The 60,948-nt window shown below is 38.6% G+C and overlaps 3 pseudogenes; 1 reads left to right on the forward strand and 2 right to left on the reverse strand.

Annotated features, from left to right (window-relative positions):
• The window catches only part of LOC103240049 (keratin, type II cytoskeletal 8 pseudogene), a 2,053-nt pseudogene extending 1,876 nt beyond the window's left edge, over positions 1-177 (reverse strand).
• A 25,095-nt stretch (positions 178-25,272) lies between these two features.
• On the forward strand, positions 25,273-25,930 carry LOC103240048 (small integral membrane protein 11 pseudogene; annotated as a pseudogene).
• A 1,373-nt stretch (positions 25,931-27,303) lies between these two features.
• Positions 27,304-59,826, reverse strand: LOC103240219 (heat shock protein HSP 90-beta pseudogene; annotated as a pseudogene).
• Positions 59,827-60,948: the final 1,122 nt, after the last annotated feature.

The raw sequence follows: 60,948 nt of genomic DNA on the forward strand, positions 1-60,948 counted from the left end.
AAGAAGAGAGAAGACCCAAATAAACAAAACCAGAGACGAAAAAGGAGACATTACAATTGATACCTATGCCAAAACCAGACAAGGACACAATAACAGCAACAAAAAAAAAAAACTCCAGACCAATATCCCTGATAAATATAGATGTATAAATATTCAACAAAATACTAGCAAACTAAATCCAATAGCACATCAAGAAGATAATATACTACAATCAAGTGGGTTTTATATTATGGATGCAAGGAGAGTTATACATATGCAAATAAACAAATGTAATACATCTCAATATGATCATCTCAATAGATGCATAAAAAGCATATGATAAAACTCAACATACATTTATAATAAATACCATCAACAAACTAGGAATAGAATGAACATACCTCAAGATATTAAAGGCTATATATCACAAAACCACAGCTAACATCATACTGAAAGAGAGAAAGTTGAAGGCATTTTCTCTAAGAACTGGAACAAGACAAGGACACCCACTCTTACTCAACATAGTACTGGAAGTACTTAGATAAGCAATTAGGCAAAAGAAAGAAATAAAAGGCACCCAAATTGGAAATTAGGAAGTCAAATTATCCCTGTTCGCCGATGATATAATCTTATAGCTTGAAACATCTAAGGACTCCACCAAAAAACTTTTGGACTTGATGAATGAATTCAGTAAAGTTTCAGGATAAAAAATTAATGTACAAAAATAAGTAGTGTTTCTATGCACCAATAATAATCTAGCCAAAAATGAAATTGAGAAGGCAACCCCATTTTAACTATAAGAAAAACTAGGAATATATTTAATCAAAGAGGCAAAAGATCTCTACAAGGAAAACTACAAAATACTGATGAAATAAATTGTAGATGACAAAAGTGGGAAAATATCCCATGTTAATTAATTGAAAGAATTAATATTATTAAAATGACCATACTGCCCAAAGCAATCTACAGATTAAATGCATTCCTATTAAAACATCAACCTCATTTATCACATAATTAGAAAAAAACATCTTAAAATGTATATGGAACACAAAAAGAACCCAAATAGCCAAAGCAATCCTAAGCAAGAACAAAGCTGGAGGCATCACAATACCTTACTTCAAATTATATTACAAGGCCATAGTAACCAAAACAACATGATGTTGGTATAAAAATAGACACATAGATCACTGGAACAGAATAAAGAACCCAGAAATAAAGTCACATATTTAAAGCTAACTGACCCTTCACGAAGTTGACAAGAACATACATTATGAAAAGGATAGCCTCTTTAATTTTAATAAATAGTGCTATCAAAATGGTATTGCCATAGGCAGAAAATGAAATTAGACCCGTATCTCTCATTATTTACCAAAATTAACTCAAGATGGATTAAAGTCTTAAATATAATAACAAAAACTATAAAAATACAAGAAGAAAACCTAGGCAAAGCTCTTCTGGACATTGGCCTAGGCAAAGAATTTATGACTAAAATCTTAAAAGCACAGACAATTAAAAAAAAAAAAACCCACAAATGGAACATAATTAAACTAAAAACTTCTGCACAGCAAAAGATATAATCAACAGAGGCAACAGACAACATGCAAAACAGGAGAAAAGATTTGTAAACTTTGCATCCAACAAGAAACTAATACACAGAATTTACAAAACTCTCAAACAACTACAAAAACCACCACTTAAAAACACCAATTAATCCCATTTAAAAAGTGGGCAAAAGACATGAATAGACATTTTTCAAAAGAAGACATACAAATGGTCAGAAAGTGAAAAAATTCTCGGCATCACTAATTATCAGAGAAATGCAAACCAGAACCACAATGTGATATCATCTTAGTCCAGTGAGAATGGCTATTACTATTTTAACTCTTATTTTAGGCTTGGCGATACATGTGAAGCTTTGTTGCATAGGTAAACTCATGTCATGGCGATTTGTTATACAGATTATTTTATCACCTGGGTATCAAACCCAGTACTCAATAGTTATATTTTCTGCTCCTCTCCCTTCTCCCACCCTCTACCCTCAAGTAAACCCCAGTATCTGTTGTTTCCTTCTTTATGTTCCTGAGTTATTTTCTAGCTCCCACTTATAAGTGAGAACATATGGTATTTGGTTTTCTGATCCTGACTTAGTTTGCTAAGGATAATAGCCTCTAGCTCCTTCCATGTTCCCACACAAAAAAAATCATCTTTCTTTTTTATGGCTGCATAGTATTCCATGGTGTGTATGTACTACATTTTCTTTATCAAATCTGCCATTGATGGCCATTTAGGTTGATTCCATGTATTTGCTATTGTGAATAGTGCTGCAGTGAACATTCACGTGCATGTGTCTTTGTGGTAGACTTGTTTATATTCCCCTGGATATACACCCAGTAATGGAATTGCTGACTCAAATGACAGTTCTGCTTTTAGCTCTTTTAAGAATCATCACACTGCTTTCCACAGTGGCTGAAATAATTTACATTCCCACCAACAGTGTATAAGAATTTTCTTCTCTCTGAAACCTTGCCAGCATCTGTTATTTTTTGACTTTTTAATAATAGCCATTCTGACTGATGTAAGATGGTATCTCACTGTGGCTTTGATTTGCATCAGAATGGCTATTGTTAGAAAGATAGAAAATAACAGACATTGACAGGGATGCAAAGAAAAGCAAATTCTTGTACACTGTTGGTAGGAGTGTAGATTACTACACTCTTTATGGAAATATGTAGATTAGTATAATCTCTATGGAAAACATTATGGATATTTTGGAAGAATTAAAAATAGAATTACCATTCAATTCCGGAAACTCACTACTGAATATCTACCCAAAGGAAAAGAAATCAATTTATCAATAAGATACCTGCACCTGTATGTTTATCACAGCCCTATTCACAATAGCAAAGATATGTAATCAACCTAAGTGTCCATAAACAAATGGATAAAGAAAATGTGGTGTGTATATATATATAATGAAATACTATTTGGTCATAAAAAAAAAAAAAGAATGAAATCATGTCATTTGCAGCAACATGGATGGACTTATAGGTCATTATCTTAAGTAAAACAAGCCAGACACAATATCACATGTTCTCACTCATAAATGGCTGCTAAAAAATGTGTACACATGGAGGTAGAAGGTGGAATGATAGAAAATGGAGACTCAGAAGGGTGAGGTGGGAGTGAGGTAGAGGATGAGAAATTACTTAATGGATACAATGTATATTATTCAGATAATGGATACCCCAAAAGCCCTGACCTGACCATTATGTAATCTATGTATGCAAAGAAATTGCACTTGTACCTTATAAATTTAATAAATTTTTTGAAAACACATAAAAAATTAAATACATATTAAATTAAATAATAAATGGACAAACACATTTAGATCAAAACACTAAAGTTTTATAATTATAAATAAGCTTCCTGATCTGTTAGCTAAGATCAAGTGTAGTATCTGTTCTTATCAGTTTAAATACCATATAAGATTATATATAATGGTGTCAACTAGTTGGTGATAATTCCTTATAGTTACATAGTGCCTTATCACTAATATAAGTATTTCACAAATACTCAAATACTGTTTGATACATTCAGTGAAGTACATAATGCTCACAGATGAGAAAATGGAGGACTTGAAAAATTAACCCTATCATCCCAGGACACACAGTTAACAAATTACAAGCCAGGAGTCTCATTAAGTAAAGTTACTGTGCATCCTGGTTTGCCTTGAAGATTTTCAGTTTTTGCCGATTACTGCAAAATAATTGTTAACAAACTCACTTTTCCATTCAAAAGTGTCTAGCATGGGCAATAACTTAAGTGGCCATCCTATACTTTGATCATCTCTCCTAGTAAGTCTACCAGACTTTCCTTTGCAGGAGCTCAGAAGAGAGAGTGACACCTGTGAGTAGAGATGGTCAAAGAAAACTTTACCAAGGAAGAACTCAAGGAGGAACCTGGGGAACAATAAAAATTAAGAAAAATGGAGAACAAGGAGGAAGACATTTCAGAAAGGAGAAATGGAGTGAACAAAAAGTATAAGTTAAGAGTCTTAAATGCACTATGAAACCCACCGAAGAATTTCAAGCAAGAAAGCAATATAAGCAGATTTGTATTTTTAAAAACATCCTAGCAGCAACATACAGAATGAAATCAAAGATGTAAAAATAGAGACAAAGTAACCCAGATATAATGGGAAGAATGTCTGGAGTATCTTCAGATGTATTTTCTCAGCTATATATTCCCACCTTTAGAATTACTGACATCCATTTTTCCATGGACCAGTTAGGGCAAGGGGACACGAGTCAACTTTGTTGAGTCTCAAAGCTGTCTTCTTTTCTTAGTTCTCACAAAATAATAACCTTGAAAATTAGTCTTTATTTAAAAATAGAAGGTTTCTAAATTTAAACACAAAATAAAATATCCTTTTATATAGGTAAACCAAAAATCTACAAGTGTGAACATTGAGGTTTACAATAAGAGACAGGAAATAGGAATTCAGCCTATGAAATACATGAAGGCTTGGTCAGGCAGGAAGAACAAGTAGAAAGTCATATTCAAAAAAAAGTGGAAGAAGAAAGAGATATGCAAAAGGTGAATGCTTAGAGAGAAGGATGCCATAGGGGAGAATTTAAGTATCTTGGAGCTAATGGCCTGTTTTGCAGGTTTAGCCTAGGAAAGCCTGTAAAACCATCAGAGAAAATCCCACATCCAGCACCATACCATGTCTACCAAGCCTAGGGATAATTTGCACAGCATGGTCAAAGGACAGGATCCAGACTGATAGTTAGGGCTATTATTGCTGCTTTTATACAGTTTGGGTGTTGTGGGGAAAGATCCAGAAGTTCCCATGTGTCCCCAAGAGAATAAATAGCCAAAATAAAAATAATAATAATGAAGAAGCATAGACTGAAGCTTGGAAGTAGGTGGCTAATCCTGATGCCTGAGGCAATATCCAGAGTTGTAAACAATGAATGCCAGTACACAAAGACAAGGTGGGATCATTTACTCAAGAAAACTCAATGAGGTCAGAAGACCATCTGTATCAGACAAAAAACAACACAACTCAACCAAAGCCAGTAATGATCCAGAGGAAGGTTTTAACCTTTGTGCATAGATCCAAGTTTCTCTTTCTTTTACCTTTTACATGGTCATAAAAGATCCCCCATATGCACTGATATGGTTAGGCTTTGTGTTCCCACTCAAATCTCATCTTGAATTGTAATCCCAGATGTTGAGGGAGGAATCTGGTGGGAGGTGATTGGATAATGTAGGTAGTTTCCTCCATGCTGTTCTTCTGATAGTGAGTGGGCTCCCTCTCTCTCTCACTCACTCTCTCTTTCTCTCTCTCTCTCTCTTCCACCTGCCACCATGTAAGATGTGTCTTCTTCCCCTTCCACCGTGATTGTAAGTTTCCTGAGGCCTCCCCAGCCATGCAGAACTGTGAATCAACTAAACCTCTTTTCTTTATAAACTACCCATCCTCAGGGAAGTCCTTTATAGCAGTGTGAGAATGGGATAATACAGAGAATTAGTACTGATAGAGACATGAGGCAGAGAAACTATGGGCAGAAGTGGGCAGGTCCCCTATAAGGGCCCCACCATCAAGTCAAAAAGCCTGAGACTGTGGCCCAAAGTCAGAACCTGCATCTCTGTTTTCCTGCTTGAATGTTATCTTTTCCATTCATGGCCCCACCCCATCCCATCCTGTGCCTATAAAAACCCCAGACCCAACCAGCAGAGGTAGGAGAAGCAGTTGGATACTGGAGACTATGGTTGGACATCAGAGAGAAGTGGGACATCAGACTTCAGAGGGACAGCTTGATGGCATAACTTCAAAGAAGAATCCAGCAAAAGGGGGTGAGGCTTCAGGAGAAGATTACCTTCCCACCCCATCCCCTTTTCAGCTCCCCTTCCTGCTGAGAGCCACTTTCCTTAACAATAAAATCCCCCACACTTACCATTCTTCAATTTATTCATATGACCTCCTTTCTCCTGGGTTCTGAGCAAGAACTCAAGAACTACAAGTTTAGGTACAAAAAGGCTGTCACACTTGCCCTTTGCCTCCCCTGGCAGAAGGCAGCCATCTCATGCAAAAAGGCAGAGGGCCCACTGAGCCATTAACTCTTAAGCTGTCTGCAGACAACAGAGCAAGAAATATCATGTAACACTCCCTCTGGGGTTTCAGGGGTTTCAGGCACCCCCACCCTAGATTCTGCAATGGGGTCAGCATGAAGTTGGCTCCTGCCGGTGCCTAAAAGCCCTCACTCCAGCTCCTGCACCCACTTACCTGCATGCCTCTTCCCACAAGGGGCAGAACACAGCAGGCCCAAGTGAATGAAGTTTGCTCCTGCCAGTGTCGGAGTGGCTGGCTAACTTCAGCACTCACATACTCCAGTTCCTGCCTCATTCACTCACGTGCTCCCTCCTGAGAAGAGTTGAGAGCTATGGACTGAGTAAATGGGATGCGCTTGTCATGAGTCCCACGAAGGGGTCAGAAAAATATCCTGCTTCAGTACCAGTAGAGTGGGATGCCACTAAAGATAGCATGAAAATGTGGAAGCGACTTTGGAAGTGGGTAACAGGCAGAGGTTGGAACAGTATCAAGGGCTCAGAAGACAACAGAAAAATGTGGGAAAGTTTGGAACTTCTTAGAGACTTGTTGAATGGTTTTGACCAAATTGCTGTTCATGATATGGACAATCAAGTCCAGGCCGTGGTGGTCTCAGATGGAGATAAGGAACTCATTGGGAACGAGAGCAAAGGTCACTCTTGCTATGCTTTAGCAAAGACACCGGTGGCATTTTGCCCGAGCCCTAGAGATCTGTGGAACTTTGAATTTGAGAGAGATTGTTACCTTTGGAAGAAATCCGAGTTACCCCAAGTTACCAGTGGCCTACCCACGTGGGTCTGTAGCAACTTCAGTCCTTAACTCCTCAGAAGAAACAATTCAACTGAGAAGCATAAAGCAGAAAAAGAGACTGAGGCAAGTTCCAGAGCAGGAATGGAAGTTTATTTAAAAAGACCTTAGAATAGAAAGAAAGGAAAATTCACTTGAAAGAGACCCAAGCAGTTGCCTGAAGCTCCAAGAGATAAAATAGAGCAAAAGAAGACAGCCAAAAAAAGGGCCTTTAGCCCTGATCCTAGTACTTTACAGGCTCACCTCTTTCCAATGGTTCTTCCCTTAGGGTGGGCTTTCTGCATGCCCAGTACTTTCCTTACCCTTTGGAACTAAGCACACACAATGTGTTTATGGAGTTATACTCATGCCCATCTGAGGCTTTCTTCCCTTTTCTGGTGGAGTGTGCCCCTGGAAGACCATACTTCACCATTTTTGTCTCTTCACACACATGACCAGGAACTTGCTTCTCTCTGGGGGCCAGCATTCTATTAACATTTTGATGTTAACAGGTGCAGGCCATCAAGAAATGGCTTCTCCCTGGTGCTGCTGAAGTATCGTTTTTAGAGTGGAAATGTGGTAATTTCTGAACCATCACCTGACATTTCTAGTGGGTGTGGGGAGAGCCCTCTCTGCCCCACTCATCCTTACTTACCAGTAAAAAGATGATCTAAAATTGGAACTTATGTTTAAAAGGGAAGCAGAGCATAAAATTTTGGAAAATTTGCAGTCTGACCATGTGGTAGAAAATAAAAACCCATCTCATGGGAAGAAGTTGGTATTAGTCAGAGTTCTCTAGAGGGACAGAACTAATAAGATAGATATAAGTATATAGGGAAGTTTATTAAGTATTAACTCACATGATCACAAGGTCCCACAATAGGTCTTCTGCAAGCTGAGGAGAAAGGAGAGCCAAGGAGTGGTAACATTCGGCTACTTTCTCTTTCTCATCTGTGTATCTGATCTAATAGTATATTCTTTTGTGTGTTTGCATCATGGTAGATGTTATCCTTTTGCTCCCTCAGTTAGGACTCTGTATTAGGGTTCTCTAGAGGGACAGAACTAAAGGAATATATATATAAAGTATTAACTCACTCACACAATCACAAGGTCCCACAATAGGCCATCTGCAGGCTGAGGAGCAAGGAGAGCAAGTCTGAGTTCCAAAACTGAAGAACTTGGAGTTCAATGTTTGAGGGCAGGAAGCATCCAGCATGGGAGAAAGATGTAAGCTGGGAGGCTAGTCCAGTCTCATTTTTCTGCCTGCTTGTATTCTAGCCACACTGGCAGCTGATTAGATGGTGCCCATCCAGATTAAGGGTGGGTCTGCCTTTCCCAGCCCACTGGCTCAAATGTTAATCTCCTTTGGCAACACCCTCACAGACACACCCAGGATCAATACTTTGCATCCTTCAATCCAATCAAGTTGACACTCAGTATTAACCATCACAGAATTCAAGCTGACTGCAGAAAGTTTTGTGAGTAATGAGTTAATAGCCAAGACAATGGAGAAAATGTCTCCAGGGCATGACAGAGACCTTCACAGCAGCCCCTCCCATCACAGGTCTGGAGGCCTATAAGGGAAAAATGGTTTAATGGGCTGGGCCCAAGGCCCTACTGCTGTATGCAACCTCAGTACTTAGTGCCCTGACTCCCTGCATCCCAGCTTCTCCAGCTCCAGTCACGGCTAAAAGTAGCCAAGGTACAGCTCAGTCTGTTGCTTCAGAGGGTGCAAGCCCAAAGCCTTGGCAGCTTCAATGTGGTGTTGAACCTGAAGGTACACAGACATCAAGAATTCAGGTTTGGGAAGCTCTGCCTGGATTTTAAAGGATGTATGGAAACATTTGATGTCCAGGCAGAAGTCTGCTGCAGGGGTGGAGTCCTCATTGAGAACCTCTGCTAGGGCATTATGGAAGGCAAATGGGGTTGGAGCCCCCACACATGGTCCCCACTGGGACACTGCCTAGTGGAACTGTGAGAAGAGGGCCACTGTCCTCCAGATCCCAGAATGGTAGATCCACTGACATCTTGTACTGTGTACTTGGAAAAGTCACAGGTACTCAATACCAGCCCATGAAGGACCTGCCCAAGGCCATGGGAGGCCACTTCTTGCATCAGTGTGCCCCAGATTTGAGACACATAGTCAAAGGAGATACTTTCAGAGCTTTAAGATTTAATGACTGCTTTCTGGGCTTCAGACTTGCATGAGATCTGTGACCCCCTTGTTTTGGCCAATTTCTCTCATTTGGAACATTTACCCAGTGCCTGTACCCACATTGTATCTAGAAGTAACTAATTTGCTTTTGATTTTACAAGATCATGGGTAAAAGGAACTTGCCTTTTCTCAGATGAGTCTTTGGACTTGGACTTTTGGATTAATGCTGGAATGAATTAAGACTTTGGGGGACTGTTGAGAAGGCATAATTGGTTTTGAAATGTAAAGGGGACATGGGGCCAGGTGTGGTGACTTATGCCTGTAATCCCAGCACTTTGAGAGGCTGAGGCAGCCAGATCACAAGGTTGGGAGTTCAAAACCAGCAGCCTGGCCAACATAGTGAAATCATGTCTCTACTAAAAATACAAAAAATTAGCCAGGCATAGTGGTGCATCCCTGTAATCCCAGCTACTCAGGAAGCTAAGGCAGGAGAATCGCTTGAACCCAGGAGGTGGAGGTTGCAGTGAACTGAGATTGTGCCACTGCACTCCAGCCTGGGTGACAGAGTGAGAATCTATAAAGAAAGAGAGAAAGAGAGAAAGAGGGAAGAAAGGAAGGAAGGAAGGAAGGAAGGAAGGAAGGAAGGAAGGAAGGAAGGAAGGAAGGAAGGAAGGAAGGAAGGGAGGGGATTTGAGAGGGCCAAAGGGTGGAATGATATGGTTAGGCTCTGTGTCTCCACCCAAATCTTACATGGAATTGTAATCACCAGGTGTTGAGGGAAGAACTTGGTGTGAGGTGATTGGATCATGAAAGCAGCTTCCCGCATGCTGTTCTCATGATAGTGAGTGAATTCTCATGAGATCTGGTGGTTTTATAAGGGGTCCTTCCCCCTTTCTCTCTCTCTCTCTCTCTCTCTCTCTCTGTCTCACCTACCACCATATAAGACCTCCTTGCTGCTTCTTCCACCGTGATTATAAGTTGCCTGAGGCCTCTGAATCCATGTGGAACTGTGAGTCAATTAAGCCTCTTTATAAATTACCCAGTCTTAGGGAAGTTCTTTATAGGAGTGTGAAAATGGACTAATACATATACAGACACCAGTTTAGCAAGGAATAAGGGTTAAAAGAACCCAGAAAGTCTAATGATTTACCTAAAACAGACTATTTTAAAAACCCTTCCCCCCTCCAAAATATTTTTAAACAAGAAGAAACTGAATTACCTTTAATTGAGAAGTTTAAGTTACAATTTCCATATTAGTGGGATAGGGGCTTAATAGAAATAACCATTACACTATCTGATACACACAAAGATCTGTTAATTTTAACCCCAAACTCTGATAATACATGAAAAATATCAGAACAAAAAAGATGGCAGTGAGGATGAACAGAAGAATATTCAATAATTTAATTGGATACAGGAAATGTGGAAAAGAGAATTCTAGACAATTTCAAGGCTTCAGATGTGTATTTTTTTACTGGATACTGGTTTACTGTATTAATTACTATGTGCTCTGACCTCTATCAGAGCTCACCATTCAGTGGAGCTGCTATATATGAATCTCCAGATGGAGCCGGAAGGAAGTGGGGAAGGCTAATAATTTAGGTTCCCCCACCAAATTTACCATCTCTTTCAGGGTTGGATACTCCTGGGGTTCTTACGCCCTACACAAAACTCTTGCCCAAGGTGGACGCTATAGCTTAACTTGGAAAAGTCTGGAATGAGGCTTCAGTAATGAATCAGATATAAGAAGAACTAAACTAAAAAATCTAACTTATAAGAGACAAGTGAATATCTAGAACTGGGAGAATTCAATGCATTCCGAGTCCATGTGGTAGGTGACAGCTTGGTGACCCTCTCTACCTTCATCCTTTCAATAAAAAATTTTTGCCTAAATATCTACTCTCCTTGAATTCTCAAAATTCCCTTTTTTACCTGCTGTGGGTTTGCCTTGCATGCACTAACTTTCTATTAAGGATCCACTATCTGTCTTTACAACGATAATAGGAGATCTTATCTACAGGGGTGTGTCCATACTTTATAATCTCGACCAGCTAATTAATGTAGAATATATCGCAATCCATCTTATATCTATAGAAGACAAAGATGCATACAATACCAAAGAACAGAAGTAGTTTACTTATAGTGTGCTGATTCAAAGCAGAGAATAGGAAGGATAAATTTTTGCTGTTTTTGAGACAGTCCCATTGTGTCACCCAGGCTGGACTGCAGGGTGCAAGCATGGCTCACTGCAGCCTCAATCTCCCAGGCTCAAACAATCTGCGCACCTTAGCCACTCAAGTAGCTGGGACTACAGGTACCTACTACCACATCCAGCTAATTTTTTCATTTTCTGCAGACAGGGTCTCACTATGTCACCCAGGCTGGTTTCAAACTCCTGGACTCAAGCAATCCTCCTGCTTTGCCTCTCCAAAGTGCTGAGATTATAGGGATGAGTCACTGCACTCACCATGGGAAAGATAATTCTTCTCAGGCATGTTAAGAAAAATAAGACACAAAGACAGCCAGGCGCGGTGGCTCATGCCTGTAATCCCAGCACTTTGGGAGGCCTAGGCGGGCAGATCATGAGGTCAGGAGATCAAGACCATCCTGGCTAACATGGTGAAACCCCGTCTCTACTAAAAATACAAAAAATTAGCCAGGAGTGGTGGCGGGCGCCTGTAGTCCCAGCTACTCAGGAGGTTGAGGCAGGAGAATGGCGTGAACCCGGGAGTCGGAGCTTGCAGTGAGCCGAGACTGAGCCACTGCACTCCAGTCTGGGTGACACAGTAAGACTCCATCTCAAAAAAAAAAAAAAAAAGAAGAAGACACGAAGACTTGAGACACGAATTGAGGTAAAAAATGATCCAAGTTCAGGAAGAAAAATGTGACCAAAGTTTGAAATAGAACTAGGTGTTTATTAAGGTGGTGTCAAGTTGAACATGCTAACCAAGTTTCTTGTTCATGTGTTTAATCAAGCAAACTGGAATCACTGAACACTGAGAGAAGCAGGTGTAAGTATGTGAGGTGGTGCACCTCTGACTTTGTTGTTCTGCATCTTCCCAAACACACAGCTGTTGCCTCAGAGCAGATGGAGAACTTCAGAATGTAATATTCATTATAAAAGGTTGATCTGTGCCCTCTTCATTTTTTCTGTCTTCAAACAAGAATCACAATATAACGCCCCACAGACTTTAAGAGAAGAAAATCACAGACAATAACTGCATTCAGGTTGATCACAGGAACAGAAGCAAATTCCACCAAATTTACATTAGACAATAATCATTTTAACTGCATAATGTCATTTGAGTGGTCTGTTTGCCATTCAACGAAAAGATACTTTATATTAAGTTGCCCCCTAGAGGTGGTCAGAAAAAGAAACTGAGTTGTCAAGAAATAGTGAAGTCCAAATGAAACACTAGTAAATAGAAACTGCAGAAATGGATAATGTAATCTTCACTATTTACATATTCCCCCTTTCCTGAGCCAAGAATGAATGTAGGATTTTCTAATAATCTATTCTATCTAAGTATCTACTCAAATTGCTGAAATACAGATTTTTTAATCTGTACCAAAAAAAAAAATTACCTTCTAGTAAATGTATACGGCTTAGCAATTCCACTACAAATGAGATCACAGAGCATAAATAAAGACAAAAAACACTTTTAAGAACATTTGACATTCCCAGAAGTAAATAACAATTTCTAAATGTGCATTTGATTTAACAACCTGTTATATTGGTCTGATTTTTTTATTGCCATGAGGATATCAAATATGGTTTGATTTTGTTGATGTTGTTGTTACAGTTTTTAAAATTCTACTTCTATGTCATTAAGAAACCTTTGTGTGTCACTTGACTATACCGACTGACCTCATTTTTTAAAAATGGCTTTAAGGGGCGGAGCAAGACGGCCGAATAGGAACAGCTCCAGTCTCCAACTCCCAGCGCGAGCGACACAGAAGACCGGTGATTTCTGCATTTTCAACTGAGGTACTGGGTTCATCTCACTGGGGAGTGCCAGATGATCGGTGCTGGTCAGCTGCTGCAGCCCGATCAGCAAGAGCTGAAGCAGGGCGAGGCATTGCCTCACCTGGAAAGTGCAAGGGGGAAGGGAATCCCTTTTCCTAGCCAGGGGAACTGAGACACACAACACCTGGAAAATCGGGTAACTCCCACCCCAATACTGTGCTTTAAGCAAACAGGCACACCAGGAGATCATATCCCACACCTGGCCGGGAGGGTCCCACACCCACGGAGCCTCCCTCATTGCTAGCACAGCAGTCTGTGATCTACCGGCAAGGCAGCAGTGAGGCTGGGGGAGGGGCGCCCACCATTGCTGAGGCTTAAGTAGGTAAACAAAGCTGCTGGGAAGCTCGAACTGGGTGGAGCTCACAGCAGCTCAAGGAAAGCTGCCTGTCTCTGTAGACTCCACCTCTGGGGACAGGGCACAGTAAACAATAACAACAGAAAGCTCTGCAGACGCAAATGACTCTGTCTGACAGCTTTGAAGACAGCAGTGGATCGCCCAACACGGAGGTTGAGATCTGAGAAGGGACAGATTCCCTGCTCAAGTGGGTCCCTGACCCGAGTAGCCTAACTGGGAGACATCCCCCACTAGGGGCAGTCTGACACCCCACACCTCACAGGGTGGAGTACACCCCTGAGAGGAAGCTTCCAAAGCAAGAATCAGACAGGTACACTCGCTGTTCAGAAATATTCTATCTTCTGCAACCTCTGCTGCTGATACCCAGGAAAACAGGGTCTGGAGTGGACCTCAAGCAATCTCCTACAGACCTACAGCTGAGGGTCCTGACTGTTAGAAGGAAAACTATCAAACAGGAAGGACACCTACACCAAAACCCCATCAGTACATCACCATCATCAAAGACCAGAGGCAGATAAAACCACAAAGATGGGGAAAAAGCAGGGCAGAAAAGCTGGTAATTCAAAAAATAAGAGCGCATCTCCCCCGGCAAAGGAGCGCAGCACATCGCCAGCAACGGATCAAAGCTGGACGGAGAATGACTTCGACGAGATGAGAGAAGAAGGCTTCAGACCATCAAATTTCTCAGAGCTAAAGGAGGAATTACGTACCCAGCGCAAAGAAACTAAAAATCTTGAAAAAAAAGTGGAAGAATTGATGGCTAGAGTAATTAATGCAGAGAAGCTCATAAACGAAATGAAAGAGACGAAAACCATGACACGAGAAATACGTGACAAATGCACAAGCTTCAGTAACCGACTCGATCAACTGGAAGAAAGAATGTCAGCGATTGAGGATCAAATGAATGAAATGAAGCGAGAAGAGAAACCAAAAGAAAAAAGAAGAAAAAGAAATGAACAAAGCCTGCAAGAAGTATGGGATTATGTAAAAAGACCAAATCTACGTCTGATTGGGGTGCCTGAAAGTGAGGGGGAAAATGGAACCAAGTTGGAAAACACTCTTCAGGATATCATCCAGGACAACTTCCCCAACCTAGTAGGGCAGGCCAACATTCAGATCCAGGAAATACAGAGAACGCCACAAACATACTCCTCGAGAAGAACAACTCCAAGACACATAATTGCCAGATTCACCAAAGTTGAAATGAAGGAAAAAATCTTAAGGGCAGCCAGAGAGAAAGGTCAGGTTACCCACAAAGGGAAGCCCATCAGAATAACAGCAGATCTCTCGGCAGAAACTCTTCAAGCCAGAAGAGAGTGGGGGCCAATATTCAACATTATTAAAGAAAAGAATTTTAAACCCAGAATTTTATATCCAGCCAAACTAAGTTTCATAAGTGAAGGAGAAATAAAATCCTTTACAGATAAGAAAATGCTTAGAGATTTTGTCACCACTAGGCCTGCCTTCCAAGAGACCCTGAAGGAAGCACTAAACATGGAAAGGAACAACCAGTACCAGCCATTGAAAAAACATGCCAAAATGTAAAGACCATCAAGGCTAGGAACAAACTGCATCAACTAACGAGCAAAATAACCAGTTAATATCATAATGGCAGGATCAAGTTCACATATAACAATATTAACCTTAAATGTAAATGGACTAAATGCTCCAATTAAAAGACACAGACTGGCAAACTGGATAAAGAGTCAAGACCCATCAGTCTGCTGTATTCAGGAGACCCATCTCACACGCAGAGACATACATAGGCTCAAAATAAAGGGATGGAGGAATATTTACCAAGCAAATGGAGAACAAAAAAAAGCGGGGGTTGCAATACTAGTCTCTGATAAAACAGACTTTAAACCATCAAAGATCAAAAGAGAAAAAGAAGGCCATTACATAATGGTAAAGGGATGAATTCAACAGGAAGAGCTAACTATCCTAAATATATATGCACCCAATACAGGAGCACCCAGATTCATAAAGCAAGTCCTTAGAGACTTACAAAGAGACTTAGACTCCCATACAATAATAATGGGAGACTTCAACACTCCACTCTCAACATTAGACAGATCAACGAGACAGAAAGTTAACAAGGATATCCAGGAATTGAACTCATCTCTGCAGCAAGCAGACCTAATAGACATCTATAGAACTCTCCACCCCAAATCAACACAATATACATTCTTCTCAGCACCACATCGTACTTACTCCAAAATTGACCACGTAATTGGAAGTAAAGCACTCCTCAGCAAATGTACAAGAACAGAAATTATAACAAACTGTCTCTCAGACCACAGTGCAATCAAACTAGAACTCAGGACTAAGAAACTCAATCAAAACTGCTCAACTACATGGAAACTGAACAACCTGCTCCTGAATGACTACTTACATAACGAAATGAAGGCAGAAATAAAGATGTTCTTTGAAACCAATGAGAACAAAGATACAACACACCAGATTCTCTGGGACACATTTAAAGCAGTGTGTAGAGGGAAATTTATAGCACTAAATGCCCACAAGAGAAAGCAGGAAAGATCTAAAATTGACACTCTAACATCGCAATTAAAAGAACTAGAGAAGCAAGAGCAAACACATTCAAAAGCTAGCAGAAGGCAAGAAATAACTAAGATCGGAGCAGAACTGAAGGAGATAGAGACACAAAAAACCCTCCAAAAAATCAATGAATCCAGGAGTTGGTTTTTTGAAAAGATCAACAAAATTGACAGACCACTAGCAAGACTAATAAAGAAGAAAAGAGAGAAGAATCAAATCGATGCAATTAAAAATGATAAAGGGGATATCACCACCGACCCCACAGAAATACAAACTACCATCAGAGAATACTATAAACACCTCTACGCAAATAAACTGGAAAATCTAGAAGAAATGGATAATTTCCTGGACACTTACACTCTTCCAAGACTAAAACAGGAAGAAGTTGAATCCCTGAATAGACCAATAGCAGGCTCTGAAATTGAGGCAATAATTAATAGCCTACCAACCAAAAAAAGTCCAGGACCACATGGATTCACAGCTGAATTCTACCAGAGGTACAAGGAGGAGCTGGAACTGTTCCTTCTGAAACTATTCCAATCAATAGAAAAAGAGGGAATCCTCCCTAACTCATTTTATGAGGCCAACATCATCCTGATACCAAAGCCTGGCAGAGACACAACAAAAAAAGAGAATTTTAGACCAATATCCCTGATGAACATCAATGCAAAAATCCTCAATAAAATACTGGCAAACCGGATTCAGCAACACATCAAAAAGCTTATCCACCATGATCAAGTGGGCTTCATCCCTGGGATGCAAGGCTGGTTCAACATTCGCAAATCAATAAACATAATCCAGCATATAAACAGAACCAAAGACAAGAACCACATCATTATCTCAATAGATGCAGAAAAGGCTTTTGACAAAATTCAACAGCCCTTCATGCTAAAAACGCTCAATAAATTCGGTATTGATGGAACGTACCTCAAAATCATAAGAGCTATTTATGACAAACCCACAGCCAATATCATACTGAATGGGCAAAAACTGGAAAAGTTCCCTTTGAAAACTGGCACAAGACAGGGATGCCCTCTCTCACCACTCCTATTCAACATAGTGTTGGAAGTTCTGGCTAGGGCAATCAGGCAAGAGAAAGAAATCAAGGGGATTCAGTTAGGAAAAGAAGAAGTCAAATTGTCCCTGTTTGCAGACGACATGATTGTATATTTAGAAAACCCCATTGTCTCAGCCCAAAATCTCCTTAAGCTGATAAGCAACTTCAGCAAAGTCTCAGGATACAAAATTAATGTGCAAAAATCACAAGCATTCGTATACACCAGTAACAGACAAACAGAGAGCCAAATCAGGAATGAACTTCCATTCACAATTGCTTCAAAGAGAATAAAATACCTAGGAATCCAACTTACAAGGGATGTAAAGGACCTCTTCAAGGAGAACTACAAACCACTGCTCAGTGAAATCAAAGAGGACACAAACAAATGGAAGAACATACCATGCTCATGGATAGGAAGAAGCAATATCGTGAAAATGGCCATAGTGCCCAAGGTAATTTATAGATTCAATGCCATTCCCATCAAGCTACCAATGAGCTTCTTCACAGAATTGGAAAAAACTGCTTTAAAGTTCATATGGAACCAAAAAAGAGCCCGCATCTCCAAGACAATCCGAAGTCAAAAGAACAAAGCTGGAGGCATCACGCTACCTGACTTCAAACTATACTACAAGGCTACAGTAACCAAAACAGCATGGTACTGGTACCAAAACAGAGATGTAGACCAATGGAACAGAACAGAGTCCTCAGAAATAATACCACACATCTACAGCCATCTGATCTTTGACAAACCTGAGAGAAACAAGAAATGTGGAAAGGATTCCCTATTTAATAAATGGTGCTGGGAAAATTGGCTAGCCATAAGTAGAAAGCTGAAACTGGATCCTTTCCTTACTCCTTATACGAAAATTAATTCAAGATGGATTAGAGACTTAAATGTTAGACCTAATACCATAAAAATCCTAGAGGAAAACCTAGGTAGTACCATTCCTGACATAGGCATGGGCAAAGACTTCATGTCTAAAACACCAAAAGCAACGGCAGCAAAAGCCAAAATTGACAAATGGGATCTCATCAAACTAAAGAGCTTCTGCACAGCAAAAGAAACTACCATCAGAGTGAACAGGCAACCTACAGAATGGGAGAAAATTTTTGCAATCTACTCACCTGACAAAGGGCTAATATCCAGAACCTACAAAGAACTCAAACTAATTTACAAGAAAAAAACAAACAACCCCATCGAAAAGTGGGCAAAGGATATGAACAGACATTTCTCAAAAGAAGACATTCATACAGCCAACAGACACATGAAAAAATGCTCATCATCACTGGCCATCGGAGAAATGCAAATCAAAACCACAATGAGATGCCATCTCACACCAGTTAGAATGGCGATCATTCAAAAGTCAGGAAACAACAGGTGCTGGAGAGGATGTGGAGAAATAGGAACACTTTTACACTGTTGGTGGGATTGTAAACTAGTTCAACCATTATGGAAAACAGTATGGCGATTCCTCAAGGATCTAGAACTAGATGTACCATATGACCCAGCCATCCCATTACTGGGTATATACCCAAAGGATTATAAATTATGCTGCTATAAAGACACATGCATACGTATGTTTATTGCAGCACTATTCACAATAGCAAAGACTTGGAATCAACCCACATGTCCATCAGTGACAGATTGGATTAAGAAAATGTGGCACATATACACCATGGAATACTATGCAGCCATAAAAAAGGATGAGTTTGTGTCCTCTGTAGGGACATGGATGCAGCTGGAAACCATCATTCTTAGCAAACTATCACAAGAACAGAAAACCAAACACCACATGTTCTCACTCATAGGTGGGAACTGAACAATGAGATCACTTGGACTCAGGAAGGGGAACATCACACACCGGGGCCTATCATGGGGAGGGAAGAGGGGGGAGGGATTGCATTGGGAGTTATACCTGATGTAAATGACGAGTTGATGGGTGCTGACGAGTTGATGGGTGCAGCACACCAACATGGCACAAGTATACATATGTAACAAACCTGCACGTTATGCACATGTACCCTAGAACTTAAAGTATAATAATAATAAAAAATAAATTAAAAAAAAAATAAAAAAATACAATTCATGAACAAGTTTATTGTAATAATGAAAAGCAAATAATTGGAAACCTAGTCTATTGACAAAGAGCAGAACAAAAGTATGGTACATCTTTACAATGAAATAGTATGTATCCATTAAATAAGAATGAAGAAGCACTTTATGTGCTGATAAAGCAAGAATGCCACGATACATTAACTAACAAGAGCAGAAGATTGTATATAGAATACCATTGTTTGCCACAAGGTCAGGAGATCGAGACCATCCTGGCTAAACCCCGTCTCTACTAAAAAATACAAAAATCTAGCCGGGCGAGGTGGTCGGCACCTGTAGTCCCAGCTACTCAGGAGGCTGAGGCAGGAGAATGGCATAAACCCGGGAGGCGGAGCTTGCAGTGAGCTGAGATCTGGCCACTGCACTCCAGCCTGGGCGACACAGCGAGACTTCGTCTCAAAAAAAAAAAAAAAAAGAATACCATTGTTTGCATGAGAAAAAGAAAGTAACTAATAACTAAGAAAGGATATCCTAAACATGGGTAAATAGGGAGGAAGCTAAGGGGATGAGAGGTAGGAGAGGGAAACTTTTAACATCCACCTTTTGAAAACTCTTGAATTTTGTCTTATGGCAATGTATAATCTATTTTAAAAATAAATAAAATGAACATTTTTAAAAACACTTAAATAGTAAAATAGTATAGCTAAGCAACATATTTTAGTCTATACTTGGGAAAGTTGCAAAGTTAACATGAAATTAATACTCAAATGACCAGGTATCAGGGCACTACAAAACTGGCAAAATCCATCCATTCTTTTTACAGTAAAGGTGAACAAGTGACAACTGGATTCCCTGGAAGGAGAACCTGAGAAGAAGAATAAAGGTCCTAGTAAAGTAATAAAACAACCAGCTGCCTTACCCATTCTTTAAAAAACCAAGGAAGTTCTTGGTATATGGGTTTCCTTTCAGGAACACAAGGAAACCTTTGCACTGGTCACCAATTTTTGCACATTATATATCATGCCATAACCTAGGGCTGGCCCTGGCTACAGAACATGGACTCAAAAAGCAGTTCTAGCACCACCTAATCCTCTCCATATTGTCAATCCCAAATTTAACATTTTGAATTCCATATTCTTTTGCATCTTAACAATTTTTGCTACTAATTCTACCTATTTGTTTCTTTGCTTATTTATTTTTGCCAGGCAAATATGATTTAAGAAGAAAATAAACAATAACTTGAGTTCAAATTCAAATATTTGTGTTAATCCTATTCTGGTTAAAATCTTGAATACTATAACTCTGTCATGTTCAAATTTATTTACTGACAAAATAATAATACTCAATCCTATCTACCTGGGGATTTTTCTGTCTTTACATGATGCCTTCTTTATCCAGTTATGTAATAACAGCTACTCTGTTGGTTCCCAGTAATTCCCATCTCCTAATATTCATGCCTCTGTGTAACCCTCAGCCTTTTAAGTATGGGTAGACTTAATGACTCATTCTAACAAAATATGGCAGAATAATGGGATGTCACTTTGAATATTAGCCTATAAAGAGACTGTAGCCTTCCTCTTGGATACTCTCTCTTGCTCCTCCTTAGATTATTTGGCCTGAAGGAATCCAATTTCTGTTTTCAGGCTGCCCTGTGTAGGGGGCCATGTGAAAATTTGGAAGCAAATCCTTCAGCTCCAGTTAAACCTTAAGATGACTGCACCCCGAGCCAAGAGCTTGACTGCTACCTGTGAGGGACTTTGAGCCAGAGGCACCCTACTAAACTGCTCCCAGATTCCTGACCCTCAGAAATTATAAGATAATGAATGATTATTCCTTTAAACCACTATATTTTGGAGTAATTTGTTAGCCAACAAGAGATAACTAATACAAACTACAATTATAAACCACAATTTTAAATGCATGGCAAAATACAGCAAAATCTCTTGTCTAAAGAACAGAAACACCAAAGAGTAAATGTTAAATGATGTTGATTGTGTGATAAATTAGAAATCTCATTTCAATAATTCCACAACCAATGAAGTGATTTCATTTTAAAGTAATGAAGACCTTGGGATGACTCATCAAAAAATGAAATGTTGTTTAGTATGGCAAATTTTGCATATTTTTGTATTCTGTCTGCGAAAATTATTTTTTAATATTACATGCATTAAAAATTTCTGTATTTGCATAAACCGAATCACCAATTCCCAGTTACATCAGACAAAAAACAGCTTACTGAAGTTGAAATTCAATGTATATATAGATCTAAATTTTATTTCCGTTTTAATTCCTCCAGAATTGATGCCTGAAATAGAACTTGCTTTAAAAATGGGGCATGAGTGCCCTCTTGTGATGGAATAGGCATTTAAATTAATTCATAAATATTTTTAAGTTGCATATGAAATAATTTGAACCAAATCATTTAGCAAACACAAATTGCCCTCTATTGCTAGGCAAATTTATATCTGTACATTTTAGTAAGGGAAAGACAAGTAGCTGAAAACTTGGTTGGTATTAATGGACAATATGAATAATTCACAATAAAATGCTGTTCCTTTTATGGTGCTGGTAACTCAAACAAAAACTTTGTAAAATACAGTCTCTTTCAACTGACCATCAATTTAATTATCTAGCAAGTGCTCTTCATTCCTGCTTTGAAACGTAGACTCACAAAACAAGAGGAAGTCTTGGGACCAAGCAGGTAGGCTCTGATGTGCTTCCACTCCCTAGCTGCCACTGAATGAAGTGCCCGTTTTCCAAGCATCAGTCGTTTGATCCTGAACTATTTATGTCAATTGTACTTGTTTTAAATTTATCTAATTAAATAACATGCAAAGGAATTATTCATTGGAAAAGAAAGAAAATGTTGTTAAAGAAAACCAACTTGGATTCTTTGGGATGACTTCAGGAAAGGTAATTGGGGAAAAAGACTTTCTTTTGAAACTACACAGACAAGAAAACTATAAAATATAGAAAATAGAAGTAATAAAAACTTCAAAAAATTCTAAACCTAAAAGTCTCACATCAGCAAACTACTTAAAAATACTTTTTAATAAAAGCCTTAACCGGCCGGGCAAGGTGGCTCACTCCTGTAATCTCAGCACTTTGGGAGGCCGAGGCAGGTGCATCACATGGGGTCAGGAGTTTGAGACCAGCCTGATCAACATAGTGAAACCCCATCTCTATTAAAAATACAAAATTACCCAGGCATGGTGTCACATGCCTGTAATCACAGCTACTTGGAAGGCTGAGGCAGGAGAATCGCTTGAACCCTGGAGGTGAAAGTAGCAGTAAGCCAAGATCACGTCATTTCACTCTAGCCTGGGCAACAAGAGCAAAACTCCATCTCAAAAAAAAAAAAAAAAAAAGCCTTCACTCTCTATCAAAAGATTGGTAAAATATTCATTTGTATATTTTATTCTAAAGTAAAATATTTTAAGTACTTATTACCTTTTGAATGATTCTCCACTTAATGAACTTTTTTGATTCACTAACACTAAAGGGTTTTTTTCTTTAGATGCTCATTTTTTATATACATGTGTATTTAGATAAAAACTTCTGTGGAATGTATATATGGCCTGATTCTAAAATGAACTTCAGTCCACATGACCTGAAATACAAAAAGTCTGTCTGTGGTCTCTGGCATTGACACCTGGGAATATTTGTGTAAACTTTTGACCCTTAAAAGTACACTGTTTTTACATTACTGACCTCAATATATGGTATAAAAGTTTTATGCTGACAACTGCCTGGAATTCTCTCCAAAGGAGGGCAGAAAATTTGGGTTTATTAATCTTTAAATAAACCCAAATTACTTATCTGCACGTCTAAGCATAGTTTTTCATGGTGACAAGACCAAATATAGAATCAGATAAGAAGGCTTCTACTTTGCTTTCTACATTATTTTTAATTATCCAGAAAACTATGAATAAGCCCAAATTGCTGTAAATGGCCAATATTTCTCTGAATTACATTTATTTTAAAATTTTTGAGCACCTACAATGTGCTCCTTCTGTTCTTCCCTTGAATTTACACAGGAGCCTCAGTAACAGTCACATCTATTATCAGATTTTAGTACACAATTGTCCTAGTATGGACTTCATAAGAATTGTTAAAAGATAAAATTACAACAAATCTGGTTTTATAGATCTTAGGGTTTTTATTTGTGATTCTAGAATCAGGCAGCAGTCTGGACCAAAATGGTTCAAAATGTTCTTCCCCATCACATGTACAGTTTATATTTTCAGCCATAGAAAAGTAAGTGATATACAGAAAATGAAAATGAGGTACAGTGACATCTAGATTGGTTAGAATTCAGTGTTCACCTTAATTCAACTTGATTTTTACAGTTGGCTGCCTAAAACTGACTGAAACTCAACTGCTGTGATTGGCTGAGACTCAGCTACTTTTTACAAGAGTGGATTACAGTCCATTGACACAAGTTAGATTGCAGTTTACTCTATATGGAGAAACCTTTAGGACAAACTTAAAATATACACAGGGGCAGTTTTAGGCTGAACTTAATTTAATAATTCTGCCCTTTGGGTCAACTTCTCAATTTTGAGATGTTGACCAAAAGTTTAGGCACTGATGTCACGCTCTGTCACCATTATAATGGATTTATTTGGTCTCAAATCCCATTGGGAAATAGCAAAACAATGAATTTTGTAAAGTGGGGACAAATAAACAGAACAATAGGGGGAAAATCTGATTCATCAACATCAGGCCACCTCAGTCTCTTCTGGAAGGGTTAAAGCAGGTAGTACTTCCTTGCTCTGTTGACTCAGGCAGATTAAAATCCCTTGTTTTCAGGGGGATGAAAACACTGATCTGTTTTGGGATTTATCTGCTTCTTTAAAGTTTCCATTTTGTTATGTGGCATTTAGCATGAGTGACTTCATTTTGGTTTGGTCTGATCTGTTGGAGCAAAGTGCAAGACCTCAGCACAAGCAGTCACCTCTCATACTTTTGCTTGATAATTTCCCCCTTTTGGTTAGGTTCTCACCTAGGTAAGAGTGTGAGCAAAAAGCAAAACTTAGGGAACTTATGTTCAACTTATATTTTTCCAGTGGAAGTGAACCTGAATTCCATCAATATTCAATATCTTTAACCAAGGCAATCTAATTAATTTAGTTGGCTTTGTCTAATGCCACTGTATTTCTAGTATCTTATTTAACTGTTTTACAACTTGTCCAGTAAAGTAAGTACCTTTATCATTGGAGATTTTTCCAGGAATGCCCCATGAGAGAAATACACATTCTAATAACCTTTCAGTTACTATAATGGCATCAGCTTTCCTTCATGGGAAAGCTTCTACACAACCAGAAAACATGCACTGAAAATGGCAATTGAATGAAATCCCTCTATGAAATGTTCAAATGGCTCATCAGGTAGCAGAAATGTACCTGATGTATTGGCTGTTGTATTAGTTCATTCTCACACTGCTATAAAGAACTACGTGAGACTGGGTAATTTATGAAGAAAATAGGTTTAAAGGAGTCACAATTCCACAGGCTGTACAGGAGCATGGCTGGGGAGGCCTCAGGAAACTTACAATCATGGTGGAAGGCCGAAGGAGAAGCAAACACATCTTCACATGGTGGCAGGAGAGAGAGAGTGAAGGAGGAAGTGCTACATACTTTTAAACCACCAGATCTTGTAAGAACTCACTCACTCACTAACACAAAAACAGTAAAGTAGAAATCCACCCCCATGATCCAATCACCTCCCACCAGTCCCTCCCCCAACATTGGAAATTACAATTCAACATGAGATTTGGGTGGGGACACAGAACCAATCTGTATCAAGTGGCTTCTCGGAATTATAGGTTTAACAAGCCAAATACTGGTCATAAACCATGTTAACAGTTTTAGAACAGTCACAACACCAGTATTTTTTCACAATTTGGATCATTTTACCTCTTTCATTATAAGTCATGGAGTGCAAAGCTTTTAACAATGGGAGTTTTAATGACTCAGGAAGGAAAACTATCTGTCCACATTTACCATTGGATTTATATCCTCTTAAATGTCAATTTTGGATGGTTTGTGTGCAGCCAGGCATAGGAGGCTCCGCTGTTGGGAGCAATCAGACCTTCCAGCTCCTTGGACTTGACCTTCCAGCCGCCTCTCATGTACTTGTCTGGTGGGGGTTTGTGTCGATCAGAAGTGAATTCACGGTTAGTCTACCATGAACTGGAAGATTCTCGAACATGTGCACCTGCTGCTGTACATCTTGGCAGCGAAAACATTAATTATCTGCCTAGCACTTGCTGGAGTGAAAATATGACAAAGAAAAAGGTTGGAAGCAAAACAACAAAAAACTGGAAGCTGAAAAGAAGAAGTAATCAGAGAAAAAAGATAACTGAATATTCCGCAATGTAAATGTCAGCTTGAGAAGACTCCGGCTGGGAAGAAAGAGAAGAAAGACTTAATTATTGAATAATGTGTCAGAGAATAAACTCCCAATCTAGACCTTTCACTTAAAATACTGTGAATTTATATGTGCTTTTAAAAGAACCAGTATTGGCCGGGCATGGTGGCTCACGCCTGTAATCCCAACACTTTGGGAGGCTGAGGAGGGCAGAAGCTTGAGGTCAGGAGTTTGAGACCAGGCTGGCCAATATGGTGAAACCCCGTCTCTACTAAAAATAGAAAAATTAGCCGGGTGGAGTGGTGCGCATCTGTAATCCCAGCTACTCGAGAGACTGAGGCAGGAGAATCGCTTGAACCCAGGAGTCAGAGGTTGCAGTGAGCCGAGATTGTGCTATAATACTCCAGCCTGGGTGACAAGAGCAAAACTCCATCTCAAAAAAAAAAAAAAAAAAAAAAAAAAAAATTGAATTACAGGTCACTGTGAGATAATAGGCACTCATTTAACCAGAGTGATAATGAAAAGACTTTAAAAGGCAAACACTCTATAACACTCTATAATCCCAGCGCCTTGGCAGGCTGAGGTGGGAGAATCCTTTGAGGCCAGGAGTTCAAGACCAGCCTAAGCAATATGGCAACATGCTGTCTCTAAAAAAAAAGAAAAAGAAAAAAAAAAAAGAAAAATTAGCCATGCATAGTGGCATACCCCTATAGTCCTAAATACTTGGGAGGCAGGAGAATTGCTTGTGCCTAGGAGTTCAAGGCTACACTTAACTATGATCATACCACTGTGTTCTAGCCTGGGCAATAGAGCAAGACCTTACCACTAAAAACAAACCACCACAACAAACAAAAAACCCCAGGGCAACATGGCAAAACTTCATCTCTACAAAAAAATAAAAAATTTGCCAGGCATGGTGGCACACACCTGTAGTCTTAGCTAGTTGGGAGGCTGAGGTGAGAAGATCACCTGAGACCAGGAGGTTGAGGCTACTAGTGAGCCATGATCATGCTACTGCAATCCAGCCTAGGTGACAGAGCAAAACTCTGTCTCAAAAAGAAAAGAAAAAGGCAAACACAGAGTTACACATTTCTTTTTAAAAATGGCTACTTGTAGAAAAACATGAGCTCTTTAATAGAGAGGACTCGATTGTCTTAAGTAATCAAAGGCTTAATAAAGGCAACATAAAACACAGGAAACTACAATGATAAAACACATTCTTTTTCCCTAGACCAATTATCTGAAAGGTAAAGAAAAACCTTTCATTATTTGCCATTAACAGTAGCTCAACACTCCAAGAAAAATCTTGTTTTAACAGAGAGAACCAAATTCTAGTTTTCTATCAATGTATACCTTTGAAATTAATGTTCAATTTTAGAAAAACTTAGAAAACTTCTCTTCTAACTTTAGCCAATGTGATCACACAGAAAATTTGTTTTATAAGATTAATCTTCCACAAGGCTTCTACAGTCTTCCTTCTTTCTAGTTTTGGAACAGCCAGTCATTCCACTTTGGGACAAAAATTACCTTTTTTTCCCTTTACCAAAAACACATCTTACTTTCATCACCTAAGGAATTATTTTAATTGTCATATGTTAATTAGAAATTTTTCAACTTAGTTAACCTTTTGCAGCTTTTTTTTTTTTTTTTTTTTTTTTTTTTTTAATCTCACTCTGTTGCCCAGGCAGGAGTACAGTGGCGTGATCTTGGCTCACTACAACCTCCACCTCCCAGGTTCAAGTGATTCTCCTGCCTCAGCCACCCGAGTAGCTGGGATGACAGGTGTTGGCCACCATGTCCAGCTAATTTTCATATTTTTAGTAGAGATGGGGTTTCACCATGTTGGTCAGGCTGGTCCTGAACTCCTGACCTCAAGTGATCCACCTACCTCGACCTCCCAAAGTGCTGGGGTTACAGACATGAGCCACTGCATCTAGCCTTGGTTTTCTTTTTCTTATCCATACCACTATCATCCTCTTCATCTGAAGCCACATCTTCAATCTTGGGCTTTTCTTCATCATCTTTTTCTTTTTCTTTCCCACCTTTCTCTTCCTCAGCCTCATCATCAGTGATTTACTTCTCTTATTCCTTTTCCAAATAAAAGGTAATAGAATAGCCTATGAACTTCAAGTGCTTCTTTACTATTTATTTGAACCACCTCTCTTATAAGTACTCTGTCTGGTCTTCTTTAAGGCAGAGGATTACTTTGGTAACACTACCAATGAGCTCAACATGGTCAGCATATACATTAAAGGAATCCCCGGCAGAAGACTCCCAGGCATACTGTTCATCATCATTATGCTTTATGATCACAACCATTTTATCAGTCACCAGGTAGGCAGAATAAAAGTAAACACCAAACTATTTGCCTAATCATGAAGATGTCTGCACTAGCCTGAAGAACCTCCATAAATGCTTTAGACAGAACTTGTCAATAGTTTCCAAATTATTTCTGAGATAAGCCTTGGTCATGCCAATGCCTCATCATTGGTGATTTCCTTCTCTTGTTCAAAGTCAGGCTGTTTTCATGAGGGTTGGCGGGATGTCCCTGTTCAGCTGTTTACCACTGTCCAACTTGAAGAATTCTGTCATACTCTCAGAAAATATTGTCTAAGGCATCAGAAACATTAGAGATCAACTTTCAAAGGAAAATCTTCTTACAGGAATAGATGGTATTCTGCTCTGGGAAGTTTTCTGTTTTTCTGCATAGGAATACCATAACTTTACCAATGTACAGCTATTAAGGCCACAGTTCTAAATAAATGAAACACATGATAAATTTCACAAAACTACAGTGAGGTCTTGTCAAGATAGCAGAGACCAGTAGGTTCTTTGAGAAACAATTCCGAAGGTATGGGAAGACTCAGCACCACCACAGATTTTTTGGATAAACTTAAGTAAGTCATTTGCTTTTTCCATGCCTCTTTTCCCATTTTTAATAGGAAAAAAAAAAAACTATGCATTTTTCACTGTACAATATGAATTGTCCCCGTCAGTCTGCTTTTCCCCTTTAAACGCTTAAGCCTTCACAATCATCTTTGGAGAAAGGCACGGAACACAGACTGTCCTGTCATTCCATGTTCTTTTTCCTGGGCATTGTTCTTAATTAATCTTGGCAAAATAAACTTCTAAAATTCACTGAGACTTGGCTTAGATACTTCTTGGTTTACAAACTCGTGACCACAAAGGGACTATGAGTAGAGTTACCCTGACTTTGGACAAATCTCATATCAGTACTTGGTACCAGCCTGAGCTATCTTTACTAGCTCAAATCAATAGGACAATTTCCTGAAGTCCAGGAGCATCTCCTCCAGAGAATCCCTGATCTCCCAAAATTTGGTTGAGGTCTAAGGTTCATTTTGCCATACAATTCCTTTTCTGGAGTTTTACTCACTTCCAACAAGGCAGGTGAGTTCTCTTGCTTCCATGAAGAGTGAAAGCAGGCAACTCTTCTTTGGAGTTTCAGCTCACTTCTAACAGCGAAGACAAGTTTTAGTTTTTTCTTGCTTCCAGGATGGTAGAGGAAGTCTTCAGCCTGAGCCCCATTCCTAGGTAAGTAGCTTAATTGGAGTTTGTCTTGGGAATGCACCTTAATGACTAAAATTTACGATTAACAAACAGCTTGTCTTAATTTCTTCTTACCATTAGAAAGCTCAACAATTGTATAAATTGTGCAATTGTTTTGCTTAACTATTTTATTTTTTGGTTCCTGTTTTTGTTCTTGTTTTTGTTGTTTTGATCTTTTTCCCATTGGGTTGGATTAACTATACCTGACTTGGTCAAATCTGAAGGAAAGTTCCAAATTATGGGGAACAAGGCCTCAATTGTAGAGAGATGGTTTCACTATGCTGCCTAGTCTGACTCAAACTCCTAGGCTCAAGCAATCCACACACTTCAACCTCTCAAAGTGCTGGGATTCTAGACAATTCCCAAAGAAGATATACAAATAGCCAACAAGCATGTGGAAAAATGCTCAACATCACTATCAGGGAAATGCAAATCAAAACCACAATGCAATACTATCTTACTCCTGCAAGAATGCCCATAATCAAAAAAATATAGATGTTGTCATGAATGTGGTGAAAAGGGAACATTTTCACACTGCTGGTCAGAATGGAAACTAGTACAACCACATGGAAAACAGTATGGAGATTCCTTAAAGAACTAAAAGTAAATCTATTATTTGTTCCAGCAATTCCACTATTGAGTATCTACCCAGAGGAAAAGAAGTCACTATATAAAAAAGACACTTGCACATGCGTGTTTATAGCAGCACAATTCACAATGGCAAAAATATGAAACCAATTCAAATGCCGATCAAGCAATGAGTCTGTAACGAATGTGGAGAGAGATATACACACACACACACACACACACACACACGCACGCACACCCCCATACACCATGGAATACTACTCAGCCATAAAAAAGAATGAAATAATGGCATTCACAGTAACCTGGATGGAGTTGGAGGCCATTATTCTAAATGAAGTCATTCAGGAAAGGAAAATCAAACATCGTATGTTCTCACAAGTGGAAGCTAAACTATGATTCAAAGGCTTAAGAATGACACAATGGACTTTGGAGACTCAGGAGAAAGGGTGCGAGGGGGGTGAGGAATAAAAGACTATACATTAAGTACAGTGTACACTGCTCAGGTGATGGGTGCACCAAAATCTCAAAAATCGCCACTAAAGAACTTATCCATGTAACCAAAAACCACCCATATCCCCAAAACTATTGAAATTTTAAAAAAAGAAAAAGAGAAAAAGCTTAATGGTTAAAAGCTTAATTAAAAGTTGATATCCAAGATGTATACACATATATATACACATATGTGACACATATATACATGTATACATGTATTTACAAATATATGTATATATACACATATGCATTTATAAATATATATTTATAATTATAATTATATAATTTATATATTTATATTTTATATTTTATATAATTTTTATATATAATTTATATAATTATATAATTTATATATATATATTGTATATGTATATATAAATTGTATATGTATATATACATGTATATATAAAATTATAAATTATATTTATATATTATATAATTTTATATATACATGTATAAATATAGATATAAATATATGTATATGTACATATACACATATGCATTTATAAATTTATAATTATAAATATATAATTTATATAATTTATATAATATATATTTATAATTATAAATTTATAAATGCATAAATTATATATTTATAAATTTATAAATGCATATGTGTATATGTACATATACATATATTTATATCTATATTTGCATACATATATGCATTTACATATGTATACATATATTTATAAATGTATACATATACACATATATGCATATACATATATAAATGTATAAATATATATATTTATAAATGTATATATTTATAAATAGAATCTTTTTTTTCCTGAGAAAGTTTTTTTTTCTTCTTAAGTCAATTGAATTGTTTTCTCCATTTACTTATGCCTGTCTCTTTCCTTTTGCCATTCTCTGCTACATGAGGGACCTAAAGTTTCTAACAGCCTAGGATTCCTTAAAAAAACAAGAGATGGTAACAGATTCCTTTTTGAAAAGAAACCTGTTTTTCCTTATAGAACTCCAAGAGTATAAACAGACAAGTTGCTCTCAGATCTTAAACTTCTTGCTTTTGTATTGTTACCTGATTTCTTTTTTATTTTTATTATTTTATTTTTTTTATTATTATTATTTTTTTGCAACGGAGCTTCGCTTTATCACCCAGGCTGGAGTGCAATGGAGTGATCTCAGCTCACTGCAACTTCTGCCTCCCAGGTTCAAGTGATTCTCCTGCTTCAGACTCCCAAGTAGCTGGAATTACAGGTGTGCACCACCACACCTGGCTAATTTTTGTATTTTTAGTAGAGATGGGGTTTCACCATGTTAGTCAGGTGATCTCGAGACTCCTGAACTCAGGTGATCCACCTGCCTTGGCCTCCCAAAGTACTGGGATTACAGGTGTGAGGCACCACACCAGGCCCTGATTTCTTTTTTGAATGAAATAATTATTACAACAGGAGCTACTCTTGAGTGTTTAAGGGTGGGGTTTAGACAGTTAAAAAAGTCTTTGTAACAAAGTTCACTATAAAATCATTATGTGACCTAATTCCATGTTATCACTATCCTTTTGGATAATCAGGACTCAGTGTTAGCTCTGCCGAGAGCTCAGAGATGCATCTAAAGGATAGAGGCTAAAGGCAAAATTTAAAACTACCCATCTAAATACACTTGGTCTCCTTACGCAATCCTATAGTAGAGTTCTATAATTTTATGATTGACTTGGCATCCATTTTTAATCTCCACTGGCACACCAGAATCTTTCTCTCTATCTCTTTCTCTCTGTCTCTGTATCTTGAGATGTAAATTTTGCTGTGATGTTCACCAAGGACTTATTCATTTAGTATACAAACTTAGGGCTATCTAGATGACAATTGCCTAGGGTAATGAAAGAGGTTATCAAGAAATTGGAAATCTAAAATAGGAAAAAAGGAAGTCTTATAAGTCTGTAAGATTGACTTCTATCTGCATGTCTAAGGTGTATATGAATTTATGTGTCACGTATATATATAATGTTTCACTACAAAAAATATATAAAAGAGTTCTGATTAATTGGCATAGAAGAAACTTAAATAAACTCTGTATCAGAAAAATAGAAACTTTGAGCCCAAATCCTTTTTCAAGTTCATGTGACTTAAGTAAATTCTTAATAAATAAGCTGTTTTGGGCCAGGAGTGGTGGCTAATGCCTGCAATACCAGCACTTTGGGAGGCTGAAGTGGGCAGGTCACCTCAGATCAGGAGTTTGAGACCAGCCTGGCCAACATGGTGAAACCTTGTCTCTACTAAAAATACAAAAACTAGCCAGGCCTGGTGGCATGTGCCTGTAGTCCCAGCTACTCAGGAGGCTGAGGCAGGAGAATCACTTGAACCCAGGAGGTGGAAGTTGCAGTGAACCAAGATCGTGCCACTGCACTCCAGACTGGGTGGCAGAGGGAGACTCTGTCTCAATAAATAAATAAATAAGCTTGTTTGAAATTATTGGTAAAATAAAATTAGAAATGGCTTCAGAATAGTCCACATATGTTATTGTTCAGATTTATTGATCAAGAAGTCTAATATTTATCTCAGCTAGACATTATAGGTGTCAGAATTTAGCATGAGGGTTACAAAGCTTACGGCTCAAGAGAAAATTATCTTTGTGTATTTTTTATAAATAAGAAATTTAATATTGTTGATTTAATAGAAACAGCTAAATCCTGAGTTACTGACAAAAAAAAATTCACTTAATCTTAAAGTTCTTATTTAAGAAAAAACCTGATATTCACCAGCTATTAAAATGGTTAATAGGGAAATAACTTCAAATGATGACTATCACAATTTTCATAAGTAATCTAGGTAAACTATTTTTTAATTAATTAGATAAATGTAATGGAATAAATTATTGTAAATAAACTTGCCATATAAATTGGAATCTAAAGTCATATTGAATTAAATAACTGACATTCATTGAATATCTGCATTATTTTAAATTTTTTAAATTACATTATAGGAAAACATGTTCTTTCAAAAAAAGTGTCCTTATTTAAAGGAAAATTCTTTTTCTCTAATTCAAAAGTTATTTAAAGCTTACTTATGAAAATGGGCAAAAGAAACTAGTAAATAAGAGTGATGTAAAGGAAGTTATAAAGAGACTTTTTCGTAAGAAAAGTTAAAACAAAAATAATTTTATATGAAAAAGAATATTGTAAATTTTTGCCCTAAAATAAAATGATTGGTTATTTAGAAAAGAGGGATGTTTAGGATAAAACAGGCAAGTCCAAGCACATTGTAAATGGTTTGTGTAAGTTGTAATAAAGTTTGTAAAAAGAGAACTTGTGATTTTAAAAACTGGATCAAGTTGCCTATAATTAAAAGGAAATTATTTATAATGTTTATATAAATTTATGTAAATAAATTTATATGAATTATTTGCAATAGTACTAGAGATTGAACTTGGATATTTAAAATACACTAAGAATTGGTTAGAACAATAAAATTTTCTTAAGGTATTAATTTACTCTTAATAAAATTAGAAGAGATTTTAATTTTGTACTTGTTTTTCTTTTTTGAGGCAGGGTTTCACTCAGTCACCCAGGCTGTAGTTCAGTGGCACGATCTCAGCTCACAACAGCCTTGACCCCCCGGGTTTATGTGATTCTCTCACCTCAGCCTCCTGAGTAGCTGGGACTACAGGTATGTGCCACCACACTCAGCTAATTTTTTGTATTTTTAGTAGAGAGGGCATTTGCCATGTTGCCCAGGCTAGTCTTGAACTCCTGGACTCAAGTGATCCAGCCAACTTAGCCTCCCAAAGTGCTGGGATTACAGACATGAGCAACTGTGCCTGGCCTTAATTTTGTTTTTAACCCAAAAGTTCAACTTTTATTGTGTCTCACTGTTTTCAGCTTTCTGTCCCCTTTGAGAAGGCCTGAAGTAATACCTCTTTCTTTCAACTTCATCAGCTGTTGTAACTTTTTTCCTCAGGTTCTAACTGCTGTTGTTGCCTGATGCTAAAAATGTTTTATATTAAAAGTCTAAAGAAAATGTTTTCTTCCAATGTAACATTCTGTGCTTTAGTTTTCAACTTTTCTATAAAACTAAAAAATTTCACTTATGACCCAGAATACATTCTTCCTATGTATAACTAATTCAAGTACTATTTTCATTAGTTTTGACTTCCAAGTTATCTAAATGGATTCCTCATAGGGAAAATCAGTCGTATTTCAGAAGGACGTTTTTGCCTTTTGGTAACTGACCTAACAAACAGATTTTATGTTTTATCAAAATAATTCCTGTGTAATTGTGATTATGTTTTGCTTTGTTTATGAAAATTGAAATTAAAAATTTTTAAAGTAAGGTTAATTACATATATGTAACTTTTAAAGTCCTTGCGGTGATAAGTTACAGGGCTTTGATTCTTGGATCTAAGAAAGACAAGTTCTGCTGAATCTTAAACATTGACAGTAGTTAAAGCCTCATCTTCTGACCCAGGAGAAGTTGACAGTCAAAATAAACTGTGTTCATGAGACACAGGGACAGAAATTAAAACTATTCAGCCCCTCTAGGCCCAGGGACTATCAGGGAAGAGATGGACACAGGAGATTGTAAGGGCCAATTTTGAGAGATAAATTAGTTCAGAGTCTATCTATAAATTAAGTATTAATATCAAAGGCACACTGATGCAAGACCAGTATCTGGGCTCCTGTGTCAGCTTAAAAAGGGTTTCTTGGAATATTAACCCGTTTTTAAAATTATAAAAGGTTATAAAAAGGTTTATAGCTGGGCACAGTGGCTCATATCTGTAATCCCAGCACTTTGGGAAGGTAGCCAAGGTGGGAGGATCACTTGAGCCCAGGAGTTCAAGACCAGCCTGGGCAATATGACAAAACCCCATCTCTACAAAAAGAATACCAAAAAATTTATCTGGGTGTGGTGGCACATGCCTGTAGTCCCAGCTACTCAGGAGGCTGAGGCAGGAGGATCACTTTAGCCTGGGAGGACAAGGCTGCAGTGAGCCATGATCATGCCACTGTACTCCAACCTGGGCAACAGAGACTCTATCTCAAAATAAAATTTTTTTAAAAAAACCTAAAATTAAAAATTAAAGGTTTATTAAAATTAAATCCTGGGGCCAGGCACAGTGGCTAACCCCTGTAATCCCAGCACTTTGGGAGGCCGAGGCAGGTGGATCACCTGAAGTCAGGAGTTCGAGACCAGCCTGGCCAACATGGTGGAACTCCGTCTCTACTAAAAATAAAAAAATTAGCTGGGCGTGGTGGCAGGCACCTGTAATCCCAACTACTCGGGAGGCTGAGGGAGAAGAATTGCTTGAACCTGGGAGGCGGAGGTTGCAGTGAGCCGAGATTACGCCACTGCACTACAGCCTGGGGGACAAGAACGAGACTTCATCTCAAAAAAAAAAAATTAAATCCTATGATCAAGATGCTCACAATTTTATAGATTTGTTTATCAGATTTGAGAGGCAAATTTAATTGGCCTCATACTGTCTTAATTAGGGCTTATTATTGGGGAAATTAAGTATCCTCTCTGAAAAATAAAGGTTTTTGCCGTTGTTAAATCTTTGAGGTTTCATTTTGGCTAACTAAATGATAACCTGAAATATCGTTATAGTGATGTGGATTCTGTTTTTTAATATTAAGTGTTTTAAACCTTTGACATTTGACAAACTTTGTAAAATCAAATTCAAAATAAGGTTTTTTTTACCTGATTAACCCTTTTAGACATTAGGTCCTCCAACGTCCAAAAGAGACATATTTGACTGTGCAATATATTAAAATCATGTAAGAAGCATTGCCAAATATAAAATAACATTTAGCTTTCTTTGAGTTATATTCATTTACATACTATATTAGTATGCTACAAAATTATATAAAATTTGTATAATTCTGATATGTCTCAGTATATATTATCAGTAATAATTATAATTGTTATGTTAAATTGTTGTATGCCACAGAGATGACCAGATTTCCTTACCAATTGTGTCTTTAACTGTGGCTGTCCTAAAACTTTTGTCATTCACAGACAATTGTTATCTTATTTCAATCCATTTCAAAAAGCAGTTTATAATCAGCCATGGGATTCTGATGGGTACTCTTAAATGCAGATCTCTGGTACTTTGAAAATTGTGCCACTAAAATAGAAAAGGAAAAAACAAAAACAATTTCCAGGACTCTCATAGAAAGCTAATATATTCATAACAAGTGCTAACCCAATACTGGGGAAAACAAGAACAGCATGGACTAAATTAACAAAAGACCAAGAGACTATTTTTATAATTTTTTTCTTAAAATGTTGCTGATCCTTTCTTTTTTGTTTTCTAAAGTCAAGAAAACTTTTTACTTTTGAGATATTTATAGCTTTTAGCAATTGGGTAAAGTATACTCTTGTGAGAAGAATCTGGATCATATTTCTTTCTCTCTACCTGATTTCTTTAGAATTCAGAAGCCATTTGTGATTATTCTTAACTTATGGCAATATAGTTATTTGCATAAGTACAATAAGAATCTGTGTTTTCTGCAACAGATAACAATTGGAGACTAATTATTTTACCAAGGCTTTGACTGCAATGGCATGTTTTCAAATATAAACAGATGGCTTTAAGGAATCAAAGTTGATTTATAGAGGCAATAAAAGACCCTTGGGAAAACTGGCCTCATACTTTGTCTACACAGTCCCTATATAGGGTTCCTGGCCTGTAGTAAGTAAAGAATGTCACTTTCTGACAGGCTCAAGCACCCCAAGATATCTTGGGACCTTGAGAGAAGAGGAATTTACCCAACTCATACAGGTATTTTCGGGCACAAATAAATCTGTGGCTCGGCTCAAAGCTTTAAAAAATCTAATTTGAGATTTCTGTAAAGTTCCATCACAGCCAATTTAAAAAGAGCCTATGTGACAAATAATTGTTCTTGCTACACTTTATGCAAATAATCAGGCCAAGTATAATAAGACTAAAACTTATATTGCAACAAATCGGTTCTACTGTAATTTTGTCTCAAAATAGGGATTGGAGAGAGAAAAATCATGATTCAAACTATAGTATGACTTATTAGATTCTAGCCTTGAGTAATTTTTTTGATTTTTATTATTATCTAGAATTCAGACCAAATTCTAAAGTTTTTCCTGGCTCTGAGGCTCCAAAATAATGTTTTTTATTTTTTTTCTATTTTCTTTTATTTTTTTCCTATGTTTTCTCTGATCTCAAATTACTAAAAATTAAGCTACGCTTTTCTTAAAGCCTTGTAAACTGAAGCTGGACAATTTAAAACTTCAGAAGAAAATAACAGCAACCTATTTTTATACATAAACCACTTTTATGCCTGCCTATTGATGTATGAACTTCTGAATAATATGGTCTGTATCAGTTTTCCAAGATTGTTCTTCCTTTTTTGTTTGTTTATAGTTGTCTTTCTCTATTCCTGTCCCTATTTTTTCTTCATAAGGCATGAGGCTTCCTAACCTGCTAAAAATGAGCTTTCCTAACAATGTGGGACCTGTCTGGGAATAAACTGTCCTAGCCACAAGAGATCAGACAAAACCCAAGACCAGAGACTCATTTTCTTCTAAAATACTGCCTCTGAAAGATTTCTAAAAAGAAGAGGAAGAAAAAATGTAAAAGGAAAATAAAAATCTGGAATTCCAATTTTCTATGCCAAAAGGAAAAAAAAAGATCTGAAAGCTGAGTCATTGAAGAAGTTGCCTTTCCTTTCATTCTTAAGCAGATATCTACAGACAAAAGGTTTAAAAATTTTCCACAGGTAGCTATTCTATGTTCACTTTATCTTAGGTAAAGTGCCTGAGCATGAGATGAAAACTTGACTATTCCCCTACCCGCTCCTTTTCTCTTGCAACAGGTAGATTCAGTAATGTGATCACAGCTTCCATTTTTACCCAAAAACCTGCTTTACCCTTTTAAACACTGAAGCCCTCAAAATCATCTTCGGAGAAAGGCACAGGCCACAGACTGTTTCTCTCATTTCTTGTTTTTTCTCCCAGTCATTGTCCTTATCCTTGGCAAAATAAATGTCTGAATTGATTGAGACCTATCTCAGATACTTTTTGGGTTACATTGTAAAAGTGTTAATCTTTTTAAAAATTTTCCTGAAATACCTGGGTAAAATGAAGTGATATTAAAATCAATTGTTTAGTTGTAACTTCACAATGTATATTGTGTCAACAGGTAGATTATTACAGTCTTCTCTTTCCTTCCACACATTTATAAACATCAAGCCACAGCCCTTTTCCTCGAGCTGGAAGATTTTAGTGAGACATAGTTTACCATTGTATCTCCAGCTCTGTTCACTCTTCTTTCTGGACTTTACCCCATCTGGCTATGCTCTTCCTTTTCTTCCAGATGTTCATTTTAGCTTTCATCTCATCACTTATTTTATACTGCACATGTTATTCCTTGCTTTTCAAAATCAGCTGCCACTGAAAAGAATTGCTCCAAACCTGGCCTGAGACAGAACTTTTTACTTGATGTAATTGACAACTTGTTTCTGAGAAGACATGACAATTCCTGATAAAATAATTAAGCAATATTCAGATAAAGTTTAATGAAATTAAGACTTATTCTAGGAAAGTCAGGTTAGGTAAGAGTGGATATGAATACAAACAGGAAGTTATTGGTGAAGAGCAGTTCTATGATGACATAAAGCAGAAGCCAAAATACAGTGGGTTGAAAAATTCAAAATAGTAAGGAATTGCAGACCATGAAGGCAGGTGTCTGTTTCAGGAATCTTGGTTGGGAAAGGCAGGAGAAAGGGAAGGTGATAGCCATTTTATAAGGATGATGAACATTTGATCATGTTTATATGTAGAAGGAATGGAGAGTTGTAACTATCTGTTAGATAAAAGCTTTTGCCTCTCATTACATGTAAGATGGCATGTTCTGATTTGGTTTCACTTCTTTAGGTAAGAAATATAAATTTAAGAATGGAGAAAAGCTTATTTTCATTACCTAATATTAGAGACTATAGTATAGAGCAAGATCTCCTATATTCATTTATCCAGTAAACTATGGATCTTGATAAAAATTAGGACTTTGTGCCAGACCCACTAACCCAGAATGTCTAAGAGGCCTAGAAATCTGCATAACATGTACTTTATGAGCAAACAAAGTTGGAAAAAAATGTTGCAGTGATGAAAAGCACAGGCTCTGTAATCAGAAAAATCTTGGTTGCAAGTCTTCTCCATCACTATATGACCTTGTATAAATTATTCTATCTCCTCAGTGGTTGTTGAATGAACAAGATGATACAATACAAGTAAAGTGTTGTTAAATAAATTTTATAGGAGGCCATTGGTTTGGACTAAGTTCCTACACTACACCCAACAAACCAAACCAAAATGGAGTTACTTATGCTGAAGTTTCATGCCACCAAGCTACTAAGAGTTTTACATGACCTTCCAAGACATCGAGAGAGAGATAATAGCCAAATACCCAAGCAGAGCTGTTTTAGCCAGCATGATAAGGAACTCCACTTTGCTTTAACCTTTACAAGAAAAGTAACTTTGAAATGACCAATCACTTTTTGTTTTCTGTTTCTGCTTTCTTCAGTTTATTTCTACCTATAAAACCATCCTCTTCTCAGCTCGTCGGAACTCTCATCCTATTTTACAGAATAAAATATTGCCCAATTGTAGAATTACAGATAAAAACCAATAAAGATATTTGAGTTTGTTGCAGTTTTGTCTTTTGATAGTCCTGGTAGCCATAAAAAGGGACCTTAAGAAGATAGTTGGCAACTCACAAGACCCCTTGAGAAATGCAGGAAAGACACTGTTGACCCCTTTTGAGGTCCCCTGTCTTCCTCACAGAGTCCTTAAGGCTGTAAGTTCCTGTCAGGTTGGACTCTGCTCGTTTTGGATTCAGCTCCCTGATATTATTGGCTTTTGAATCCAGGGTTAGTTTGTCCTGTAAGAGAGCATTTGACCTTGGGGTAACAAGTATTTGTGCTCTAAGAGGGAACTTGACTTTTGGGCTCGTGGTGGCCAATGAGATACTGGCAATTGCTACAGCGTTTTTTGGTTTGTTGTTGCTGTTGTTGTTGTTGTTGTTGTTGTTTGAGAAAGGGTCTTACTCTGTCACTCAGGTTGGAGTGCAGAGGTGCAATCTGGGCTCATTGCAACCTCTGCTTCCCAGACACAAGGGATTCTCCAGCCTCAGCCTCCCGAGTAGCTGGTACTACAAGGGTGAGAAACCACACTCGGCCAATTTTTGTATTTTTTGTAGAAACAGGGTTTCGTTATGTTGCCTAAATCGGTCTCAAACTCCTGGGCTCAAGTCATCTGCCTGCCTCAGCCTCTGAAAGTGCTGTGATTACAGGCTTGAGCCACCTCACCTAGTCAAGAGCTTCAGTTTGTAAAATGATAGCAGTGGCAGTATGTGGTTATTACTGCAGGGGACGAACTGTGAGCTTTCAGAATCACAGGTATTTGGGTTCTATCCTCTTCATTTCTACTTCTTGGGCATTTAGGTAAGAAAGGCCTCAGATGTCTGACTGAGTCAGACAGAAACTGTAAAGCCATTGGCTAAGCTGGTCAAGGGGATGTTAAAGCCAAAGCCAAGGCTTGTCTAGTAGGCACTGGTAAGGCAGTAAAGAGCTTCCAGAGTGTTGCCACTGAAAAAAATAATAATAAGGTTTCTGCGAAAGGATAAGTTGTTCACAGAATGGGCTAGTTGATATTAACCCCTTAATCTCAAGAAAATGTTGTGTAACAAGGTACACTGTGAAAGCATTATACAACCCAACCCTATGGCATGTCCCTCTTAGGCTTTTATTTCAGCTCTGAAAGATCCAAGATTCAATGCAAAAAAATGAATCATTAATTTCTAAACTAAGTACTCTGTCTATGCCTGCCTTTTACATGCACAAATATTAGCTCCCATAAGCCACATATACTCAAAAAAATGGCGAAATCTTACTAGATATAATTTAGAATTATTATGGCCATTAAACAACACTACACAGTAAGATGTACATTTAAAAATGGAGGCTCCTGACTGGGCATGGTAGTTCACACCTCTAATTTCAATGATTTTGGAGGCCAAAGCAAGAGGATCACTTGAGGCCAGGAGTTTAAGACCAGACTGGGCAACATAGCAAGACCCCTTCTCTACAAAAAATTATCTCTACTTGGGAGGCTGAGGCAGAAGTTCAGTTGAGCCCAGGAGTTCAAGGTTACAGTGAGCTGTGATGCCACTGCCCTCCAACCTGGGTGATAGAGTAAGACCCTATCTCTAAAAAATACAAGAAAATAAAATAAAATGAGGGCTCCTGGATTAGGCCCACCCAGAGATGCCCATTAATGTGCAGAAGCTTCTAAAATATTTCAAAAATGTTCTTGTCTCTTTCAAAAGACTACAGAACACAAATGAAAAGCTTAAGTGACTAATTGATAAGAAAAACTGAGGCCAGTCATAGTGGCTCATGCCTGTAATCCCAGAATATTGAGAGGTTGAGATGGGTGGATTACTTGAGTCCAGGAGTTTTAGACCAGCCTGGGCAACATGGCAAAACCCCATCTCTAACAAAAACAACAACAAAAATACAAAATATAGCCAGGCATGGTGGTGTGCGCCTGTAGTCCCAGCTACTCAGGAGACTGGTGGGAGGATTGCTTGAGCCCAGGAGGAGGCTGCAGTGAGCCAAGATCAAGTCACCACACTCCACTCCAGCCTGGGAGATAGAGTGAGACCCTGTCTCAGAAGAAGAAGAAAAAAAAATAGGCTGAGAGCATTGGCTCAATCGCCTGTAATCCCAGCGTTTTGGGAGGCCAAGGCGGGTGGATACTTGAGGTCAGATGTTCGAGACCAGCCTGGCAAACATGGTGGAAGCCCATCTCTACCAAAAATACAAAAATAATTAGCCAGGTATGGTGGCACATGCCTGCAATCCCAACTACTCAGGAGGCTGAGGAAGGAGAATCACTTAAACCTGGGAGGCGGAGGTCACAGTGAGCCGAGAGTGTGCCACTGCGCTTTTATCCCATTTACATCCACCTAATTTATTCATTTTTTCTTTTTTAAACTCTCTGTAGAGACTATCAAAACTTACCAATGCCACTTATATTGCAAGTCTTCATGGAGGGGTATTGGGGAAAGTTTTTATTTTTTATTTTTTATTTTTTTATTACACTTTAAGTTCTAGAGTACATGGGCACAAGGTGGTTTGTTACATAGGTATACATGTGTCATGCTGGTTTACTGCACCCCTCAACTCATCACTTACATTAGGTATTTCTCCAATGCTATCCCTCCCCCAGCCCACCACTCTCTGACAGGCCCCAGTGTGTGATGTTCCCTATCCTGTGTCCGAGAGTTCTCATTGTTCAATTCCAACCTATGAGTGAGAACATGCAGTGTTTGGTTTTCTGTCCTTGTGATAGTCTGCTCAGAATGATGGCTTCCAGCTTCATCCATGTCCCTGCAAAGGACATGAACTCATCCTTTTATATGGCTGCATAGTATTTCATGGTGTATTGGTGCCACATTTTCTTATCCAGTCTATCATTGATGGACATTTGGGTTGGATCCAAGTCTTTGCAATTGTGAATAGTGCTGCAATAAACATAGGTGTGCATGTGTCTTTATAGTAGCATGATTTATAATCCTTTGGGTATATACCCAGCAATGGGAACACTGGGTCAAATGGTATTTCTAGTTCTAGATCCTTGAGGAATTGCCACACTGTCTTCCACAATGGTTGAACTAATTTACACTCCCACCAACAGTGTAAAAGTGTTTCTATTTCTTCACATCCTCTCCAGCACCTGTTGTTTCCTGACTTTTTAATGATCATCATTCTAACTGGCGTGAGACTGTATTTCATTGTGGTTTTGATTTGCATTTCTCTAATGATGAGTGATGATGAGCATTTTTTTATGTGTCTGCTGGCTGCATAAATGTCTTCTTTTGAGAAGTGTCTGTTCATATTCTTTGCCCACTTTTTGAGGGGGTTGTTTGTTTTTTCTTGTAAATTTGAGTTCTTTGTAGATTCTGGACATTAGCCCTTTGTCAGATGGATAGATTGGAAAAGTTTTCTCCTATTCTGTAGGTTGCCTGCTCACTCTCATGAAAATTTCTTTTGCTGTGCAGAAGCTCTTTAGTTTAATTAGATCGCATTTGTCAATTTTGGCTTTTGTTGCCATTGCTTTTGGTGTTTTAGTCATGAAGTGCTTGCCCATGCCTATGTCCTCAATGGTATTGCCTAGGTTTTCTTCTAGGGTTTTTATGGTTTTAGGTCTAACATTTAAGTCTTTAATCTATCTTGAATTAATTTTTGTATAAGGTGTAAGGAAGGGATCCAGTTTCAGCTTTCTACATCTTATTAGCCAGTTTTCCCAGCACTACTTATTAAATAGGGAATCCTTTCCCCATTTCTTGTTTTTGTCAGGTTTGTCAAAGACCAGATGGTTGTAGATGTGTGGTGTTATTTCTGAGGCTTCTGTTCTGTTCCATTGGTCTATGTATCTGTTTTGGTACCAGTACCATGCTGTTTTGGTTACTGTAGTCTTGTAGTATAGTTTGAAGTCAGGTAGCATGATGACTCCAGCTTTGTTCTTTTGACTTAGGATTGTCTTGGCAATGTGGGCTCTTTTTTGGTTCCATATGAACTTTAAAGTAGTTTTTTCCAATTCTGTGAAGAAAGTCATGCGTAGCTTCATGGGGATAGCATTGAATCTCTAAATTACCTTGGGCAGTATGGCCATTTTCACGATATTGATTCTTCCTATCCATGAGCATGGAATGTTCTTCCATTTGTTTGTGTTCTCTTTTATTTCGTTGAGCAGTGGTTTGTAGTTCTCCTTGAAGAGGTCCTTCACATCCCTTGTAAGTTGGATTCCTAGGTATTTTCTTCTATTTGTAGCAATTGTGAATGGGAGTTCACTCATGATTTGGCTCTCTGTTTGTCTGTTATTGGTGTATAGGAATGCTTGTGATTTTTGCACACTGATTTTGTATCCTGAGACTTTGCTGACGTTGCATATCAGCTTAAGGAGATTTTGGGATGAGATGATGGGGTTTTCTAAACATACAATCATGTCATCTGCAAACAGGGACAATTTGACTTCCTCTTTTCCTGATTGAATATCCTTTATTTCTTTCTTGCCTGATTGCCCTGGCCAGAAGTTCCAACACTATGTCGAATAGTAGTGGTGAGAGAGGCCATCCCTATCTTGTGCCAGTTTTCAAAGGCAATGCTTCCAGTTTTTGCCCATTCAATATGATATTGGCTGTGGGTTTGTCATAAATAGCCCTTATTATTTTGAGTTACGTTCCGTCAATACCTAGTTTATTGAGAGTTTTTAGCATAAAGGGCTGTTGAATTTTGTCAAAGGCCTTTTCTGCATCTATTGAGATAATCACGTGGTTTTTCTCATTGGTTCTGTTTACCTGATGGATTACGTTTATTGATTTGTATATGTTGAACCAGCCTTGCATCCTAGGGATGAAGCCGAACTGATCACAGTGGATAAGCTTTCTGATGTGCTGCTGGATAGGGTTTGCTGATATTTTATTGAGGATTTTCACATCAGTGTTCATCAGGGATACTTGTCTAAAATACCCTTTTTTTGCTGTGTCTCTGCCAGGCCTTGGTATGATGGTGGTCTCACAAAATGAGTTACGGAGGATTCCCCCTTTTTCTATTGATGGGTTAGTTTCAGAAGGAATGGTACTATCTCCTCTTTGTACCTCTGGTAGAATTCGGCTGTGAATCCATCTGGTCCTGGACTTTTTTTGGTTGATAGGCTATTAATTACTGCCTCAATTTCAGAGCCTGTTATTTGTCTATTCAGAGATTCAACTTCGTCCTCGTTTAGTCTTGAAAGGGTGTTTTTGTGTCCAGGAATGTATCCATTTCTTCTAGATTTTCTAGTTTATTTGAATAGAGGTGTTTATAGTATTCTTTGATGGTAGTTTGTATTTCTGTGGGATCGATAGTGATATCCCCTTTATCATTTTTTATTGCAACTATTTGATTCTTCTCTTCTTTATTAGTCTTGCTAGTGGTCTATCAATTTTGTTGATCTTTTCAAAAAACCACCTCCTGGATTCATTGATTTTTTGAAGGGTTTTTTGTGTCTGTATCTCCTTCAGTTCTACTCTGACCTTAGTTATTTCTTTCCTTCTGCTATCTTTCGAATTTGTTTGCTCTTGCTTCTCTAGTTCTTTTAATTGTGATATTAGGGTGTCAATTTTAGATCTTTCCTGCTTTCTCTTGTGGACATTTAGTGCTATAAATTTCCCTCTACACATTGCTTTAAATGTGTCCCAGAGAGTCTGGTAGGTTGTGCCTTTTGTCTCACTGGTTTCAAAGAATATCTTTATGTCTGCCTTAATTTTCTTATTTACCCAGCAGTCATTCAGAAGCAGGTTGTTCAGTTTGCATGTAGCTGTGCGATTTTGAGTGAGTTTCTTAAATCTGAGCTCAATTTGATTGCATTGTGGTATGAGAGACAGTTCTGAATTCTGTTCTTTTACATTTGCTGAGGAGTCCTTTACTTCCACTTATGTGGTCAATTTTAGAATAAGTGCAGTGTGGTGCTGAGAAGAATGTGTATTCTGTTGATTTGGGGTGGAGAGTTCTGTAGATGTCTATTAGGTCTGCTTGGCACAGCGCTGAGTTCAAGTTCTGGACATCCCTGCTAACCTTCTGTCTCGTTGATCTGTCTAATCTTGACATCAGGGTGTTAAAATCTCCCATTATTATTGTGTGGGAGTCTGAGTCTCTTTGTATGTCTCTAAGGACTTGCTTTATGAATCTGGGTTCTCCTGTATTGGGTGCACATATTTTTTTTGGATAGTTAGCTCTTCTTGTTGAATTGTTCCCCTTATCATTATATAATGGCCTCTTTATCTCTTTTCATCTTTGTTGGTGTAAAGTCTGTTTCATCAGAGACTAGGATGGCAACCCTTGCTTTTTTGTGCTTTCCATTTTCTTGGTAGATTTTCCTCACCCCTTTATTTTGAACACGTTTGTCTCTGCACATAAGATGGGTCTCCCGAATACAGCACACTGATGGGTCTTGACTCTTTATCCAATTTGCCAGTCTGTGCCTTTTAATTGGGGCATTTACCCCATTTGCATTTAAGGTTAATATTGTTATATGTGAATTTGAGCGTGTCATTATGATGTTAGCTGTTTATTTTGCCCATTAATTGATGCGGTTTCTTCATAGCATCTATGGTCTTTACAATTTGGCATGTTTTTGCAGTGGCTGGTACCAGTTGTTCCTTTGTATGTTTAGTGCTTCCTTCAGGAGCTCATGTAAGGCAGGCCTGTTGGTGACAAAAATCTCTCAGCATGTGCTTGTCTGTAAATAATTTTATTTCTCCTTCCCTTATGAAGCGTAGTTTGACTGCATATGAAATTCTGGGTTGAAAATTCTTTTCTTTAAAAATGTTGAATACTGGCCCCCACTCTCTTCTGGCTTGTAGGGTTTCTGCCGAGAGATCCGTTGTTAGTCTGATGGGCTTCTGTTTGTGGGTAACTCGACCTTTCTCTCTGGCTGCCCTTAACATTTTTTCCTTTGTTTCAACCTTGGTGAATCTGACAATTATGTGTCTTGTAGTTGCTCTTTTCGAGGGGTATCTTTGTGGTCTTCTGCGTATTTCCTGATTTTGAATGTTGGCCTGCCTTGCTAGGTTGGGGAAGTTCTGGATAATATCCTGAAGAGTGTTTTCCAACTTGGTTCCATTCTCCCCATCACTTTTAGATACACCAATGAAACATAGATTTGGTTTGTTCACATAGTTCCACATTTCTTGGAGGCTTTGTTCATTTCTTTTTACTCTTTTTTCTCTAAACTTGTCTTCTCACTTTTTTTCATTAATTTGACCTTCAATCACAGATAACCTTTTTTCCACTTGAATGAACTGGCTATTGAAGCTTGTGCATACGTCACAAAGTTCTCGTGCCATGGTTTTCAGCACCATCAGGTAATTTAAGGTCGTCACTCCACTGTTTATTCTAGTTAGCCATTCGTCTAACCTTCTTTCAAGGTTTCTAGCTTCCTTGCGATGGTTAGAACATGCTCCTTTAGCTTGGAGAAGTTTGTTATTACCGACCTTCTGAAGCCTCGGTCAACTCATCAAAGTCATTCTCCATCCAGCTTTGTTCCATTGTTGGCAAGAGCTGTGATCCTTTGGAGGAGAAGGGGCACTCTGGTTTTTAGAAAGTTCAGCTTTTCTGCTCTGGTTTCTCCCCATCTTTGTGGTTTTATCTACCTTTGGTCTTTGATGTTGGTGACCTACAGATGGGGTTTTGGTGTAGATGTACTTTTTGTTGATGTTGATGCTATTCCTTTGTTTGTTAGTTTTTCGTCTAACAGTCAGGTGCCTCAGCTGCAAGTCTGTTGGAATTTGCTGGAGGTCCACTCCAGACCCTGTTGTCTGGGTATAACCAGCAGAGGCTGCTGAACAGCAAATATTGAAGAACATCAAATATTGCTGCCTGATCCTTCCTCTGGAAGCTTCGTCTCAGAGGGTCACCACCTGTATGAGGTGTCTGTCGGCCCTTACTGGGAAGTGTTTACCAGTTAGGCTACACTGGGGTCAGGGACTCACTTGAGGAGGCAGTCTGTCTGTTCTCAAAGCTCAAACACCATGCTGGGAGAACCACTGCTCTCTTCAGAGCTGTCAGACAGGGACGTTTAAGTCTGCAGAAGTGTCTGCTACCTTTTGTTCACTTATGCCCTGCCCACAGAGGTGGAGTCTATAGAGGCAGTAGGCCTTGCTGAGCTGCAGTGGGCTCCATCTAGTTCAAGCTTCCAGGCCGCTTTGTTTACCTACTCAAGCCTCAGCAATGGCAGACACACCTCCCTCTGTCAGGCTGCAGCCTCGCAGGTTGATCTCAGACTGTTGCACTAGCAGTGAGCAAGGCTCCATGGGCATGGGACCCACTGAACCAGGAACAGGAAAGAATCTCCTGGTCTACTAGTTGCTAAGACCATGGGAAAAGTGCAGTATTTGTGCAGGAGTATCCCATTTTTCCAGGTACAGTCTGTCATGGCTTCCCTTGGCTAGGAAATGGAAATCCCCCAACCCCTTGCACCTCCCAGGTAGGCAATGCCCCACCCTGCTTTGGCTCACCCTTCATGGGTTATACCCACTATCCAACCAGTCCCAATGAGATGAACCAGGTACCTCAGTTGGAAATGCTGAAATCACCCATCTTCTTTGTCGATCTTGCTGGGAGCTGTAGACCACAGCTGTTCCTATTTGGCCATCTTGGAATGGTGACCAAAAGTTTTTAATTAGCAATTAACTGCACCTCAGATAAACCTCACTAGTTACAGTGCAAAGCTAATGACTCATTCATAATAACAATGCTTGATTTGCTCCTTAAAACTAGCCAAGGACAGGATTTATAGCTTTATGATCTCATATATCTAGGAGATAACAAGCTCATTTGATATTAAATCTAGGTTTTCAAATGCATGCTTATAATATAAATGTTGACAATTTTGAAGACATTTATGTTATTATTTTATCAACATTTTTAAAAACTAGCTTTACTTACTGAAGGTTATCTCAGATCACAAGAACTAAAAGCCATTTGAATTAATTTTTATTTTTGTAAGGGAATATTTTATATTAGCACTTTTTTCACTTTAAGCCAAACAGAACTCTGTAAATTTTGGCAATATCATCTGAGGTAGAAAAATATCACACAAATACAACATACATACACATACAGACATACATAAAAATACAGGCAGAAGCAGATCATATAGCCTTCATTAAAACTTTTCATTTTCCCAGTTTCCAAACGGTTTATCTTCCTCTTTCAGACTATAAGTCTTTTAATTATCTGTTCCATTGCCCTAAGCAATTGCTAGCCCAACAACCCAAAATTTTTACTTCCAAAGGGATGACTCTTAGGTGAAACAAGGTAGGAAATTTACATCTTAAAGTCATGGAACTTAAACACCATTATATGCTGGCACAAAGATCTAAGTAGGAAACCTTGTTAAGACAAAATTGTCAAAGGTGAGGCTTGTTATATAAATTTAAGCCAATGCCTTTTCCATTGTAAGAGTTTCTAGAGACATTCTTTCTCTTCCTGGTGCACAGAGGGACACACTCCTACAAAGGCAGATTTCTTTTATAGTTGAAAGTTTCTTACAAAGAATTTCAAAGTAGCTAGCTAAATTCCCATAAAGGTGTATTTTGGAGACTGGTTTAGTTTGATAGGTGGTCTTTAAACTTAGCTTTGTTTCTTAACTAGATAACTGACTCCAGGGCCAAGGATGCATTCCCTATGCCTGGAGTTAGCATGGATAACTCTGAAAAAGAAGCAAATTCACTTGATTTATCCTTTATAAGTACTTTATCCAGTTTTCTTTTTGACTTCATGGTGGGAGAGTAACCAGGAGAAAAAGTTGGCAGATTTAATTTTTTTCTTTTCTTTTTTTTTTTGTTTTTTGAGATGGAGTTTCACTCTATCACCCAGCTGGAGTGCAGTGGCATGATCTCGGCTCACTGAAGCCGCCACCTCCTGGGTTCAAGTGATTCTCCTGCCTCAGCCTCCTGAGTAGCTGAGACTATGGGAGTGTGCCACCATGCCTGCCTGATTTTCATTTTTTTTTTTTTTTTTTTTTTTTAAGTAGAGATGGAGTTTCACCACGTTGGCCAGGCTGGTCTCAAACTTTTGACCTCAAGTGATCCACCCCGCTCAGCCTTCCAAAGTGCTGGGATTACAGGAGTGAGCCACCACACCCAGCAAAAGAGAGTAATTTTTGTCATAAAGTAGAGTAGTTGTTTCAAGATGAAAAATAAGAAAATATGGGGAAAATGTGAGTGGATGAGAAAGTTGTAAAACATTTGTGAAAAATGAATCTTGTGAAAGAAGTTGTGCGATCAACCTGGCTAAGATTAGAAAAAAAGTTCTAAGTTTTTTCTAAAATATGAGAATTAATGTCAAAAGTACACTGATGCAAAACTAGAATTTGGTTCTTGGCATATTGATCTGCTCTTAATAGAAAATAGTGAAAGGTTTTTCTTTACCTTTTAGGTAACTGGCTAGGAAAAAAAGATACTGTGTTTTATCAAGATAATTTTTTGTGCTTTGTGCTTTTATCAGTTCTTTGATATTTGTTTAAAAAGTGAGTCTTCTCAGTATTAAAAGAATGAAGGTTTTGCTCACAACTCTGTTACTATTACTGGTAGAAGGTACCTGAGTTACTGGCGGTAAATCCATATGGGTCTGCAGCAACCTCAATTCTTGCCTCCTTAGAAGAAAGAATTCGACTGAAGGACATAAGGCAAAAAGAGAGAGCAAGGTATGGACGTTTCATTTTAAAATGCTTTAGAACAGGAAAGAAAGGAAAGTACATTGGAAGAGACCCAAGAGGGCAACCTGAAGGACAAGTGCCCTGTTTAACTGTGATCCTAGGACTTTACAGGCTGTCTCCTTTCCCATGATTCTTCCCTTAGGGTGGGCTGCCCTCATACACAATGCCCCCTTTACCCTTGGAAAGTGACCACATGCAGTGTGCTTATTAAGTTTTACGCATGCCCATCTTAGGCTTTTTTTTTTTTTTTTTTTTTTTTTGAGGCGGAGTCTCGCTCTGTGGCCCAGGCTGGAGTGCAGTGGCCAGATCTCGGCTCACTGCAAGCTCCGCCTCCCGGATTTACTCCATTCTCCTGCCTCAGCCTCCCGAGTAGCTGGGACTACAGGCGCCCACCACCTCGCCCGGCTAGTTTTTTGTATTTTTTAGTAGAGACAGGGTTTCACTGTGTTAGCCAGGATGGTCTCGATCTCCTGACCTCGTGATCCGCCCGTCTCGGCCTCCCAAAGTGCTGGGATTACAGGCTTGAGCCACCGCGCCCGGCCCATCTTAGGCTTTCTTCCCTTTCCTGGTGGCGTACCCCTGAAAGGTCATAATCTACCATTTGTCTTTTAATGTGCATGCCCAGGAAGTTGCTTCTCTGTGGCACCTGCATGCAATTAACACTTCAGTGCCACAGGTGTAAACCATCAGAAAATGGCCTCTCCCTGGTGCCAGCTGCCAATTTATCACTTTTAGACAGACAACGTGATAATTGTCAAACCATTACCCAAAATTCCTAGTGAGTGGGAAAGCCCTCTTCTGCCCCACACATGTCTGCCTAACTACCTGTAACATAAACTTCTATATTTGCATAAAAATCTGATAGTGTCACTCTGATTAAATAGACAACTATAATAAGTGTTTTTAAACTTTTAACATTTTGGACAAACTTCCCAAAATCATATCCTAAATTAAGTCTTTTTTCACCTGAAATTAACTTTAGGACTTTCCAGTTCAGCCCCTGGAAAACACTGAACATTTACAATTTTAAAAGAGAATGTTAATCAGTCTTGTTTGATATGTTATATGAGAAGTGTTGTCAAAAAAAAAAAAAGTGATGCACCTGTAGTTCTAGATACTCAGAAGTCTGAGGCAGAAGGATCACTTGAGCCCAGAAGTTCAAAGTTGCCGTGAGCTATTCACAATAGCAAAGACTTGGAACCAACCAAATGTCCATCAATGATAGACTGGATTAAGAAAATGTGGCACATACACACCATGGAATACTGTGCAGCCATACAAAAGGATGAGTTCATGTCCTTTGCAGGGACATGAATGAAGCTGGAAACCATCATTCTCAGCAAACTATCACAAGGACAGAAAACCAAACACCACTTGTTCTCACTCATAGGTGGAAACTGAACAATGAGATCACTTGGACACAGAAAGGGGAACATCACACACCAGGGCCTGTCGTGTGCTGGGGGGACTTGGGGAGGGATAGCACTAGGAGAAATGCCTAATGTAATGTAAATGATAAGTTGATGGGTGCAGCAAACCAACATGGCACATGTACACCTATGTATCAAACCTGTACGTTGTATACATGTACCCTAAAACTTAAAGTATAATAAAAAATAAAATAAAAAGAATAATTATGAATTTTTCTGAGTTTTTATTTGAAATTTTGCTGGTTCTTTAGTTTTCCAGGAAACATTTTTCCTTTTAAGCTATCTATAGATCACAGCTATATGGTAAATTATACTCTTGTGAATAAAATTGAAATATTTACTTTTTCTCTCGACATGATCCCTCCAGAATTCAGAAACTACTCATGAATGTTCTTATTTTTATGGCAATATAGTTATTTGCATAAGTTCAAAAAGAACTCGTTATCTTTACAACAGGATACAACTGGAAATATTGGTTTGGCTTCCTATCCTTGAGAGGCTTTTGCAAGTTCTATCTGAAATTTCTTATCCAAAGTTCCAGCAAAGCAAACTTTTAAAAAGCCTATGTGGTCAATCACTATTCCTGCTGTACTTAAGTAAATTATCAGGCCAAGTTTGATGAAGCTCAAACAAATTTGTTTTACTTTGATTATCTTTGGTAGAAATGGAGGTAACTGCTGAGAGAAAATTTATGTTTCAGAAAAAAAACTAGCCTGACCAAATTGGAGAAACCTCGTCTCTACTAAAAATAAAAAATTAGCCACGTGTGGTGGTGCGTGCCTGTAGTCCCAGCTACTCAGGAGGCTGAGGCAGGAGAATTGCTTGAACCCAGAAGGCAGAGGATGCAGTGAGCCAAGATGTGCTATTTCACTCCAGCCTGGGAAACAAAAGCAAAACTGTATCTCAAAAAAAAAAAAAGGGAAAAAGAAAAACAATACTGTACCTTTTATTAGACTGTAGACCTGTTCATTGTTTCCGAGTTTTTATCATCTACCTGTAGACTAAACTGGATCCTAAACTTTTCTAGTTTCCTTTAATATTTGGCTACAACTATTAAGTTTTCCTTGCTGGGCCTAGCTTTTTCTCTTGGCAGAATAATGCTATAGTTGAAATTTTACAATCAGTAGCCTCTGTGGGTAACTTGACAAAAATGTTGGATTTGTCATGCCAAATGAACTTAGGGAATATTAGGTAACAGAATTGCAACCTACTAGCTGAACAGAGAGGAATCTGTGCAATTGCTAACATTTCTTGCTGCATATGAATAAATAGAACAAACAGGCTACTTGGCTAAAATAGGTAGATTTTCTATCTGGTTCATTCTTTGATCTATTTGATTTCAGTTAGCTTGATTCATGTGGACCCTGACTAAGGGGCATACCCTGACTAAGGGGCATACCCTGACTAAGGATAATACTCTTTGTATTATCCTCCTTATAGTCAGTCATATAGTACTATCCCTGATGCATTATATCCTCTCTAAAAGTCTTACACATCTACATGCAACCATCTGTTTATTAACACTAAATGGTCTCTTTCCAGCTGGAATAATGAAAACTCCAAAAAAATGCACAATAATAAGGGCACCACAACCTATGAATGATGTGCTAGGACTGAAAACCCAAAATGATTGTGACTAAGAGTATCACTAGTACCTTAAGTTTTTGTCACACTCTCACCTCAGTGACTAAAAGGGGGAACTATTAAATAAAAGTTATAGGAGGCCATTGGATTGGACTGAGCTCCTACACTATACCAAACCAAAATGGGGTTACTTATGCTTAAGTTCCATGCCACAAAGCCACTTAGATCTTTATCTGACCTTTGAAGAAATCAGAAGAGTGAGAGATAATAGTCAAATCTCCAAACAGGCCCATTTTAGCCAGCATATTAAGGAAGTCTCCTTTGCTTTAACCTTTACAGGAAAAGTAACTTTGAAATGACCAGTCCACTTTTTGTTTTCTGTTCCTGCTTTTCTCCATTCTTTTCTGTCTATAAGACCAATCTCTTCTGCTAGGCTATCAGAGTATTCATGCTAATTTATAAAATAAGGTGTTTTCCAATTCTAGAATCACAAATAAAACAAATTAAGATCTTTAAATTTGTTATAATTTTGTCTTTTGACAGTGTCTATACATACAAATGCTCAAATTATATTTAGTGTGTTTTTTTAAAAAAAGAAGACTTGTTCTAGAAAACTCTACTATCCACATCCAATTGACTCCCAGTGAAAAGTCTAGTGCCCTCAAATCAGACTTTTTTAATATAGCTAGCCTAATAATTTCATAATCATTCTCTGTTCCTATCAAATGGTCCTAATGGGAGTGAATATTTGAATGGGTCTGTATTAGTCAATTGTCACATTACTATAAAGTGAGCCTCTAGATTTTTAGAGCATCCATTTGTTTCCTGAACATCAACACTTCTCAGAAGAAAAATCTGAGAAAACATAGTAAAACACAGACAAAAACTCAATACAGAATCACCATACTGAGAGAGAAACACTGCTCACTCTTGGATGATGTATTAGTTAGGGTTCTCCAGAGGTCCAGAACTAATAGGATACATGTATTTATGAAAGGGAGTTTATTCAGGATAAAAGGCTCACAGTTCTACAAGCTTAAGAAGTATGACCAGGAGTCCTCAGGAAACTTGCAATCATGGCAGAAGGGGAAGGGGAGGCAAGTACATCTTATCATCGTAGAGCAGGAAAGAGAGCAAAAGGAGAAGCACCACACACTTTTAAACCATCAGACCTCATGAGAATTCACTCACTGTTACGAGAACAACAAGGGATAAATCCACCCCCATGATTCTATCACCCTTCACCAGGCCACTCCTACAATTTGACATGAGATTTCGGCAGGGACCCAAATTCAAACCATATCATTTTACCCCAGACCTTCCTGAATCTCATGTCTTTCTCACATTGCAAAATACAATTATCCTTTCTCAATAGGCCCCTAGTCTTAACTCATGTCAGCATTAACTCACAAGTTCACAGTCCAAAGTCTCATCTGAGACAAAGTAAGTCCCTTCTGCCTATAAAGCTGTAAAATCAAAACAAGTTAATTACTTCAAATATACAATGGGGGTACAGGAACTGGGTAAATGTTCCTGTTCCAAATGGGAGAAATTGGCCAAAACAAAGGGGTTACAGGCCCCATGAAAGTCCAAAATCCTGCAGGCCAATCATTTAATCTTAAAGTTCCAAAATGATCTCCTCTGACTCCATGTCTCACCTCCAGGGCATGCTGATGCAAGGGGTGGGCTCCCACAGCCTTGGGTAGCTCTGATCCTGTGGCTCTACAGGGTACAGTACCCTCAGCTGCTTTCACAAGCTGGGGTTGAGTGCTTGCAGCTTTTCCAGGCACATGGTGCAAGCTGTCAATGGATCTAACATCCTGGGGTCTGAAGGACAGTGCCCTCTTCTCACAGCTCCACTAGGCAGTGCCCCAGTGGTGACTCTGTGTGGAGGCTCTAACCCCATATTTCCCCTCCACACTGCCCTAGTAGAGGTCCTCCCTGAGGGCCCCACCCATGCAGCAGACTTCTGCCTCGACATCCAGGTGTTTCCATAAAACCTCTAAAATCTAGGTGGTGGCTTCCAAACCTCAACTCTTGCCTTCTGCACAACCACAGGCCCAACACCATGTAGAAGCCACCAAAGCTTGAGGCTAGCACCTTCTGAAGCAATGGCCTGAGATGTACATTGACCCCTTTTCACCACAGCTGGAGCAGAAGCAGCTGACATGCAGGATGCCATTTCCTGAGGCTGCATAGAGCTACTGGACCATGGGCCTGGCCCACAAAACCATTTTTTCCTACTAACCTCAGGGTTTATGATAGGAGAGGCTGCCACTAAAGTTCTCCAGCATGCCCTGGAGACATTTTTCTCATTGTCTTCGTTATTAACATTGGCTTCTTTTAACTTAAGCAAATTTCTGCAGCCAGCTTAAATTTCTCCCCAGAAAATGGATTTTTCTTTTCTACCACATGGTCAGGCTGCAAATTTTCCAAACTTTTATGCTCTGCTTCCCTTTAAATATAAGTTCCAGTTTCAGAAATTCTCTTTGATTATGCATATCGGCATACACTTTTAGAAACAGCCAGGTCTCATCTTGAAAGCTGTGATGTTCAGAAACTTCTTCTGCCAGATACCCTGAATCATCTATCTTAAGTATAAAGTTCCACAGTCTCTAGGGCAGGGGCAAAATGCCACCAGCCTCTTTGCTAAAGCATAGCAAGAGTAAACTCCAGTTCTGAGTTAAGTTCCTCATCTCCATCTGAGACTACCTCAGTCTGAACTTTGTTGTATGGACACTGTCAGGATTGTACATACAGGAATGTATGAATCACTGTCGGGATTTTGGTCAAAACCATGCAACAAGTCCCTAAGAAGTTCCAAACTTTTCCTCATCTTCCTGCTTTCTTCTGAGTTGTCCATACTGTTCCAACCTCTGCTCGTTACTCAATCCCAAAGTTGCTTTCACATTTTCAGGTATCTCTATAGCAATGTCCCACTTTCCTGGTACCAATTTTCCATATTAGTTAGTTTTCACACTGTTATAAAGAACTACCTTAGACTGGGTGATTTATGAAGAAAATAGGTTTAACTGACTCACGCTTCCAGAGGCTTAACAGGAAGCATGACTGCGAGGCCTTGGGAAATGTACAATCATGGCAGGTGAAGGGGAAGCAAGCATGTCTTACCATGGCAGAGCAGAAGAGTGAAGGGGAAGTGCCAAACACTTTTAAACCATCAAATCTCATAAGAATTGAATCACTATCAAGAGAACAGCAAGAGGGAAATCCTTCCCCATGATCCAATCACCTCCTATCAGGCTGCTCCTCCAATTCAACATGAGATTTGGGCAGGGACACAAATCCAAACCTTATCTGGGCCTATGAGGAGCCTTTTGCCCTGGAAACAAGATTGATATAAAACTTTAATGTTGCCGCTGGGTGCAATAGCTCATGCCTGTAATCCCAGCACTTCGGGAGGCTGAGGTGAGTAGATCACTTGAGGTCAGGAGTTTAAGACCAGCCTGGCCAACATGGTGAAACCCCATCTCTACTAAAAATACAAAAGTAGCTGGGCATGGTGGTCCACAACTGTAGTCCAAGCTACCTGAGAGTCTGAGGCATGAGAATCACTTGAACCCAAGAAGTGACTTGGGTCTACAAATTCAACAATCTATAAATTCAACAGAATCCCCATCAAAATACCACCATCATTTTTCACAGTTAGAAAAAACAATTCTAAAATTCATATGGAACCAAAAAGGAGCTTGCATAGCCAAAGCAAGACTAAGCAAAAAGAACAAATCTAGAGACATCACACTACCTGATTTCAAACTATACTATAAGGCCAGCATCACCATAACGGCATGGTACTGGGATAAAAATAGGCACATAGGCCAATGGAACAGAATAGAGAACCCAGAAATAAACCCAAATACTTAAAGCCAACTGATCTTTGACAAAGCAAACAAAAACAAAGTGGGAAAAGACACCTATTTCAACAAACAGTACTGGGATAATTGGCTAGCCACATGTGGGAGAATTAAACTGCATTCTCATCTCTTACTTTATGCAAAAATCACTTCAAGATGGATTAAGGACTTAAACCTAAGATCTGAAACTATAAAAATTATAGAAGCTAACACTGGAAAAACCCTTCTAGACATTGGCTTAGGCAAGGATTTCCTGACCAAAAACCCAAAACCAATCGCAATAAAAACAAAGATAAATAGCTGGGACCTAATTAAACTAAAGAGCTTTTGCATGGCAGAAAAGAAACAGCAGAGTAAACAGACAACCCACAGAGTGGGAGAAAACCTTCACAATCTATACATCTGGCAACGGACTAATATCCAGAATCTAAAATGAACTCAAACAAATCAGTAAGAAAAGAAAAAAAAAAAACAATTAATCCCATCAAAAAGTGAGCTAAGGACATGAAAAGACAATTCTCAAAAGAAGATAAACAAATGGCCAACAAACACATGAAAAAATGCTCAACATCACTAATGATCAAGGAAATGCAAATCAAGACCACAATGCAGTACCACCTTACTCCTTACTCCTGTAAGAATGGCCATAATCAAAGAATTAAAAAACAGTAGCTGTCGGCATGGATGCGATCAGGGAACATTTCTACACTGGTAGTGGAAATGTAAACTAGTACAGCTGGTATGGAAAACAGTGTGGAGATTCCTTAAATAACTAAAAGTAGAACTACCATTTGATCCACTAATCCCACTATTGGGTATCTACCCAGAGGAAAAGAAATCATTATTCGAAAAACATACTTGCACACGCATGTTTATAGCAGCACCATTCACAATAGCAAAATCGTGGAACCAACGTAAATGCCCATCAATCAACAAGTGGATGAAGAAATGTGAAATACACACACACACACACACACACACACACAATGGAATACTACTCAGACATAAAAAGGAATGAACTAACAGCATTTGCAATGACCCGGATCAGATTAGAGACAATTATTCTAAGTGAAGTAACTCAGGAATGGAAAACCAAACATCATATGTTCTCTCTGATAATGAGGGAGCTAAGCTATGAGGATGCAAAGGCATAAGAATGATATAGTAGACTTTGGGGACTTGGGGGAAAAAGAGGGAGTGAGGGAAAGGGATAAAAGACAACAGATGTGGTGTAGTGTATACTGCTCCGGTGATGGGTACACCAGGATCTCACAAATCTCCACTAAAGAACTTACTCATGTAACCAAACACCACCTGTACCCCAATAACTTATGGAAAAATAAAATTTAAAAAAACTTTAATGTTGCTCTTAACAATTTTTTAAGTTTCTTTATCATAACCCTTTGACTCTCTAAATTTTTCCAACCCCTGGGCTTTGTTAACTTCCTAGCACTGATATTTTTACATTAGCATATTCTATATATTCTGATACTGCCATAAAATAGTCTCCCAACAGTTAACCCAGTTGGAAAGACAGAATTGCATAGGCTGTCATTAGAAGAGAGCAGAGAATTTGAGGAGCACTGCATTACCCTCTAAGGTGTGAGAATTCAAGACCAGGGCTATGGCTTACAGAGACCTTAAAGCAAAACAATAGTCTTGTTTGACTATTCCAGTAATCCAGACACTAGAAACCAATATAAACCAGAGAGAGAGAAAAAAAATGTAGGAGGATCTTTCTAAAAGGATACCAAGCACACATCAGGGAATTGAGCTAAGCCGTTATAAAGAACAAAGTGGAGTTCCCAAAAGTGAGAATAGAAGATTAGAGTTGAACGAGTAGAGTTAATTGGATCAATGGAATATCTGTGGCCTGAAGCCACCTTGTTAAATTTAAAGGTGCTTCACCCTAGGGAGCAGTTCTGGGCCTGACAAAATAGTACAAAGCTTGAGGGTGTTTATAAATACCAGTAATTGGTCTGGATTGGCTTTGATTTTCCTGCTTCTCCTTTCATTTATTTCTGTAGTTGAAATGTCTGCATTCCTTTATTCTCACTTAATTAAGAGGGATTAATTTGGTCATTTTACCAGGCCCAGTTTCATTTTGAACAGGCTTTGATCTAATGGGCTCAGTCTTGGATTAAAGTTGTTACAGAAGTGGAGTAAGGCACAGAACAGCAGAAATTAGAGACCAAGATGGCAGCCCAGCTGAGAAACATAACCAGGGAAACAGATGTGAAGCAGCCTAGAAAAAGAGATTGAACCAAAGCCCTAAAAAGCAGGGAAAACAATATCTAGTCCTCTTCATCATAGTCATCCTAGCATCCAGAGGGGGACGCCAGGGAGCTAGGTGAAAATGGAAAGTCAGTGGGACCACGGTAGAGAAAACAGATTCAAGCAACAGATGCCAAAGAGCTCTCCAATAACCCAAGCATTGGAATCTCTGAAAAATGTCTGAAACAGTGGTATCTGCCATCTGCCCAGAATGTTTTTACCCCCACAAATCCATAGGACTTACCCTCCCACTTCCTTCAGACCTTGACTAAATGCGTCCTTCACAGCAAAGACTTCCCTGGTCATCCTATCTAAAATGTAAACACTTTCACACAAACACACAAACACTCCCTATTCTCTTTCCTAACTTCCTTTTCTTCTTAGTTCTCATCAGTATCTAACATACATTATATTTCCCCTTATCCTTTAGTTTTGCCCATTAAAATGTAAATTCTATGACAGAGATTTTTGTCTGTTCGTTGCTGTGTTTCCAACACCTAGAACAGTGTTAGACACATATTGTTAGTTGATACTTATAAATATTTGTTAAATAAATGCTGAAGACTTTGTAAGCTAATCATGGAAATAACTTCTTGAAAATTATTAGTATTACCAGAACACAATTTATGCATTTTGACAAAAACTCTCCCTTTTGACCAAAACTTTAGTCAGTCTCTTTTGAGTCCTCTGACCACGCCTGATCTTGGGCTACCCTCTCTGTCCTTGTTGAATTCAGTTTGAGCAGGAATCCTATTAAGTCAGTTTTGGTATCTGACCACCCTCAATATCTTATAACACAGGACTGCCTCCAGCCATAATCCCATCAAGTCAGTTTAGCCAAAAATCTCTTATCCTTGATGTTTCCTCTGAGTAATTTTCCAATCACTGACCCCCCAACCCTGCTTCTTAGTTATAAAACTCCACTTGTTATTTTTGAAGTCAGAGTTGAGTCAAATCTTTTCCTCTCAGTGCAAGACCCCACTGGCATGTTCCCTATACTTATCTCCATGGCCCCCTTGAATAAAGTCCACCTTGCCATCTTTGTTTTTTGTTGTTGTTGTTGTTTGTTTGTTGTTTTTTAACAGTCTCACTCTGTCACCCAGGCTGGAGTACAGCGGTATGATCTCAGCTCATTGCAACCTCCGCCTCTCAGGTTCAAGCAATTCTCATGCCTCACCCTACCAAGTATCTGGGACTACAGGCATGTGTGCCACCATGCCTGGCTAATTTTTGTATTTTTCAGTAGAGACGGGGTTTCACCATGTTGGCCAGGCCAGTCTTGAACTTCTAACCTCAAGTGATCTACCCGTCTCAGCTTCCCAAAGTGTTGAGATTATAGGTGTGAGCCACTGCACCCAGCCCGCCTTAACAATCTTTAACAAGTATCATAAATAATTTTTTAGCACTCCTTTTGGGGGGAAGCGAAAG

This window comes from Chlorocebus sabaeus, chromosome 13, assembly GCF_047675955.1.
Source record: "Chlorocebus sabaeus isolate Y175 chromosome 13, mChlSab1.0.hap1, whole genome shotgun sequence".
Lineage (NCBI taxonomy): Eukaryota > Metazoa > Chordata > Mammalia > Primates > Cercopithecidae > Chlorocebus > Chlorocebus sabaeus.